Source organism: Nicotiana sylvestris, chromosome 5 (genome assembly GCF_000393655.2).
Source record: "Nicotiana sylvestris chromosome 5, ASM39365v2, whole genome shotgun sequence".
Classification (NCBI taxonomy): domain Eukaryota; kingdom Viridiplantae; phylum Streptophyta; class Magnoliopsida; order Solanales; family Solanaceae; genus Nicotiana; species Nicotiana sylvestris.
Window position 1 is genome coordinate 153,064,510 of NC_091061.1, and position 72,089 is coordinate 153,136,598.

Consider the following 72,089-nt stretch of genomic DNA (forward strand, 5'->3'; position numbering starts at 1 on the left):
CCGGTTAGGGCTGAGTTGGGTTGGATTTCCGTATTTTATCTATACTTTCCGCTATTGGATATTATTAAACCATGTTTATACTATAATTGTGTTAATTAATTGTCTTAAAAGGATGAATTGGGTTGAATGGCTGGCCTTGTCTTCATGAGAGGCGCCATCACGACCAGGTTCGGGAATTGGGTCGTGACAAGTTGGTATCAGAGCCTAGGTTACTAGGTCTCGCGAGTCATGAGCAAGTTTAGTAGAGTCTCGGGATCGGTACGGAGACGTTTGTATTTATCCTCGAGAGGCTGCAGAACCTTTAGGAAAACTTCATATTCTTGAATTCTTATTGTGCGTCCTTGATTCAGCTGAAAAAAGTAACTCTTACAATTCCATCCACGTGTTCGTATGTGCGAACGAGCGCTCAGTATTAGATATGCCTTGATGGCTTGTAATTCCCCGATCGAAGGGCGAGACGTAATCGTTGTGAGTTTGATGTTAGGCCAGTCTGGAGGACTTGAGGCTGGAAGCACCAAAGTGCTGATTGTGCGAGCAAGAGTTTTGAAATTATATGTCTGGTATTGTCCCTATTAGTGGGAATGATGGTTGGATAGCCATGTGAGGAGTATGTTAGTACTGCAAGATATATCTATATGACTTGGGGGTGACGAGGAAGGGAGGCAGGATGATACATGAACTATTAAGTGTTTGATTTTCATTGTGATCTGATGTGTAGCCCCGAGTTATGGGCGCGTGAAGAATCTTTTCATGTCTCCTATTTGGAGTGAAGTAAATTTCATGTTACGGTATGAGTTTAGACTTAGGAAGACTAAGTGATTGTGTAATGTGAATGACGGTGGAAGGTATACAAAAATATTAATTAGAAGTTAAACAGGTGGGTTATCTCCTGCGGAGTGTTCTAAGGTGGTGCGATTCTTATACTGTCTATTAGAAGATCTCATTTACAAGTGAAGAATATGCGTTGAAGTCTAAATTTGGTCGCCTAGAGAGTGGGCTTTACTATTATGTGAGTGGATGCAAGAATTGCAGAAGAGTTAAAATTCCAGATGATTTGTGTTTCCACAAGCTTATGAAGGAGTGAGTTCAATCTCACTATGGTATTACGGCAATAATAGAGTATGTGTGTTATGATTTATTGAGTGCGTTTTGATCTATGTATTTGAGCCAAGTTGGGGAGTTTGCTATTAAATAAGTTGATTGCACGATTATGTGCTATATTGGTTCCAGTTTGAGGCGTGTTGGTGAGTCGGTTATTGCTTACGGGGATTAAGGTCGATCAGGCGGTGGATGGGCCTATTTTTTTATGTTATTGCTTTAGATGTTGTCATTACAGGAATTGTCCAGTCTGCCACAGAGATGCCTCTGTATTATTCGATCCCGGTTCCACCTATTCTTATGTGTCCTCATATTTTGCTCATTATTTGGGTACGCCCCGAGAGTTTCCTTCTTTACCTGTTTATGTATCTACCCCGGTGGCGATACTATTGTTGTGGACCATGTGTACTGGTCATGTGTTGTGATTATTGAAGGTCTGGAGACCCGAGTTGATCTATTGTTATTGAGCATGGTGGACTTTGATATTATATTGGGCATGGATGGGTTATTTCCGTGTCATATTATTCTAGACTGTCATGCTAAGACAGTTACTTTGGCTATGCCGGGTGTACCGCGGATCGAGTGGCGTGGTATGACTGATTATGTTCCTAGCAGAGTAATTTCTTTCTTGAAAGCCCAGCGTATAGTTGGGAAGGGTTGTTGTCATATCTAGCGTTTGTGCTAGATGTTGGAGCTGAGACTACTAGTATCGATTCTATCCCAGTTGTGAGGGATTTTTCATCCATTGCATCGCCCTAGACCAAGTTGACTCAGAAGGGTGCACCGTTTGAATGGTCGGACGAATGTGAGAAGAGCTTTCAGAAGCTCAAGACAGCTTTGACCACAGCTCCAGTGTTGGTTTTGCCATCAGCTTCAAATTCATATACCATATATTATGATGCTTTACAGATGTTTTATGGCAATATTTTTGGGTTGGTGACCTACATGGCCTGGTCAAGCCAGAGGAATTCCGTTTTGATAACTTGGGTATGTGTGAGCAGATTTGAAAGTTTTCTTGATGGTTTTTACCATAGTTCGAGCCGGATATCTTCTACCGGTGCGCGTAACATATTGTATATTACGAACTCCTCCTAAATGGGAGCAAATAGAAGATTTCTAACTGTCGGAATGTAATTTTTCTATAGCCCAGAAATTTCTAATGAGATTTTGTGTTTGCAACAAGATGGCATGATAGACGTGGTGTGTGGTACATGATTAATATTTTCATGTGCAACATGTCAGTTCATTCTTAAAGGGAAGGTCACGAGTTCTGGATGGAATAGTCAGTTTCAGTTATTTAGATGAATGTTATAACTGCTCGGTAAGACCTTAGAAGGGTGCACACTATATTTTAACCAACAAATGTCTATTGGTGTTTCAACACCCACTTGGTTGATCGACTGCCAATATTTCGATCTTGCTATGTATTGTAGGAAAATTTTGAGAATAATTATCATGAAATGATCGTACTTGAGGGATGTATCAGTCATTGTGTGTTGAGGTTGTGATCAGTTACGGTGATTTATATAATCTAGGAATTTGGAGACGGGGAATTCTCAAAAATATACTATTTCGGGATTGTGGCATGTTTGAGGTAAGTGTCTTATCTAAACTCTTTGGATGCACTAGTTGAGCTAATTGATGGTGATAACTATGTGTTGTGAGCGAGAATATATGTGAGGGTTGAACCTGTGTGCAAGCATCGAGCTAATATTCATGCTCGGAAGATACGTAGGCTATGATATGCCTAGAGTGGGATATTGGGCTAAGGTATAATGTTTATCGTATTCATAACTCTGTTAAGAACTATCTGGACTATACTTGAGATTTTCAAGATGCTAAATTCCAAAACAAACTTGGTAATTACTAATTATGTGTTAACGTGCTAATTTGAGCTATGACAGCGCAGTTTGCTCATACCTACGATATAGAGTGTTATTTATTCCAGTCAAGGAGAATGAGAATCTTGTTTCAGTTAGCATATACATGTGTACTTGTTGGATTGCTTCTATATGATATGCTTGGACTGGAGGTCTGTGACCATGCCAGGTGGATTATGTTATTGGCAGCTAAGTTGCTCGTGAGGTTGATGTCAATGTGAGCTATAGAAGAGCCAGTTATTATTATTCTATTCATATATCTTGGTTCCACTGTGATTGACGAGCCCATAGCATATCGTTGGGGTGGTACTTGTGGAACTTGCAAAGCGGCCCTTTTCTTTAAGGTATTCTCCCTTTTTAGGGTAACCAGATGGCGCAATATTGAGGTTTTCCGGTATGGAATTGTATTATGTACTTCTCCGTGGGTATGGTGATTCACTGGCGGTACTAGATATCAAATTGCGCTTGGTTGATGATTTTGAGCATGGTGACTTGGGACGTCTCATGTGAACTAGTGTCTGGATAGGGTCGCGCATGGCAGCGAAGCTATGTGGAGATATGACCTTCCGGGTTAGATTCGTGTGTTATATTTCTATGATGTGAGACGGGTTCTCAGCCTTGTGTTGTGGTGGTACTAGTGAGCTTAAGGTACAGCTCTTTCGTTTGAGTCATTTTCATGAATTGAGTATGCTCGAACTATTGCTTATTGGCGCGCGTATTGTGCGAGTGGTGGCTTAGGCCTGTATTGATGTGTCATGACACCAGAATAATGTGTTGGATTAGAAGAGATCAGTGGGATCATTAATGAATACGAACGGATTTGATTTCAGCATGTTGGAAGGATAATATCGAGCTTCGGCTCAGAAATTTGATGTAGCATTTGCCAAAGGAGAAGTGGCTTCATGAATGGTTGATATGGAAAATGGTTATGGCTTACCGCGTGATTTAGTTAGCAATGGCAGTATGTAAAAGTGTTGAGATGACACTTTAGTTGATAAGAGTTTTTCTATCGGTACTCGGGTGTTGTGTGCAACTACTGTGATTAGAAGTTATCACTACAAGCGTTTGAGTTATGTGGTCTATCATGTAATTGCACCTGAGTTTGTAGGTATCGGTTATTACAGCTGGTTCGAGCTTATTCTGAATATAGATGTGAGGTTCTGACCTTGTGTATGATTTCGGAAATGGAAATGTGGTTCTAAGGTTATGGGCTAGATTGTGTTGTGAAATTTCAGTTATATTGTGCTATCGGAACTATATAAGATAGGGTGACATGGGATCACCCCCGGGTATGTGTTTGGTAAGGTTATTCAGCTATTGGTTAGCTTCTAGAACAACTCTGGAACGTTCGAGGACGAGCGTGTGTTTAAGTGGGGGAGGATGTAACGACCCGACCGGTCGTTTTGAGCTTTTGCGCTTTGATCGCCAGTTCTCGGGAATGACTTGACCCGTGTTATGTATTATGACTGATGTAGATCGTTGGTTTTGGTTTTCAGGGAAAACAATCGGAATAAATTTGAAAGAATAGTCTCACTTGAAAGCTTTGAATTTGAAAGGTTTGACCAAGAGTTGACTTATGTGTAAATGATCTCGAATCAGAATTTTTATGATTTGTCTAGCTCCATTAGGTGATTTATGACTTAGGAGCGCGATCGTAATTGGTTTTGGAGGTCCGGTGTGGAATTTTGCATGAATTGGCGAAAGTAGTATTTTAGCGATTTCCGGTTGATAGGTGAGATTTTGATCCAAGTGTTGGAATGGAATTACGAGAGTTTCCGTAGCTTCATTATGTGATTTGGGATGTGTGTGCAAAATTTCATGTCATTCGGAGGTGATTTGGTCGGGTTTTTGATCAAATGCGTGTTTCGGAAGTTTTTGGAAAACTTAGGCTTGAATTCGATGTGAATTGATGGTTTTGATGTTGTTTGAGGTGTTTTGATGATTGGAAAAAGTTTGAATGATGTTATGGGGTGTGTTGGAATGTTTGGTCGGGGTCACATGAGGCTCGGATAAGTTTTGGAAGAGTTTTTGGAAGATTTTTTGTCGTTTTGAGCATAAGCACGTAATGATCCAAAGGTCCATTTTTAGTTCTAGAGATTGAAATTTGATTTCGAGACTTCCAGAATTTTGATAATGAATTATAGGACTGATTTGGAAAGTTTGGTCTAATTTCATCAAGTTGCGATTGGGTTTTTGACGCGAAACATCTGTTAATTGTTTAACGAGCAAAATGGATATCGGACTGAGCAAACGAGCTCTGAATTGAGTTTCGATTGAAGGACTATGTTCGTATCATTATTTGTGACTCATAGGAACAAGAATCATCGAATTCAGAGTTCGTATGGTGGAGTTAGAGCCTTTTTAGTGAAAATAAATATTGCTGGTGCAAAAGGTTCTGGTGTGCACCTTTAGCGACCAGATTTGGCACCTTTAGCGACTGGAAAGGCCTTTCAGCGACCAGAATGGGCTTTATTAGTGTTGTTCTGTTTTTTAGCTCATTTTCACGTTTTTCTTGTGAAAGAACACGGCTTGGGGCGATTTTTGAGCAAGAAATCATGGGAAATCTTGAGGTAAGTCACTTGTGATCATTTCTACTCCATAATATTGAATTATCATCGAATAATCCGACTAGATTACATGTTTTTGAGGAGTAAATTGGGGATTTAGGCCTAGGGATTTGAAAATAAGATTTGAAGATTTGAGGGTCGAGTTGATGTCCGATTTTGGTAAATTTTATATGTATAGACTCGTGGAGAGATAAGGAATCCGTTAATGTTAATTTTTCTGAATTTCGAGAAGTGGGCCCGGGGCTCGGGTTTTGCCAAATTTCGGGATTTTGATGTTTTTCAGTTATTTTCGATTGGGTATTGTTCCTACATCATAATGTGACATATTCGTTCTGATTTTGGATAGATTCGACGCACAAAGAGGCCAATTCGATAGGCAAGGGCATAGCGAGCTAGACTTTTGGCCGTCTTGAGGTGAGTAATTGATGTAAATGATGTCCTGAGGGTTTGAAACCCCGGAATTTCACATCGTAACGCTATATTGAGATGACTTGCACGCCGGATAACGGGCGTGGGGTAGAGCACCAATGGGGATTGTGACTTGGTCCGTCCCGAGAGATGTTTTTACCGTGTTTTCTACTTGAACTAAATTGAGAATCATCCTTACTTAGATTTGATTGTTACATTTGGGCTTCTTGCCAATTATTTGAATCCTTCAGGGATTGATATCACTGTTTTCGCATATTTTGCATATCATTTGATCTCAGTCCAAGGTTTTAAATACTGTTTTGCAAACTCAGCCATCTTTCTAAGATTTGAAAACTTAAATGATATTTCTAAATGATATTTCGGGCTGAGAACTACTGTTTTACAAATGCCCAAGGGGCTTATGATGATTTCTGGACTGAGCATGGATCGGGCTGCGCGCCGCAACAGTGTTACATTGATAATGAGGCCGAGAGCCTGGTTGATTACATTGATATTGAGGCCGAGATCCTGGGTGATTATACTGATATTGATATGAGGCCGAGGGCCTAGATATGATGCCACGAGATGGCTTGATATTGCGCTTGGGCTGTAGGAGCCCCTTCGGAGTTTGTACACACCCCCAGTGAGCACCGTCGACGATAAATAAATATGGATGGCTCGGGCTGCACGCCGCAGTGGGTACCAGAGGGTACCGTCATATGCATTGCATTGCACTCATGCATTTATTCCTTATCTGCATTATCTGCCATAATAATTATGTGCTCTTATTTCATTGACTGGTTGCTTCATACTGTTCTGAGCCTGAGGGGCTGATACTGTTCTGAGATACTGAGCCCGAGGGGCAGATTTCTACTTATTATTTTGATACTGAGCCTGAGGGACAGATTTCTAATTATTATTTTGATACTGAGTCCGAGGGGCAGATTTCTACTTATTATTTTGATACTGAGCCCGAGGGGAAGATTTCTAATTATTATTTTGATACTGAGCCCGAGGGGCAGATTTCTACTTGTTATTTTGATACTGAGCCCGACGGGCAGATTTCTACTTGTTGTTTTGATATTGAGCCCGAGGGGCAGATTTCTACTCGTCATTTTACTGCCAAATTACCTGTTTTACTGGTTTAAAAGAAATTTCACATGATGTTTCACTGAATTGTTAATTTAAATGATTTCACTGCTTTTGTATAGAATGTTGTGTGCCTTAACGTGTTTTCTTACCTTCAGTCATTATTTATATTTATTACTCACTTGGTCGGAGTACTCACATTACTCCCTACACCATGTGTGCAGGTACAGGTATTCCTGAGGCATAGAGCGAGTTTTCTTTTGCTCGAACTCTCACCATTTCTAACAAGTTAAAATCAAATGGTGAAGACAAGGGAGATGCATGGGTCGTGGAAAAGATCTTGAGATGCATAACTCCCAAGTTCAATTATGTTGTATGTTCCATTGAGGAATCTGAGGATACAAGCACGATAACTATTGATGAGTTGCAAAGCAGTCTGCTTGTGCATGAACAACGCATGAGCTCTCCAATTGCAGATGAACAAGCCTTAAATATTGCTCATGGAGAACAATCTGGTGGAAAGAATCGAGGCTTTGGAAGGGGAGGTCATGGAAGGTGAAGAGGCAAATTTGACAAAGCTACAGTGGAGTGTTACAACTGTCACAAGCTTGGACATTTTCAATGGGAGTATCCACAAAAGGAAAAAGTGGCCAATTATGCAGAAACTCATGGAGAGATGTTGTTGATGGCGTATGTTGATTCAGGTGATGCTAACAATGAAGACATATGGTTTCTTGACTCAGGATGCAGTAATCATATATGCGGAAAGAAAAAATATTTTTTCGATTTTGATGGAAGTTTTAGAGATTCAGTGAAGTTGGGTAACAATTTAAGCTTGAGTGTCATAGGAAAGGGAAATGTAAGGCTTCAGGTGAAGGAAACAACACAGGTTATCACAAGTGTGTTTTATGTACCAAAACTGAAAAATAATCTATTGAGTATTGAACAGTTACAAGAAAAGGGGCTTAATGTTTTGTTTCAATGCGGTCAACATAAGGTGTATCATCCTGTCAGAGGCTTAATTATGGGGACAAAAATGACTTCAAACAGGATGTTTGTCATGTATGTTGTATCTCGACCTATAGCATTTGCTTGTTTCAATACTATTAGGGGTCGTTTGGTTGGAATACGATTTATACCGGTATAAGTTATGCCGGTATAAGTTATATTGGAATAAGTTATGCTGGGATTAGTTACGCTGAGATTGTTGTTTATCCATTGTTTGGTATGTTGTATTAAGAATGACAATTGCATAATTTCTAAGAAGAAGGTATAAGTTATACCGGTGCTAATTACCCCACTTTCTATAAGGTACAAGTTATCCCGGTGTTAATTTAACTTATACCTGGTTTGCTAACCAAACAAAGTATTAAGGTGGTATTAAATTTTTATACCACCATTATACTTTCTTTTACCTCATACCAAATGACCCTTTATAGAAGATGCAGTGCAACTTTGGCATTGTCGGTATGGACACTTAAGCTTTAAAGGCTTACAGATTCTTCAGAAAAAAGGCATGGTGCATGGTTTGCCGCAACTCAAGACTCCTCTGAAACTATGCAAAGACTGTTTGGTGGGAAAGCAACAACGTGATCCATTTCCAAAGAAGAGCAATTGGAGAGCTTCACAAGTTCTACAACTAATATACGCTGATATTTATGGTCCGATCAAGCCTATATCTAATAGCAAAAAGAGGTATCTACTCAAATCCATTGATGATTTTAGCAGAAAATTATGGGTTTATTTTTTGACTGAGAAGTCTGAAGCCTTTGCTATTTTAAAAAGATTTAAGACTCACGTTGAAAAAGAGACAAATTCTTTTATTAGAGGCTTTCGTACAGATCAGGGAGGAGAATTCTCTAGCTTTTGTGATGAGAATGGAATAAAGAGACAATTGACAACTCCATACTCGCCGCACCAAAATGGGGTCACGGAGCGAAAGAATAGAACTATTATGAATATGGTTCGTAGCATGCTATCAGAGAAGAAACTTCCCAAGACTTTTTGGTCTAAAGCAGTCAATTGGACAGTTCATGTCTTGAATCGGAGTCCGACATTGGCAGTAAAAAATAAGACACCAGAGGAAGCATGGAGTGGATACAAGCCCTCAGTTGAGTACTTTAGAGTTTTTGGCTGCCTTTCTCATGTTCATGTGCCTGATAATACTAGATCAAAGCTAGATGATAAAAAATTGTGTTATATTTTGTTGGAAGTCAGTGCGCAATCAAAAGCTTATAGACTTTATGATCCAATCTCACAAAGGATCATTATAAGCAGGGATGTCATGTTTAAAGAAGCCAGGAGTTGGGATTGGGATAACAAGCATGAAAAAACAATTATGTGTGACCTGGAATGGGATGAACATGACGAGGAAGAAGCTAAACGCGAAGATGAAGCACCTCAACCAGTTTATGTTACCGAGATAAGGGAAGATAATGAACCTGGTTCAGAAGAAATAGAGGAAATACTACCTTCCTCTATCCCTTTATCTTCAGACCATCAATCCTCTACTTCGATACAACAGAGGACTAGGCTACCACCGGTTTGGATGCAAGACTATGAAACAGGTGACGCTATCTCAGAAGAAGAAAGTGATATGGTTATGTTTGGAGCCACTAATACTGATCCTATTTATTTTGAAGATGTCGTGAAGAGTGAAAAGTGGTGACATACCATGGACATCGAGATGGAAGAAATAGAAAAAAATGGTACATGGGAATTAATAGGTTTTCCTGAAAGAGGGAAAAAAATTGGAGTTAAAGTGGATTTATAAAACTAAATTTGATGAAAATGGAGAAGTAAATAAATACAAGGCTAGGCTTGTCGTGAAGGGGTATGCCCAACAATATGGGGTAGACTATATGAAGTATTTGCACCTGTGGCGCGTATGGAGACAATTCGATTGGTAATTGTGCTTGCAGCTCTAAGAGGATGGCCTCTGTACCAGCTAGATGTAAAGTCCGCACACTACTAGAAATCCGGTAAAAGGCGACCACAAAAAGCGACCAAAGTTGGTCTCTTATAGGCTTAAAAGCGACCAAAAAGCAACCAAACATGCCTGGTCGCAATATTGTTGGTCCCTTTATTTTAGGGACCAAAGTTGGTCGCTAATTAGCGACCAACTTTGGTCTCTAGGGTAAAAGGACCAAATATTCTGATTTTGACTTTAGTGACCAACTTTGGTCACTATATTAATTTAATAATATAAATTTGGCGACCAAAGTTGGTCTCTACATATGAAATACTTTGTTTTTAATTTATCATTAATCATTAGAAAGCGACCAACTTTGGTCTCTAATCCAAATATTATATTTTAAAATATGGACAATAAAGACCAAAGTTGGTCGCTAAATTCAAGAATTTAATTTTTTTTAAAGATAAGCGACCAACATTGGTCGCTATATTTCCAGAAATTGTATTTTTTTAATAGAAATCTGGGCAGGTAGCGACCAAGGTTGGTCGCTATTGCCCAGAAAATTATTTTTTTATAGTGAAATGCGACCAAATAGAGACCAAAGTTGGTCGCTTTTCTTGGTATATTTTTGGCAGAAACTGCCTGTTTTGGCAGCTACACCACCTGCCAAGCTTACCAAACATCCTAAACAGGCATTTTATGCCAGCAACAACAACAACAACAATTAAAAGCAACAATCAATAGAACTAACACATTAAGCTAACAAAACTAAGTTAACGCTTATTACAAGCCCATTCGAACTAAAAAGAACTAACACAATAGAACTAAATTTTTTTGTCTAGTTCAAAGTATATAAAGTACTCAAGGAGTGTTCTTTCAGCATCCTCGTCCGAAAGTTGGATTGCCTCGCCCGATTCATTAGGTGGTTGACTGCGTATGAATTCTCCCACGTCAGCTGCATGTGAAGCGAACCTATATGAAAAATTATATATATTGAATTAGTATTTCAAAATTTATATAAAAGTAAATCAAAATACTTAATGAAAAGTAAAAAACTTACATGTATATAGTCGAGGTTCGACCCTCCTTTCTGAATCAGTCTCTTTCTTCTTCTTTACAATACGAGTTTCATTGAATAACTTATCTTGCTTCATTGGCATCATAAAGCTGTCTGGTGGCTTTGGTGATTATCCTCGTGGTACTATTACTCGGGATGAACTTGGATACAGAGAATAACTTGGATACAGTACCTGACAGGGTGTGTCTTTGATCAATTGTTGATCTCTATAGCTACAATGATAATGAGAAGGCAACGACATGTGTTTCAAAATAGTGATGGTATAGGTAGGATTTAACATTTCCTAAGTAGATAAAAGAAGAGCTTATAGAGTAATTTTGTACTTCACTTTCCAAGAGGAAAAGAAGTTTGATTGATAGTGACAACGTTGATGAAGACGGAATGTTTTCCGTTGGTCATGACAGTTCCCATAAAGCGGGGATCATAAGACTCTATGATGACAAAGATTATAGGAAGTTTTGTTCTAAACTTTCTTCCAAGTCTGATCCGTACAAGCTTAATATGATATTGGTGATATTTTTTCGGATTCAGACAATGATTTGACCGACAAAAGTATGGAAATGCTCTTAAAAAGAATTAAAGGTAAAATGTTTTTCTTGGTAGAGAAGGATGCTGAAAAGATTTTACCTTTAATTCTTTTTAAGAGCATTTCCATACTTTTATCGGTTAAATCATTGTCTGAATCCGAAGAAATATCACTAATATCACATTAAGCTTGTACGGATCAGACTTGAAAGAAAATTTAGAACAAAACTTCTTATAATCTTTGTCATCATAGAGTCTTATGATCCCCATTCTATGGGAACTGCCATGACCAACGGAACACATTTCGTCTCCATCAACCTTGTCACTCTCAATTAAACTTCTTTTCCTCATGGAAAATGAAGTACAAAATTACTCTATAAGCTCTTCTTTTATCTACTTAGAAAATACTAAATTCCTACCTACACCATCACTATTTGAAACACATGTCATTGTCTTCTCATCATCATTGTCGCTAATGAGAAGAACAATTAAAGGCACACTTTGCCAGGTATTGTATTTTAGTTATTCTTGGTGGAAGTTCTATTGCTTGTCTAATAACGTCATCACCCTCTTCTAATAATCCTCTGGCAATCTAAAATTCCAAAACATAAACTAAAAGTTCAATTCATATCCTAAACCTTCAATTCATATCCACAAAAGTTCAAGTCATATCCTAAAGGTTCAACTAATATCGTAAAAAGTTCAAGTCATATCATAAAGTTTCAATTTATATCGTACAAGTTCAATTCACAAGAACAAAACCTAAAAACTAAAAGTTCATCAATTCTTATCCTACGAGTTTAAACATAAACTAAAAGTTCAATTTATATCCTAAAGGTTCAATTCATATCCACAAAAGTTCAAGTCATATCCTAAAATTTCTATTTATATCCTAAAAATTCAACTCATATCCTAAAAGTTTCAATTTATATCCTACAAGTTCAATTCACAAGAACAAAACCTAAAAACTAAAAGTTATATTCATATCCTACGAGTTTAAACATAAACTAAAAGTTCAAGTCATATCCTAAAGGTTCAATACATATGCTAAAGGTTCAATTTATTTCCTAAAAGTTCAACTCATATCCTAAAAGTTTCAACTCATATCGTAAAAAGTTCAAGTCATACATAAAAGCTTCAATTTATATCGTACAAGTTCAATTCACAAGAACAAAACCTAAAAACTAAAAGTTCATCAATTCTTATCCTACGAGTTTAAACATAAACTAAAAGTTCAATTTATATCCTAAAGGTTCAATTCATATCCACAAAAGTTCAAGTCATATCCTAAAATTTCTATTTATATCCTAAAAATTCAACTCATATCCTAAAAGTTCAAGTCATACATAAAAGCTTTAATTTATATCGTACAAGTTCAATTCACAAGAACAAAACCTAAAAACTAAAAGTTATATTCATATCCTACGAGTTTAAACATAAACTAAAAGTTCAAGTCATATCCTAAAGGTTCAATACATATGCTAAAGGTTCAATTTATTTCCTAAAAGTTCAACTCATATCCTAAAAGTTTCAATTCATATCCTAAAAAGTTCAAGTCATACATAAAAGCTTCAATTTATATCCTACAAGTTCAATTCACAAGAACAAAACCTAAAAATTAAAAGTTATATTCATATCTTACGAGTTTAAACATAAACTAAAACTTCAAGTCATATCCTAAAGGTTCAATACATATCCCAAAGGTTCAATTTATTTCCTAAAAGTTCAACTCATATCCTAAAAGTTTCAACTCATATCGTAAAAAGTTCAAGTCATACATAAAAGCTTCAATTTATATCGTACAAGTTCAATTCACAAGAACAAAACCTAAAAACTAAAAGTTCATCAATTCTTATCCTACGAGTTTAAACATAAACTAAAAGTTCAAGTCATATCCTAAAGGTTCAATACATATCCTAAAGGTTCAATTTATTTCCCAAAAGTTCAACTCATATCCTAAAAGTTTCAATTCATATTCTAAAAAGTTCAAGTCATACATAAAAGCTTTAATTTATATCGTACAAGTTCAATTCACAAGAACAAAACCTAAAAACTAAAAGTTCATCAATTCTTATCCTACGAGTTTAAACATAAACTAAAAGTTCAATTTATATCCTAAAGGTTCAATTCATATCCACAAAAGTTCAAGTCATTTCCTAAAAGTTCAACTCATATCCTAAAAGTTTCAATTCATATCCTAAAAAGTTCAAGTCATACATAAAAGCTTCAATTTATATCCTACAAGTTCAATTCACAAGAACAAAACCTAAAAACTAAAAGTTATATTCATATCTTACGAGTTTAAACATAAACTAAAACTTCAAGTCATATCCTAAAGGTTCAATACATATCCTAAAGGTTCAATTTATTTCCCAAAAGTTCAACTCATATCCTAAAAGTTTCAATTCATATTCTAAAAAGTTCAAGTCATACATAAAAGCTTTAATTTATATCGTACAAGTTCAATTCACAAGAACAAAACCTAAAAACTAAAAGTTCATCAATTCTTATCCTACGAGTTTAAACATAAACTAAAAGTTCAAGTCATATCCTAAAGGTTCAATACATATGCTAAAGGTTCAATTTATTTCCTAAAAGTTCAACTCATATCCTAAAAGTTTCAATTCATATCCTAAAAAGTTCAAGTCATACATAAAAGCTTCAATTTATATCCTACAAGTTCAATTCACAAGAACAAAACCTAAAAACTAAAAGTTATATTCATATCTTACGAGTTTAAACATAAACTAAAACTTCAAGTCATATCCTAAAGGTTCAATACATATCCTAAAGGTTCAATTTATTTCCCAAAAGTTCAACTCATATCCTAAAAGTTTCAATTCATATTCTAAAAAGTTCAAGTCATACATAAAAGCTTTAATTTATATCGTACAAGTTCAATTCACAAGAACAAAACCTAAAAACTAAAAGTTCATCAATTCTTATCCTACGAGTTTAAACATAAACTAAAAGTTCAAGTCATATCCTAAAGGTTCAATACATATGCTAAAGGTTCAATTTATTTCCTAAAAGTTCAACTCATATCCTAAAAGTTTCAATTCATATCCTAAAAAGTTCAAGTCATACATAAAAGCTTCAATTTATATCCTACAAGTTCAATTCACAAGAACAAAACCTAAAAACTAAAAGTTATATTCATATCTTACGAGTTTAAACATAAACTAAAACTTCAAGTCATATCCTAAAGGTTCAATACATATCCTAAAGGTTCAATTTATTTCCCAAAAGTTCAACTCATATCCTAAAAGTTTCAATTCATATTCTAAAAAGTTCAAGTCATACATAAAAGCTTTAATTTATATCGTACAAGTTCAATTCACAAGAACAAAACCTAAAAACTAAAAGTTCATCAATTCTTATCCTACTAGTTTAAACTTAAACTAAAAGTTCAATTTATATCCTAAAAGCTTCAACTCATACCTAAAAGGTTCAATTCATATCCTAAAAATTCAACTCATATCCTAAAAGGTTCAATTTATATCCACAAAAGTTCAAGTCATATCCTAACGGTTCAACTCATACATAAAAGCTTCAATTTATATCCTAAAAGTTATATTCATATCCTACGAGTTTAAGTTCAATTTATATCCTAAAGGTTCAACTCATACCTAAAAGGTTCAATTCATATCCTAAAAATTCAACTCGTATCCTAAAAGGTTCAATTTATATCCTACAAGTTCAATTCACAAGAACAAAACCTAAAAACTATAAGTTATATTCGTATCCTACGAGTTTAAACTTAAACTAAAAGTTCAATTTATATCCTAAAAGTGGGCGACTCGTTGTACTCAAACAAGAGCCACGCAACGATTCGCTTAAGGCCTTAAACATTAACATTGTCTTGAACTTTAAGAGAAAATCCAAATATACTATCATGTGTCTATATTAAATATCTACCTATAAACTAATCAAGATTAAACTAAAAGTTCAATTTATACCCTAATATATATCTACCTATGAATCAAGTCTTTGACGTTAAATTAGTATCTATTGCTTACTAAAATATTGAAGGAGAAATACTCAATAAAGCCTAGCCTAAATATTCAACCCATACCCTAAACCCTAGATTTCTATAAAATGTTAAATAATGATAAATACAATCTAAACCCTAGGTTTCTATAAAATACAATGTTAAATAATCAATTGAAACACTAATTCTAGGTTGAAACAATAAACAATTGAAACACTAATTGAAACCCTAGGTTTGTAATTCTAACCTTGAATTTTTAGGAGGTGGAGAAGGAGAGACGCAACAGCGGCAGAGGCGACGGCGACGGCGGCAGCTGAGCGGTGGTCGTTGGTGGTGTGGGTGGGGCCTGGTGGTGGGAGTTGGAAGGGGGGTGGGGTTTGAGTGTGAGAGAGAAAAGAGGGATTTTGGGAATTTTTTAGAAATAATGGGAGGGGATCCCGGTTTTGAGAGTTATGTAATTAAAATAGCGACCAACGTTGGTCGCTATTTTGGTGGGTAAAACAATTTTGAATTTTTAGACATAGCGACCAACTTTGGTCGCTATATTCTGACCGTTTGACCAAAATAGCGACCAAAGTTGGTCGCTATTTCAAAAAACAAATATATATATATATATATATATATATATATATATATATATATATATATATATATATAAGCTATATTCGATACGGTATTACCTCATACACTTATACTTAGTGCATAGTATAGCGTAAGTACATATATATATATATATATATATATATATATATATATATATATATATATATATATATATATATAAGTTGTATTCGATACGGTATTACCTAGTACACTTATACTTAGTGCATAATATAGCGTAAGTATATATATTGTATATATATAAGCTGTATTTGATACGGTATTACCTCATACACTTATACTTAGTGCATAGTATAGCGTAAGTACACATATATTATATATATATAAGTTGTATTCGATACGGTATTACCTAGTACACTTATACTTAGTGCATAATATAGCGTAAGTATATATATTGTATATATATAAGCTGTATTCGATACGGTATTACCTCATACACTTATACTTAGTGCATAGTATAGCGTAAGTACATATATTATATATATATAAGCTGTATTCGATACGGTATTACCTAGTACACTTATACTTAGTGCATAATATAGCGTAAGTATATATATTGTATATATATAAGCTGTATTCGATACGGTATTACCTCATACACTTATACTTAGTGCATAGTATAGCGTAAGTACATATATTATATATATATATATATAAGCTATATTCGATACGGTATTACCCCATACACTTATACTTAGTGCATAGTATAGCGTAAGTACATATATTATATATATATATAAGCTGTATTCGATACGGTATTATCTAGTACACTTATACTTAGTGCATAATATAGCGTAAGTATATATATTGTATATATATAAGTTGTATTCGATACGGTATTACCTCATACACTTATAGTTAGTGCATAGTATAGCGTAAGTACATATATTATATATATATATATATAAGCTATATTCGATACGGTATTACCTAGTACACTTATACTTAGTGCATAATATAGCGTAAGTATATATATTGTATATATATAAACTGTATTCGATACGGTATTACCTCATACACTTATACTTAGTGCATAGTATAGCGTGAGTACATATATTATATATATATATATATAAGCTATATTCGATACGGTATTACCTCATACACTTATACTTAGTGCATAGTATAGCGTAAGTACATATATATTATATATATATATATAAGCTGTATTCGATACGGTATTACCTAGTACACTTATACTTAGTGCATAATATAGCGTAAGTATATATATTGTATATATATAAGCTGTATTCGATACGGTATTACCTCATACACTTATAGTTAGTGCATAGTATAGCGTAAGTACATATTATATATATATATATATAAGCTATATATATATAATAAGCTATATTCGATACGGTATTACCTAGTACACTTACACTTAGTGCATAATATAGCGTAAGTATATATATTGTATATATATAAGCTATATTCGATACGGTATTACCTCATACACTTATACTTAGTGCATAGTATAGCGTGAGTACATATATTATATATATATAAGCTATATTCGATACGGTATTACCTCATACACTTATACTTAGTGCATAGTATAGCATAAGTACATATATTATATATATAAGCTGTATTCGATACGGTATTACCTCATACACTAATTATACTTAGTGCATATTATAGCGTAAGTACATATTATATATATATATATATATATATATATATAAGTACATATATTATATATATATATATATAAGCTGTATTCGATACGGTATTACCTAATACACTTATAGTTAGTGCATAGTATAGCGTAAGTACATATATTATATATATATATAAGCTGTATTCGATACGGTATTACCTCATACACTTATACTTAGTGCATAGTATAGCGTAAGTATATATATTATATATATATAAGTTGTATTCGATACGGTATTACCTAATACACTTATAGTTAGTGCATAGTATAGCGTAAGTATATATATTATATATATAAGCTGTATTCGATACGGTATTACCTCATACACTTATACTTAGTGTATAGTATAGCGTAAGTACATATATTATATATATAAGCTATATTCGATACGGTATTACCTCATACACTTATACTTAGTGCATAGTATAGCGTAAGTACATATATTGTATATATAGACACACACGCCCGCTTTGTAGTACTATTCATCCCTTGTATTACAAAATTATTAACGACTTACATTTATATTATTTACATAGTAAACACAAAAGTGATTTTTAAATTTGACCATATAGAGACCAACTTTGGTCGCTAACTTTAAATGAATTTAATTTAGCGACCAAATGGTCACTAAATGTACATGAATTTAAATTAGAGACCAAATTTGGTCACTAAAATTTAATCAGATTTATTTATATTTTATATAATATTTAAATTAATAATAAAAATTGTTAAACGTTAGAACTGGGTCCCACATTGGCGACCAACTTTGGTCGCTAAATTTTGAATTATATTTATTTATATTTTATAAAATTTTTACATAAATATATATTTATTAAAATATTATAACTGGGTCCCACTTTAGCGACCAAAGTTGGTCGCTATCTTCTTATCCTTCAGTTAGCGACCAACTTTGGTCGCAAGTTTTAAATTATATATATTTATATTTTATAAGTTTTATAAAATAATAATAAAATTATTAAAAAAAATTGTGTGGGTCCCACTTTTGCGACCAACATTGGTCGCTAAACTCATTGTATCTTTGACCAAGCAAGTCTGACCAATCCAGTCAACAGTTTGACTAAATTTGCGTCCAAATAGCGACCAACTATGGTCGCAATTATTTCAAATATTCTTTTTATTATTTTCGGTAGTTTCGCGACCAACTTTGGTCGCTTTTCTTAACAGACCAAATTTGGTCGCCAATATTTGGTCGCTTTTTGGCCGAATTTTAGTAGTGGCATTTTTACACGGAGAATTGCATGAAAATATTTTTGTGAAACAACCTTGTGGTTATGTGCAAAGGAGAAATGAACAGAAAGTATATAAGTTAAAAAAGGCACTTTGTGGGCTTAAGCAAGCGCCGCGAGCTTGATACTGCCGCATAGAAGCTTATTTCATGAAGGAAGGTTTTGAAAAGTGTAACTACGGGCATACATTGTTCATCAAGACAAGTAAAGATAGCAAAATATTAATTGTAAGTTTATATGTTGATTATCTTATATTTACTGGCAATGATGAGTTAATGTTTGCAGAATTTAAAGGTTCCATGAAGCATGAGTTTGACATGACAGACCTTGGAAGAATGAGATATTTCCTTGGTTTGGAAGTTTATCAAAGATCAGATGGAATTTTTATCACTCAAAAGAAATATGCATTGGAGGTACTGCAAAAGTTTGGGATGGATAAAAGCAATTTTGTCCATAATCCAATTGTTCCTGGCTTTAAACTTATGAAAGATGCGGACGGGATCAAGGTGGATAAGACTTATTATAAGCAAATTATAGGTAGTCTCATGTATCTCACGGCAACTCGACCGGATATGATATTTGCGGTGAGCCTTATTAGCAGATATATGGAGAATCCCACTGAACTTCATTTACAGACGGCAAAAGGGGTGTTAAGGTATTTAAAGGAGACTGTTGAGTTTGGCATATTTTACAGGAAGGGAGGAGATGATGAACTTGTTGGTTACACTGATAGCGATTATGCTGGCGATTTGTAAGATTGAAAATCACATATGGCTATGTGTTTTTATTGAGCTCAGGGGCAGTATCTTGGTCTTCAAAGAAACAACCAGTAGTGAGTTTATCTACTACAGAAGCAGAATTTATAGATGCTGCTTCATATGCATGCCAAGCTGTTTGGTTGAAGAGGGTATTAGAAAAGTGCATCCCAATCAAGGCAAGACATCTATTATTCACTATGATAATAGTTCTGTAATTAAATTTTCAAAAAATCCAGTTATGCATGGTCGCAGCAAGCACATAGATGTGCGTTTTCACTTCCTGCGAGAACTCACAAAAGATGGCACTATGGAACTGGTTTACTGCGGTACAAAGGAACAATTAGCTGATGTGATGACTAAACCCCTCAGGTTGGATGTCTTCTTGAAGTTGCGAGAATTGTTGAGAGTTTGTTTTAAGTCTAAGATAAACTGAGTGCTCATAGCATTCAATTTAAGGGAGGAATCTTTTATTGTTTAGCTTCCTAATGTTATTAGAGTTCTTTGTTTATCGAGTTCGTCACGTCATCAGAACTTGTTAGACTCTAGGAAACATAGTTTTAGCTTTAGACGTCGGTTATGTAAGGCTATATATAGTCATATTTGTTTCAATAAAATCATCGAGTTCCTCCTTCATATTTCTTCTCTATGTATAAGTTTTCTTTGGTTTTCAACGTCAACTTATGGAATGCATTATTTTATAATTTTGTCTATAACAATCTCGGAATAACTAATCCAGACATAACTCGTTTCTCAACCAAATGACCCTTAGTGTTGTTATTGTCCCTGTAGCAAGGGCACTTGTCTTGTTCCCATGTCCCAGAAGGAACGAAACTCCTCAGATTAAATCCCACAATACTTCAAGCATATATCATGTCCTTCTCTCTTTGAACACCTAAGCTTACACTTTAAAATTTAAATCACAAAAATCTTCTAAAAATGCAAACCCATCTCTTTGTTCCTCGCATTTATATCTCGTACCTGCCCCTACGTACAGGCTAAATGGCTTTAGACCATTCTATAAACTACCACCTAACAGACAATGAACATACTGGAATACTTTTCATTCTCTTGCATTAAATAAATATAAGTACAAAAGAACTTCAATTGTAAAGGAAAATAATGAACATATTGGAATAAACTCAATAACTCAATGAATATATTACAAAAATATTATGACCATGCAAATTAGGTTTTTCTCAAATTCCTATACTAGTCAGCCAAGCTTTCACTTAAAAGTTAAAAGTGAATGACTATGATTTATGCAAATAAAATTTTACCAGGAATATAGCGCAAAGACATTTCATAGTGCCAAAAATATTCCCTCCACAAGAGGGATTGTTCTGACTTTATATTTTTACTGATAATGACTTTTGAGTATGAAGGAGTTGTCGTTCCCATTCAAAAGGTTAAGAGGTGTATAGTTTTTTAACCCTTAAAAATTAAGAGGATAAATTAAATTGTACTCACACAAAAAAAAAACACCAAGATTTTAATATGAAAACTCCTTTTGCCTTGGGAAAAAAATCATCAACCGATCGGGAGAAAAGTCATCCACTATCGTAAAAACATTTATACTAAATAGTAGTAAGTAAAATACTTAAAAGACTACTACATGTTTAAAAAAAATTATACTTAGTAGTACTAAGTAAAATACTTAAAAATCACTACACACTTAAAAGAAAAAACTTTCTTTTAATTTTCTCGCATCACTATAATATAGCTCACACTCTTTATTTGTTATCTAAGACTTTCCTTTTACGGTATCTGTAATATTCTCGCTCTTGTTTCTAATCATCTAATGTATCAACTGAAGAGAAACCTCCTATATTTATAGCAGTCGTGGCCTCCAACCACATATTCCATGCCTTGGCCAACAAAGATGAATTTTGTCCACAGAACTTGATCAGCAAAAATCATAGGCACATGCCATATTTATTTTGCTCTACAATGGATGGACCCCACATATTAATTTCAATTATTAAAAGAAGAAAAAAAGGTGTCCATGCCTAAAATCTCAATATATATAGTTTTTCTTCTCTGTGTTCACGGCAAGATGTTGAAGCTGCAATTTCCCCTTTTTCTCAATTGAAAATTCAGTTCGTTTCTAATAGAAAGGCTGCTCTTAGAGTTCTTGATATATCAGAGTTAGATTTTGATCACTCTAACAAGAGTGGTCAATTCAAAGATTAAGTGCCTTTTTTATCATTGGCGAAGTATTAATACAAAGTACAGCCACCAGATCAAAAGTAAGTACTGTAATTCTTTTGTTTCTTTCCCTTTCAAGAATATAATTCATTGTCTTTTAGTTATAAAGGGAAAGTTGAGTAGAGATGGGGTGAGTGGCCCATGAAAAGGAAAATGGACGTAATTGTTCCTATAGTTTCGCATTAATCAATGGGTACAATACGAATTCAAGTGGTCTAAACTTTTTTTAAGAGGGAAACCCGCATTCGCTACAACTTCTGTCACAGCCTTTGCCCTTCGGGTGATGGTGAGTACTTTGTGCGCACTTGGTAAACCTCCCCATGTGTAATATGCCTGCAAACCACACAGAGAATATAAACCGCACTAGGCAAGCCCTGTGCGACAGGCTCAACCAAAAGGCATTGAGGGGAGATTCGATCTCAGGTTATCCCTCCGAACCAATTGAGCAACCCCGAAGTGTAAGTGGTCTAAACTTAGGAAGCAAGATTTACGTACTTTTAACATATTCCAAACTTGTTATAGATTTGTAGTCCTATATATAATACTTAGATTGTTTTAAAATAGTAATTAAATAGCATTTTAAGATGTAGACATATATATAGTTTAACTTTTGGATCACTCTCATGTTAGATTTAATTCTTGAAATTTTATCGATAAAAGGTGAAATACGAGTAATAGATAAAAGAACATTATTGCTTAAGAAGATTAATTTTCGCAGCTATGTAAAACTATATTAAATAACTGTTTTAAATTAAAATTTCACATATTCTAAAATTACACGAAGAGTGTTGTAAGGTATAATATCTTTATTGTTAAGCAACACATGGTCAAAACTCAAATGTTTCGTACTTGAATCTACAAAGGTAGTATTGGTCTACTATTTGGGTAAACAGGTAGTATGAAATTTTTTTACTCTCCGTCTATACAAGTTAAAATCTTTTACTAAAAATTCATTTCAAAAGAGTTAAATTAATACTCACTATAGTATAAAGAATTTTTACATTATCATGTCACTTTTATTTATAGCAGCAGATGATCTGCCTTATTTTCAGCATTATAAATTATGAATCATAACTTGTAGATAGTTTTGAATGACCTGATAGTGTAAAAATATATCTGACGTTATACCATTTAAATATTCTAGTACTAGTTCTTCGTCTGTTGCTTCTCGAGAGGAGTTGAGGAGTAGAATTGAGTCATTTCATATGCTAGGGAAGGATGGTGCTTCCAAGAGTGACTCTGCAGAAAAGAAACTTTCATGGCTGCGTTCTCAGATCATTGGTGAAAATATCGATTTTGAGACACCCTTTGGGAAACGTAGGCTTACTTATGCTGATCACACTGCCTCTGGAAGATGCCTTCGCTATATTGAAAATTACATCACTGACAACGTCCTTCCTTTTTATGGTAAGTTTCCTTTAGTTCTTTCTATATATACCCCAAAATTTTTACACTGTCAGTAGTGTAATTTACCTTCTTGATTTTATTTTGTAAAGGTAACAGTCATACCAGTGACAGTTATGTGGGATACCAAACCACGAAAATAGTGAATGAAGCAGCAGCCTACGCGAAGAAATGCTTAGGGGGAGGAGAAGAAGATGCTATCATATTTTGTGGTTCTGGTTCAACTGCAGCCATTAAAAGGCTCCAAGAAGTCATGGGGATATCAGTCCCTTCAATCCTAAGAGAAAAAGTCCTCACAAAATGCTTCCGAAATGAAACAAAAGAGAGATGGGTGGTCTTTGTTGGACCTTATGAGCATCACTCCAACATCCTTTCATGGAGACAAAGTTTAGCAGAAGTTGTGGAGATTGGTTTGGATGAAAATGGTCTTGCGGATATTGAAGCTTTGAGAGCTCAGCTTGAGTTCTATAAGTCTACGAATAGGCCATTGTTGGGTTCATTCTCAGCCTGTAGTAATGTCACTGGAACTTACTCTGATACGAGAGCCATCGCTCGTCTTCTTCACAAAAATGGAGCTTATGCTTGCTTTGATTTCGCCACAAGGTATGTAACACCGTCAGTGTATAGAACTAACCCCTTATAACGTAACTATAATTAAATCTTTATGATAAAATATTACTTCGTAACCTGATTAAAGAAAATCGAATACCAATTGAAGTAGAGGGTTTCTTCAAACAACCAGCGGTAGGGACAATCATTCAATGATATTAAGCATGCTTCCCATATCTTCTGGAAAAACAAGTAGGCTATTTCTTTGCAAAACTATGCTCAATTTTATATGTAGCAATTCCAGCAAGATCTCAATGTGTTCGAGCTTGCTCCAGAGATGTATTAGAAATCATATCTTGGGACTGTTGTAAGGCTAAACAAATTGCTTCTGATCCACGAATAGAGAACTGTGTTAGTTGTAAGATGTAAATCCACCTGCTATCATAGGTTAAACTACATTTCTGGTTTACTGTATGCAACTTAAAACCTATTTGTTGTCCTATTTCCACTTTTTTTTAGTTTTGGGTATATATTCTTTAACCATTTGTTCTCATCATGCAGTGCCCCTTATGCAAAAATAGACATGAGATCAGGAGAAACAGATGGCTATGATGCTGTTTTTCCTTAGTCCCCACAAGTTTCTTGGAGGGCCAGGGACACCGGGAATCCTTTTAATGAACAAGGCACTCTATCGGTTGAGAACTTCACCTCCATCAACTTGTGGTGGTGGAACTGTTGATTTTGTCAACCCCTTTTATGAAAAGGTATGTCTTTTTATAAGCGGATACGCCTTAAATAGCGCTATAAAACTACCTTCCCCCCATAATTACTCACAAATAGCCACTTTTACAACTGCTATTTGAAAATACGCCACATTTCCAAAACTAGCCGAAATTTAGCCATTTTTATTGGGAAAATGATATTTGGAACAATAATTACACCCAACTTAAAGCAGCAGAGACTCGCCTCTTCATCTTTTCGCTTTTTTTGAACTTCAGGACACTGTCCAGGAGTTCAGGTTTTGTATCTTAAAACTCCAGGACATAGCGCTGGAGTTTGAAACTGAAGAACAAGCTACAAAGGGACATTATCCTAGAGTTCAGTTTTGTAAATTAAAACTCAAGGAAACTTTTGAAGCTGAAGAACAAGCTTTCCTCAGTCCATCAGAGTTGCTTTAGACTAAGATGCTAAGCTGCAGATAGCACTGAAACGGAAGCTAAATGAAATGAGCAAAAGAAGCTGGGATGACAAAACCAAATAAGTGGCTGCAGGTGAAATACTCAAATGGGTGCATTCTCATTTGTCAGAGTTGATAATTGTTTCAGCATAATATACTTCACTAGACACCCAAAACTAAAAAGAGAAAAAGAAAGGGAACAAACCATGGATCTTTATGTAAATATTGAGCAGCCAAAAAGAATTAAATGAAAGTCGTTGTTGGGAAGGCCCTGAAGCGCTTGGTGCCATTGCTTTTTATCGATGCAGTCAGAAAGTATTCTGGAGAAATTTTGAGGACACTGTCCTGGAGATTTAAGTTGCAAAAACTGAACTTCAGGACAGTATTCTATAGTTTCACATGCGCCCAAAAAGTGGTCAACACATGCTATTTTTACACCCTTCTCCACTTAAATAAAAGACTTGGTATGCGGCAGGGTTCGAACCCGTAACATGCGCCTAACCCATACGTCACGCATTGCACTCTTTACCCACTAGGCCAAAGCCATACCCACTAGGCCAAAGCCCTGAGGGCTGCTTTTGCTTTCTTTCTCTTAGTTACAAAAAGGCACTCTGCATGGGGCAACACCATATCATCCCGAATCTTTAAAGAACAAAAACTATAAATATCAAACTAGATTATGTAAACCAGACTAAACTTTTCTCTGGTTACAATAAAAAATACTGGAGAAGATAAATTATATAACTAATTGACACATCTAACTGTTTTTCTTCAGAAAATGTTTAGCTTTTCTGTTTATTTTCGTCTCTTTTCAGCTCAGCTCTAAGGATAGTTACTTGATTTTTATGGTACAATTACCAGGATACAATCTATGTGGAGAACATTGAAGAAAGGGAGGAGGCTGGAACACCACCAATCATCCAGAAAGTGAGAACAGCTCTAGCATTTTGGGTGAAAGAGTTCATAAGTCACAAAGTAATCGAAAGAATGGAGCACGGCTATATTCAACTTGCACTAGAAAGGCTTCTCCTGAACCCTAATATATGGGTTTTGGGAAATGTAACAGCGAAGAGACAAGCTGTGCTTTCTTTTCTCATTTATACCACAACTTACTCTTCATCAAGTGATAACAGTGGTGAAAACAACAAGCTTTACCTATGGAGAGAGACGGGAAACAAGAAAGATAAGCCTCTTCACGGCCGTTTTGTCGCTAAACTGCTTAATGACCTATTTGGTATCCAGGCTAGAGGAGGGTGTGCTTGTGCAGGACCCTATGGACATACCTTAATCAAGATTGATGAGCCTCAGTCGCTTGCCTTTAAAGCTGCAATCGAATTGGTGAGCCTACACTTTACACAAATGTATCTTAGGTAGTTCACTAAGTTTTCTACATGCCATCTCTATATGGAGGGCATATTTGGTTAATAGATTGTTGGGTACACTATAATTGAATTTCAAGGTTTAGACATTCAGTATTTATTTGACATTTAACAGGGCTATACTGGAGTGAAGCCGGGATGGACAAGGGTCAGTTTTCCCTACTACATGTCCAAGGAAGAATTTGAGTTCATTATAGCAGCAATAGAATTCATAGCCATTTATGGACAGAGGTACCTTCCAATTTACAATTTCAACTGGAAGAGTGGTGCTTGGACTTTCAACAAAAAGGCTTTCGAGGAGGCACTCATTGAGAAAGATGAGAAAGATCAAAATTGCCATTTTTGTGGCTCGCCAATGAAGGGATTGAACCTAGATTGCCACAACACAAAAGACAACAACCATGGAGAAGGCATCACAAAAGAAGGCCTAATTTGCAGGTATGTAAAGTACCTTGAGACAGCCAAGCGCATTGCTGGCCTCCTTCCCAAGTTCCCGCCTCAACGATCGATACCTGAAGAAATAAACCCTAATCTTGTACAATTTAGAGTCTGAAGATTGTAAATCACATTGCTGAACTTATACTATTGGAAAGAGAATGCTTGTTCTCATTCTCCAATATGATTCTGCAGTTGTCTAATATTTGGTAGGGTAAATACAAGTGTTATTATATGTAATAAACTAGAAGAATAAGATGGCCTAAACTATATTTTAAAGATTTTCTTTTTTCTTATGATTGTTATGAAATTCATGTTTAATCCATTAGAAACAGAATGTTCATTCTCATTGTTGGAAAAGATCGTGTCATTGTCTAACATTTAGTTGGACAAATAAACTAAGGAGAATATGGATTAAACTAGGAAGAAGAGATTATTTTGAAGATTTAGGTACCCCCAGAGGCAATTTACTAAGAGATTAAACATTTTTTGCTCCTGATTCCAATATATCATTATTTGTTTACAAAGATAAATACTGGAAAAAAAATTGGTGTAAGAGGGATTGAGGAGTGTGAGAGATGGACAAGAAAAGGCCATATTGCATATGTACCAAGATACTTAATCACTAGTCTAATGTACAAAAATTGAAAGCTTAGTTACCACCATAGCTAAAATGGCCAACAAATAATCAGGAACAGAGAAACTGAAGTTGAATAAGATGGTTGAAAATATATGATTTCAGGCATTTAGATGACTGAGAACAAGAGAGACCTGCTGGCTGGAAGCAGACAAGAAGTAACCCCTTTATTTTCTCACTCTGGTTCTAGAACTGCATATACACTCCGGATATGGATTTTGGTAAAATGGCTCTTCCAGTCTTGATCTTGCTCGACCTTTGACTCCCGGGGGAGCACCAGCTCTTTTTCTTGGAGCGCCTTGCCTATAAATTGCAATATGTGTAATTTATTAATTATAAGTCAGGAATTTATCAGTTATCAAGCAAACTTTAACATGGTTGTAATTGTTGAAGGCTTTACAATTCCCTCCAAAACAGTTTACAACCGGTTGTTGTTTACTAGGTACATAAGTTTCCTGGAAACAGGTTGAAAAGCCTTTAAATCAAGAAGTTTTTGAAATGATTAGTCTTGCTCGACCTTTGACTCCCGGGGGAGCACCAGCTCTTTTTCTTGGAGCGCCTTGCCTATAAGTTGCAATATGTGTAATGTATTAATTATAAGTCAGGAATTTATCAGTTATCAAGCAAACTTTAACATGGTTGTAATTGTTGAAGGCTTTACAATTCCCTCCAAAACAGTTTACAACCGGTTGTTGTTTACTAGGTACATAAGTTTCCTGGAAACAGGTTGAAAAGCTTTTAAATCAAGAAGTTTTTGAAATGATTAGTTGAAACGTTTTTCTTTGGAAATACTTTGACAAGATTCCAGCTTTAAATTAAGATTTCTGCTGCTTGAATCAGAATGATCTAATATCTAATACCAGAATGTGAAGAGCACGTGGTAGGATTAAAATGTGAAAGAATATAGTATCAAACCCAAAATCTTACAACAATGGGTGAAATAATCCCAAACCGTTACAAATCCCTTGGAAAAACCATCTAAAACTGACATGGGATGGTATTTATCTGTAACATCATCTTGCATGTATAACCCAGATTTACGGGTTTAGACGTGTACTGAAGATAATTTATTTTTTGGCTTTTCTTGTTTTTTTCTTTTCCTGTTTTCTCTCGAGTCTCAACTATATTTTAAGGAGCTCACAGAGGTTCAACAGGAAAAAGAGTGGACTTGAGATGAGCGATAAGCTCAAGAATCTAAGAAAGGGGGTCTGAAACAGAGAGAGAGAGAGAGAGAGAGAGAGAGAGAGAGAACAAGCTCAACGGACTGAGATGCTGACATAAAGCAGGAGTTAGTAGCTTGATCGATTGCGTTGAGAAAGAAGTCCAAAGCAATAAAATAAAGAGAACAATAAACAACTGGTCAGAGTGCAAAGAAAATGATTATGAGAGAGGAGCTATACGTGAGATAACGAACTTAACAAATTTTGGTGCTCATACAATGTGAAAAAAATCTAAGTTTTCTTGGACCTATACGTGAGAGAACGAGCTTACCAAATTTTGGTGCTCATATTATGTAAAAGAATCTGAGTTTTGACCATTATGAACCCCTTAGAAGCTCTTGCACAATCGATGTGGGAGGTTATATATCTCCCAACATAAAATTATTCTTTAACCAGGAATCTAGTAGCAGCCAATGCCAGAGTAAAGTCCCTTGGTTCAATTCCTGAAGTTATTACTCCCAGGGCCCATGGTTGCATCCAAGTAACAGAAACAGAGAGAAAAAACTTTCGACAGAAACAATTACATGAATAAGTGCAAGCGATAATGTGAGTATCCATTGCGTATGTATTATCACCTGTTCTTATGCAAATGCTTGACAAGATGTGAAAATGATGGTCCTTCAAGCTGACCAGCTTCCAGGTTATCAAATATTTCAACTAAGCCTTTCCTGCATAATTTAGCAATTACGTTGCTTTAAATATGTAGATGAAGAGTCCAAGGCCACAAAACTTAATCCAACTTGCGCAATTTCAAAGTTTTAAGGACTTCTATATGACTCTTCCCTATAAGAATGCTAAGCTGTTCCCCAATAGCACCTCCAACATGCCAGTCAAGATGAACTTTCATGTTACCATAGCACTCCCTGATTTGTAGGTGAATTTTTCAACTATTTCTATCCCATGTACTCATAGCCTCTTTGTGAAGCATTTAAATAAAAAAGAATGGTTGATTTGTGCCCTAAATGAAGGCACTGGTAACACCTCAATAAAGAAAAATTCCAAGCTTAGCAGTGCTAAAAGAAAACTTGAAAAATCACCCTTCTAAAATTGATAAAATCAAACAAAAAAATCACTTGCAAACCACACGAACTGAAACTCTATACCAACCAAAAGCAACAGCAAAATTTCATTAATTACTTGAGTACCTGTCAGGAGTGATTGTTTTTTGGTGGCCTAAGAATCTGCGGTGCCCCTCAACTGCTCTTGCCATATTACCTGAGTGAGATGGAATGAAAACATCACTCTCTACAGAGATGAGATAATCGAGTGCTGCAGTTTGTGAGGCATGATTGGCAAACCCTCTCAGTTCTTCTGGCGTTGCCAGCATTTCCTGCCATCAGTAAGACATTTGGTTTGGTAGGTAGAATACACTATTTGTGAAAGAAATTAACTTCGAGCTGCATGACTGACAGAATGATAAGGTGCAGGAACAAACCTTGAAAATAACATTAGGAAAGTGAGATGTGAGCTCTGAGAGGTGAGTGTTACCACCATAAATTTCTCCAGCAGCAATATAAATCAATGTTGACGGAGGATAACCAAGAGCCTGAAGAAATAATCCAACCTCCTTCGGAGTGAGAGGGCAGAAACCATCAATTCTCTGTTCAGTTGAGTTGATAACCTTAATCTTCCAATGATTTGTATTCTCTCTAGTCATAGATGAGTAACATTAGATAGTACATAACACATTGGTTGTCATTCTAAAGATCATTGCTACAAGCCTACAACTGAAGAAAAGGGAAAAGATCTAAGCAGAGTCCGCCCTCTTACAAGAAACCATGAAACCAGATGAATTGGAGCAGTTGCTTTGATGTTAAATAAAATACATAGATGACATTTTGACATGCATAGTATAGTATGTGTCTCACAGAGCCTGTGTATGAGTAAGTTGTACAGAAGAAGAGCTTCTGAAATTTCACAATTCAATCTGAAGGCTCTAAATATCCTGTGTTAGAGAATACACTTGTCCTCGTGGTTGTGTAAGGATTTCCAAACGAAACATAAAGTCCTAGGCCACTTCACTCATTGACGTAAGGTTTTTGGTTGGATGCCCAGATTCTTTCAAAATAGTACCAGAGAGGCAACAAATTTTACCGCCACCCATTATTGAAAAGAATTTTTACGTGCTTGCACTATGAAAAAGAATCAGGCCCGCACGTTAGGGGATGTGTTGAAGACATATTTAAGTAAATTAAAAGTGTGATCTCTCTAAAAGCTTAAGTTTTTAGACGAGATGGTCACACATTTCAACTTAATATCGGCGCCAAACTCACTCCAGTTATTGTGTCTCTCAATGTTGGACCCCCATATTATGTTGTCCACGCTCCAATTGGCAGGCTTAGGTGTGTGGGGTTTTAAGTGTCTCATATTGGTGGAAGTATAGGTTGTTTGTCTCCTTATAAGGTTTTCGGCAATCCTACCTCATGAGCTAGCTTTTTAGATTGAGTCAGGCCCAAGGTCGATTTCTTTACATGGTATCATAGCAAAACTTTGGTGAGCCCGTTTGCATAACCGCATTCTCTCTTCTAGTTTATTGCTCTGGGCTTCTCTCCCTCAACTCAACCTATGGAGTTGCGCTGTGCTTCTCTCTCTTTATTCAGCCCATTGAGCTACAAACTTTGCTCGGCCCACTTCTTAGCCTGCTGAGCCTACTATCCTCTTAGTTCCAGCCCACTCTTTAGACTGTTGAGCCTAATCTCTCTCTCTATACATTAGGTCCACTCTTAAATCTTCTTAAAAAAAAGGGACAAAATTCAGTGCACGGTTAAACGCAACAACGGGGTTACACATGCAGGAAGGTGTTAAAGAATACACTTGCCCTCATCTGTTATGTAAGAGTTTCCAAAGGGGTTTATAAAGCCTTAGGCCACTCCATCCATTGCCTTAAGATTTTGGGTTGGATGCTCGGATTCTTTCGCAACCTGTATGTATAAACTTGTGATCAAGGAACTTGCCGCTCCTAAATAACCTACAAGCCATGATTGTGATCAAGGAACTTGCCCTCCTTCATGCAAATAATCATTAATACAATGAACTTAATTTAAGGCATATATTATAGGAAAATCACGACAAAATATGATAGTGATAATGAGAGAGTTATAGATAACCTCCCTTATACAAATAAAAATAAAGAGTTACAGATAACCTCATCACGCGAAGCTCCTCCGCTTCTGCATCAGTAAGACCGTACGTACAGCCAGTAAAAGATAGCATGTCCTTCTCATATCTCAAATGAGAGAGTTATAGATAATCATTAATACAATGAACTTTTTTTTTATAGATAGCATGTCCTTCATGCAGATAATCATTAATACAATGAACTTAATTTAAGGCATATATTATAGGAAAATCACGACAAAATATGATAGTGATAATGAGAGAGTTATAGATAACCTCATCACGCGAAGCTCCTCCGCTTCTGCATCAGTAAGACCGTACGTACAGCCAGTAAAAGATAGCATGTCCTTCTCATATCTCAAATGGAGTGCAACATATCTACTTGCTCTTGTTCGGAGCCGGTTCACAAGCTTCTGTAGTTTCATCATATGTATTACCAAACCCTAATTAATGAGGAATTCTAGTTGGAGACCTTACAAATGAGATCCAAAACATAAAAGGATGTAGATAAACTTGTATTTAGGGGGAGCAAACGGGTGGATCGGGTCGGATATGGGCGGGTCGAAAACGGGTAATGCAAAAACGGATACAATATCTGGCCCGACCCAGATTTAATACGGACAAAAAACGGGTTAACCGGCGGATCATATGGATATCCATGCCTCCTTGAATATGATCACTTTTGGAGAATTCCTAGTCTCCCAAAATTGAGGAACCCCCAATTTAAGGCTATACAAATGTATAAATTAAACCCATTAGTTATCCGTTGGTTATCCATTTTCTAAGTGGATATTATGGTTCTTATCCATGTATGACCCGTTTTTAAAAAGTTCAATATCCAACCCATTTTTTAATGGATAATATGGGTGAATAACTGTTTTCTTTTAATCATTTTGCCAGGATAAACAGGCATGAGAATCCTACACCTAATATACAGCATATTTATTTCATAATTTGAATGCCATTCTTAATCAAGGAGATCTGGACACCAAAAAAATTAGTGGAAATACCATAGCCAACAAAAAGATCCAGTGTAGTGTGACTATCCAAAAGGGGATTGCAAAACTACATACTCCCTCCGTTTCAGTTTATATGACGCAATTTGACTTTAAGGGGGGAAAGAAGATTTTTGAAACTTGTGGTCTTGAAGGTTAAAGGGTAAAAGCCTTGTGGGACCATAACATTTGTGCGGCTATAAAAGCTTCTCATAAAGGGTGAAATGGGTAAAATTAAAAGTTTAAAGTTAGATTATTGCCAAATATATGTGTCGCTTTTTTTTTAAACGGAGTAATAAGAAAAGTCTATCATACAAATTGAAACGAAAGGAATAAGTGTTTCTGGTGTGACCAGAACAACTAGTCCAAAACTGTAAGCAAATTTCTCAAATGATTGTTCTAACCTTTCCAAGTCTCTCAATAGGAGGAGAGAAGCGGAGAGCATTATATAGAGCACGACATCTTAATCTCTGAATATCAAGAGGCAGTTCATTGTTTGCAAGGCGAGAATCAGATTTAGCAACATGAATTACCTGCAATTAAGATGCAATAAGCCAATTTTCAATTTCAGACATATAATTTGCTAGAGAAGACAAAAGAAAATTAGGATCAAGTCCCCCGAACAAAAGGAAATGGAAATAGAGACTCTTTGATTATGGATTATATTGATAATATCAACATAATAAACTGATAAGGTTAATAAAACAACAACTCAAATCCCCTCCAGGATTTGATAATTTTGGGATTAAATGTCATCTCTCTGACATCTCATAGCAGCTGATAATTTTAGAAGGGCTTTAATAACTGACTATCGAAAAGAAAGTTATTTTTTTCTTGCCTAATAAATTCCAATGGTAAATAACAGCCTTCCATGTACAACAAGGAATCGAACTGATAAATATTCGCAAGTTTTTGGTAGTAATGCATCCATATGTTAGGACCACCTCGAGTCAAGCATTGGCAGTGATATAATACACTTGAATTTTTTTTTATTTTCTGCTAATAATGGGTGAAGATGTCCCTTATTTTCCATTGAATTGAATAAGATAACCGAAGGTTATTTATCATATTAGTTGTTTGAAAAGAGACACTATCTTACATGGTACAACAAGAAAAACTGAATCGCTACGACCACCATGAACACTACTAACATGTTGAGCATATAGATATATAATACAGTTCAACTAGAGAACACATTATCATAATAACTTCGCCAACAACATCATGTTCCATGGTCGTCCATTTAAATATTAACAATTTCCCTTGACAGCAAGCAAGGGCAACAAGGTAGCAACAATTTCTTGTTTTGGGTCCATTGCAAGAGAGAGGTTAAGATAATCTACTTTTAAGAAGAAGGTGATAGGAATAAGATTACATGCCTGATGCTCCTTCCACAATTGTGTCATTTCTTCATAGTAACCCACTCCTGACCATGACGTAAAGTGCTTCCTAGCTCGAGGTAATGATTCTATTTCTTTGGGAAGCTCTTTAATAATCCTGAGGTCCCCTTGTAATGTTTCAATGAAATGGTTCTCATCAAATATATCTGAAAATGTACTGTACATTAGCCCATTAGAACAAACAAGAGTAAGTATGTTTAGATAAAGTGAAAATAAAAAAGAATTGCTAGAGATTAAAGCACTCATCAGCATTCTAGAAGAAACAAGAAAAGGCCACAAACAGTCTCAGGCAATGCATAAAAACATTTCTAAAAGAAAGACAAGCAATGTAAAGTTGTGAGAGACACAGTAAAGAACAAAATATGACCTTGAATCTTGCCAGAACGATCGCTTGTCCAATTGAGGAATTACCAAAGTTGCATTCATTACGTGTGCCACTGCCACCATGTCAGCTATCTGTAAGTAAAAAGAAGAAGAAAAGCAAATTGACACATTAAGACTGAAGGGAAAAATTCATCAACTTACAAATATTTGGACATATTTGCCTAAAAAATGGGCATGACCATGACCACAATGATATTAATAATGAGATGTGACTACATCCACAATCAACAACATGAAAGATTCGCGAGTCAGCTCTCTACAAGTCATGATATAATCGTCTTATCAACGAAACAGCAAATTAGCAAAACTTAGAAGCTTACTGGACACTAGCTCTTAGAAATTCAGTTGAGACTATATCTTTCACCAAAAAGTAAATCTTGTATTATTTTCCAGCTGTACTTCTCCAATAAAAACTAAATTCTCTTACCAATCATGCCAGGCTTTGTCTTATCTTCTATTCAGCTATTTTACCCAAAACCAATATAGAATTTATTCAGTTATTTTGCCACAACTTCGTATGAGACTGTTTTTCTTGTTAACTTCTCTTCTCCCTTTATCTATGGATGCTACTTCCTAACATATAATTCACTCCAAAACTGTGAATAGACTTTAACCACATTTCCAAGCTGAAGGTTTCTAAATAGCTCATCTTCAATCATGTCAATATGTTAAATGATACCCCAGGAATCTGCACAGAATCATATACAAGCTACCACATGTCCACTAGCATTTCCAAGGTGGGCTGATCCAAAATGTTTAGCTTGTTTAACCGTAGCCCGAATAGAACAAAAGCTATTCCGTTGAAATTTGTGGTTTAAAACAAGAATTATTTTGTGTTGCACAGTTGGGTCTACAAGAATGGGAAGAGAAGTCCAGGCGTCGAAGTTTGCACCTCTAGACATTATGTGGGTGATATGGAAAGAGAGAAATAGCAGATTTTGAAGGGGGTGAGCTAGACGTTGTAGAGTTGCAAAATAGTCTTTTTTCTCTAGTTTATTTTTGGTATACCTATGAGCAGGGGCGGATTTAGAGGGGCGCAAGGGGGTACCCGAACCCCCTTCGCCGAAAAATTACACTGTATATATAAGGCAAAATCTGTTTTTTACCTCTATATATTAAGTTTTGAACCCCTTTAACACAATCCAAAAGTGTAGTTTAGTGGTCAAGGGGGTTCAAAATCTACATAAGGTCATGGGTTCAATTCCCACTAGCTACAAAAAAAAATTTTGAACCCTCTTCGTGGAGATCCTGCCTCCGCCACTGCCTATGAGGTATCTATTTGTATAGATGATTTGGTTTCCTTTGTCGAGAACCATATTTCAGTGTAGGTTCTCTTTGTTCTGTATACAGCTTGTATATGGGGTTCTCCCCTTCTTTTAATAAAATTATTTACCTTATCAGGAAAAAATACAAGAATGATTATGTAACATACAGAAAACGGAAAATAGAAATAAAAAAAGATCGAACTTACACCCGTCCTCATTTGATTTAATCCACCATTACTTTTAACAGTCAAGTAGCGATTCCATCCTAGAGCAGCTGGATAAGAAGGATAAATTCTGCATAAGACTTTCGAGCGGAAAAAAGTTGTGGCACATAGAAATTTCATATTGTGCCTGAGGTGGTACAGGTCAAGGAGATTGAGAGAGAGAGAAAGCAGAGGAAACAGCACAGGCATGATATTTTTCTTTTATGACCGAGAAATCTGCTGTTTCAGCTTTGAATCAGCACATGCATGAACTGATAGCACCATAAGAGTAGATAGAAAAGAAATTGTTTCCCAAAATAACTATGAACTCCCCCTCTCCCAAAAAAAGAAAAATCAGGAAAATCGAGATCCTGAGAAAATCCAGATGAGTATCTCCTTTATAGAACATAGAAAAGCGTTAGTGCCCCCAAAAGGAAATGGAGATACTATTTCCAGTTTAAGTTGCAGGTAGCAGAAGAGGCACAAGCTATTCTAATAGAGTTTAACCTTTATATCTCACAGTTGGCTTGACGCATGGATGTAAACCATGGCTGTGTGAAGCTTCCCAGACAGAATTATCTGCATTCTGCAAAAGACAAAAGGAGACATTCTCACTACCAGGAGTCTATAACAGTTATCATTACGAGAGCTAGTCACTGATGCAAGCAAGACACCAAACACTACGCAGACACAACTCCAAGCATTTTCAAACTGGCCGGACAAGTTACACCAAGGACAAATGAAAAATATTCCTTAAGATTCTAATTTATCTGTTATACAAGTACATAATTTACATATTCACTCTTTGTATATAAGTTGGAGGAAATAAGTTGAATAGGGTTGACCCTAAAAGAAATAAAACTGATAAGCAGAGGAAAGGACGAAACAATCCCAAAGCAAAATACATGTGGAAACTAATTAAAAACTCATTCCTTAGAACTACAAACATGTATACTTGAAATATCTAGCTACCATAATGCTGATGAATCCTGAAACGAAATTTCTCAGCAACTATCCCAGTACAAAGAAAAATCATAGAAATGGAAGAGAGAGATAAAAACCAATAGCATGACACAAACTTGTTATTTTCCTTTCTTTTCCAAAAGGCTCCTTATCATTCTTCAATTGCTTATTTTGCAGGAAGCACTTAAACAAGTACAATTAAGACAAGCCACAAATATACAAAAGGTGAAATACATAAATGGCCCCTTTATAGCTATATGTTGTCCACAACGACCAAATAGACACCTCAACTGACCGTATTACCAATTACACACTTCTTCCCGACTGAGGTGAGACCTCGTGAACCCCTCACGCTGACATGGCAAAGTGTGCTTTATATTCACATTTGAGTGAAACCCTTAAAATTAAGTTTTTTTCTTTTTCTTTTTTAAAATTAACCTGACTTTATGTGAACCCCACTTACCTTCATTTTCACACTTCTCCTTCTTCAATTTTTTCACCTTCGATTATAAGTTACGAAATCTATTTTTGTCATTTATGAAACCAAGTTTTGTCATCTAATCATTCTCACAGTGTCTGATTATAAGCTATAAAGAAAAGGAAAATAGATTTGAAAGAGGATTAATTAGGGTGGAAAATGGAGGTGGGAACTGAAGGTGACAGTGGGGGGACTTGTTGGCCAGGAACAGAGTCGTTGTCGCCGGATATGTTGTTGTAGTTGTCTACTGCTGCTTTGATGCTTTAAATCTCTGACCTTTACGGGCTTGACCGCTGTTGATTTAATTTTGTTATTTCCAATTTGTTATTATTTCTACTGGATATTTTATTTATTTGTGGGGATACTATGATGTATTCATCTCAGCTCGCCTCATTTGTGTATGTAGTTGTTCTGTGAGCATTCATATATCCACCAAGAAAATTTGACAATGACATATGGGCATTGACGAGATCAGAGAGCTTTTGCTCGTGTAATCTCTTGCGTACTTGGGTTGTAGGAGCTCTGTCAATTCAAATTTTTGGTCAGTCCGGTGAGACTCCATTTTTGCAGGCTGGGAACTCGCCGGAATTTTGGATTAATTTTTTGGTTGTTTTTTTGTTTTATTAATTACAAATTATACTTGTCGTTCTTTAATTGGTTCATTTGATATGTCATTGGCAAGTGTAACTCACGCAGATGTTTTGCTGCACCCGGGTGTTTATGTGATACACTTAAGCCACTTGAATGTTTTGACCGATCTATCTGATCGTTGAGGACAACTTTTCTTTTGATAAGGTAAATAATTTTATTAACAATTAGGAACTAACCCCTTATACAAGCCGTATACCAAAAAAAGAGAACTTACAAAATAAAGGGGTCGTTTATGTATTTCGCCTATACAAAATAAAGGATCACACATAAGGCACTTATTTTACCCTTTTAAGGTACCAAAACCTGTTCACACTATTTCATAAAATTTAAGGAGTAAAGCTCATCCTATAATTTGAAAAAATTTAGGAACTAAAGCCCTTGTTTACTATCACAAATGTGGTCTCTTTTTCTTTCTTTTTTCTTAAAACAAATTGAAATTTCACTTCATATAACAAACAGAAATAAAACTTGAAATCTATCCAACATATTGTTGGATAAAAAGAATTGTGATAGGTCGATGGCCAGCATAAAAATAGTTTAATCGTGATGAATCCTATGGAAACTGAACATAATGGATTAAAACTATTCATCCAGTTCATCATAACAAATTTGGAATTGAGGCGTAACTGATTGATTGAATATTCATTGCCTTTCTTGCCCCTACACTTTCTTGTTGATAATTCAAATTTCTTGTTGTGTTGTGCCAAGGAAAGCAAGCAAATACTGAATCAGAAAGCTCTTACCAAATTGAAATGTGAAGACACAAGATAAGCATAATTGCCACAAGGCCTCTTTACATACTACCAATTTCAGTTCAATGTTAGGTTATCACCATTAGGCCTCTTTCTTTAAGTTCAAAATATGCCCATTTTGCCTTGTTTTTTTCCTTTATATCGTTTACCCATGTTAATCCAAACTAGGAGGTCCAAAAACTATGTCAATCCACAAAAGCATTAAGTAGGAAGATAACAAACTTTCATTTTTTATGACGAGTCGCAAGATAACAAACTCAGGAGAAAGCATTTCAAAGGTATCCCATACAAGCGAAACCAACTGAGAAACTAAAGAATTTCAACAGAGACAGGTAAGGTTTTCTAAGTCTTAAAGTGTCTGCAGCATTGTATACATACATAAATAATGTAATCTGGACAAAACAAATGAATTAGAATGTTAGCTTGCAACTTACTTAGCACTTGAACTAAGTTAGCTTGCAACATCACTTGCGACTTAGGGTAAGTTGACTGGCAGAAAGTTGGCTAGCAACTTGATTCAATATTAAATAAGTTGATTTGCAACTTGATTACTACTCAGAGTAAATTGGTTCACAACTACTAGCTTACTGTTTGCAACATAATTGGCTGAGAATGAACTTTATAAGAAAATATTAGAGAATGAAGTGTTAAGATACAGTTTGATTAAACATAATTGGATGAACCACCTAAATCCTTGTGCCTCTATTTCTATTATTATTGTCATATTTTGTTTTCCTGTGTCAAACAAATGTAATTTAGCTCCAAAATGCTGACCACCAATTTCAATCCAAATAAGAAGCTAAAATTCTCAGAAATTTAACAAATTATCCAGATGCTTTGTCGTCCAAATTACAAAAAATCAGCACATATCACCCAATTCACAAATACAAATAAATGAATAAAAAGTATATAACAGACCTCTTCGGATTCGGGCTCCTTCTTCTCCGATATTACGAGAGGATTTCTATCATCTTCTGATATATCTTTAGAATAGAAAAAGAAAACGAATATTGAGAAAACAAAGAGGAGGAAAATGTAGAGAGTGATTGAGAAATGAGATGTTCTTCTTGTTGTCCTATGGCCTCTGTTCACCATTTTTTTCTTAAAAAAAATCGAAAGAACTCTGCTGCTATATTTCTAGGCTGATCAATGGCTGCATAATTTAGGATTATGTTGCTTAAACTTTAAGGTATCAAATTGTGGGGAATTTATTGGTTTAGGTTGGGATTCAGATTCAGTGTTAAGAGTTGGAAGACGATATCAGGGGATGTTTAAGTTTGAGAAAATTGCATTTTTGCACCCCCCCCCCTACTTTATAGATAATTCTTAGATTGCCCGGATTTCTTACACCTGGTGCATCTCAGCTCCATTTCTTCTTCTTCTTTTTTTTCTTTTTTTAATCAAGGAAATGTAACATGAAATATATAGTGCATGTTTTACAAATTAATATATCTATCTATATCTATATTATTATACTAAAAGCACGAAGGCCCTTAGCGAAATATCGCTCGCCTTTTTTACCCTTTAAAATAAATTTTATATTAGACAAAATAGCCATTTAATTACTTATTAGGAGTATTAAATCAACTAAATTTTAACTATTAAAATCTAATTTCCTTATTTAGACTATGTAGGAATCTAATATATAAGGTCATTAAATCCCACGAAAATAAAAAGTAGCTTCGAAATACCCTAACAAATCACCAAAGCATAATTCCCCCAAGAAAGTTCATGATTGCAGAAAAAAGTCAAAGATTTATAGTCTGGAACCCTCAACAACATAACAAGGCTGGTGCAAAAAAAGAAGCATATGAGTTTTGCATGTCCGAAAGGCCTTCTAGCTCAGGTTCTTCCAAATGTCCACAGAAGTATCTTTTGTTTTATTTTGTTTTCAAATTTTAATTGGCCAAACTTATATTCAGAGAGCAGTTTCCATGATTAGTAGCTAATTGTAGAGTTTTCTTTCAAATAGTCGTATAGGGGTAGGTGCCATTCTCCTTTTTATATTTTTGAATAAACAGTTATTTATTTGATAAATGTAATCCGTGTATATATTTCTTTAGAACGGGAGTGTTGTTATAGATAGGCTATATTACTACCTAAACTAATTATATTCATTAGCTTCCGACCAAAAAAATATGTTCATTAGCTTGGAACGAACGTATTGTTTGTCTTTTTTATCTTTTAAATACATAATTCATATTGGACAAAATTATAATTTAATTACATTCCTAATATGTAGGATTTTATAATTGATTGCATTCCTAATATTTAGGACTTTGTAAGAAATTCTAATACTTGGAGTGTTAAATGAATAATATTATTTATCCGCGTTTAGATCTTCTTGAAGTTGTAAGCATATTAACAACAAAAATGAGCAACATTATTATTTTTCCAAGTTTAGTTCTTGTAGAAGTTGTTAAACCAAGCAAATTTTTATCATGGATAAGGAGTGCAAAGTTTATACGTGAAATAATGGGTAATACTTTAGAAGTTATCCCTCCCTTGAAATCACCTAAAATATTCGTTAAATCTTTATATTGGACTTTAAAATCAATTAATATTTTATTATCTAATATAATTTTTTTATTTCAACAATGTAACATTATTGTAATTCCTTTCATAGTATTATATATGAATATAATAGCCTATTTTAGAAGAAAATTTATTTGAGTTGTGTTTCTTCTATACAATTTTTTATTGATTGACGTGAGGCTCACGTGCAACGCACGTACACAAAGACTAGTCCTATATTAAAAGCACGAAAGGCCTTTAACAAAATATCATTCGCCTTTTTTACTCCTTTAAAATATAATTCACATTAGACAAAATAGTCATTTGATTATCCTAATATTTAGGACCTAAAAATTCATTGAAATTTGATTATTAAATCTTTACTTATTTAAACTAGGTTCCTAATTTTTTTTTGCCTTAAATAAATGATTAAGAAGTCAATTATTTAGATCATTAGTACAAATTTTGTACCCGTTCTTTTCGAGTAATTTCTATATGGCAATTGGAAGATGACTGTACTTTACAATGAGTAAGTTTTTAGAAGCATTTTTTTACTTAGTATTTGCAACAATGTATATTAATTTTATCGTAATTAAGTGGTAAACAAAAATTAAAAACTATTAAACATATAGGAAAATAACATTTCACTTAATTTTGTCTTCTTCAATCAATCCAGACTATTATAAAAGTACGAAACTTAAACACAAAATTAGTCGACCTTTTCATCAAACAAAATAAATTTTACATTGAATAAAATTAATGTTTAATTAATATTTTTTATATTTAGGACATTAAAATTATCTAAAATTTTGATTATTAATTTTTTTTATTTGAACTATATAAGAACTCCTAATATTTAGGAATGTAATCCCAATAATATTATTTATATAAGTTGATTAAGTTAATTTTCACAAGAATAGATAAGGAATTATTATTTCACCTGGAATAATAATTAAGGTGACATTAAAAGTCTTCCATTTCAAGATACCAAGAGATGAAAACTTAAAGTAAAACTCAGGAGCTCACAATTATTTTCAAATTAGCTAAAAATTTAAAGATTTAAGGTGAATAATGTTAAAAATATTAGCTATTTCAAACTATTCTTTAAAAAAATGTTAATAAAACACTTTCCAAAAGTGTTGTGATAAAGTTTCGTAATTTTTTATAGTGTCGATAAATCTATCTAGCGGATAAATATTACATGTAATTGAAATAAATATCAAATTAGGGATATGTGGCTAACTGATATACCCATCATTATTGACCTAAGGAAGTAATGATATTTATTAGTATGTATAATCTCTTTAATTATCATGATAATGATTGAATCTATCTCTTTATCATGATAAATCTATCCCTAACGAAAGTCCAAATAATAAGGTATTTTGTAGAGCTGAGTTGTTCTTTATCGAGTTAGATAAATGTGATTAATGTTCATCATTTTTTCAGGAACTTGGATTTTTTTTTAATTTTTATTTAATAATTCAGACACTTTTGTAAATAATATCTATGTAATTTTTATAAAGTTTATATTTATTGATATAAAATACACACGCAGCGTGTACTCTAAGACTAGTTGATTTAAATGCATGAGAAAATAATCAAGTAGAATAATTATTACGAAATTTTCAGCCAGAATAAATATAAAATAATAGAAACAAAAATAAAGATCATTGACTATCAAAGTGGAGAACGGATTAGAATATATAACTTGTAGGAGCCCATGAAAAAAAACATTATCTTTACAAATAACATTTATTAAAATTTTATAAATCCAGAAGCAAAAAATGTTTTATCTATTGGGATATAGTCTCATAAAAAAAAATCTGGTGATTCTCGGGGATCGCAACCAGAGATAGTGGTTTAATTTATACGTACGTCCATTGATTAATTGAAATTGATGGTTAATATTATTTTTTTCTCCAACTTTATCAAGTTTCTTTTCCTTATGACCATTTATAAGTTATAACCAACCATATACTGTCTTAAGTATCAAATAGAAATAACCATATACTGTATTAAGTATCTCATAGGAATAAATTTACTGATTAATTTGAACAACATTGTTAAAGTCACAACTCGTTCATGCACCGTCACCCATTCGATTTTCTTTCTTCTCTCAGTTTGGTTCTCTCGTGCTTTTTTTATATGTTATTGAAATCAAACTTATGACATTATAATTCGAATTATTACCTCTTAACCATTAAAATGTTCTGTTGAGAACATGGAGAAATTTGCATAGATAGTCCTTTACTGGAATTATGAGTTTGTGTCACATTACAAAATGAGCAGCGGTTGTGATTATTATGGACGCCATAGGAGGAGGAATTAAGGGGAAGAAAAAGGTAGGATGATGTTTGTTCACTTGTTAGGACAGGTTGAAAGTTAAATGTAATGTAACAAGCACAACAATGCAAGCAATAAGTTGAAAATCAAGCTATAATTAAACATTGCATATGAAATTTTGCCTCACGTGAAAAGTAAAAAGGACAATATTTCAGCATATTACATATTACATAATGCGAGTTAATTTGTTTTCTATATGTGGATTCAGATAACTTTCTCGACCTTTGGATAACATCAAGTGTACGAGTATTTAGTATTTATAGGGACAAGGCACATATATAGCATCTGGCAATAAAAAGTCTTGGCCAAACCAATGTCAACTTGTAAACCTTAATACTAATCTTCCTCTTTGAGAACTCTTCAATAACTCCAAAATATACAGACATGGCCATCTTACTAACTCTTTTGAAGAACTTCTTCAACCTTTCCTTGGATCTATTCTTTCGAGTAAAATTGTAGCTAGTGAGAAATGCCCTTCTACCCTGCCAATATGCATAATCTCCAATATTATAGTAGACTCCATTGATGGATCGAAAGCTTTCACTCTTTATAGCATCAGAAGGGAAGATTGGGCAGACCCTTGTACTATGGATTGAACTGCAATTATTCATCCAAGCCATAGTGTCCATGCATGCAAGGAGCACTCTGTGTTGTGTGTGTTTTAATTTGTTTGTATTTATAGTTTATTTATATAAGTAAAGCTTACAACATCATGTGAAAATTTCTTGAGTAGTTGAACAAAGCTAGTTGTTACATACTAGATTTGGTAGCTTTTGTTGCACCCATCAATTGTCCACCAATAACATGGAGTTTAGACTAATAAATACTAACCACTTACTAAGTTGAACTTAGTCTCAAAGTTCATTTTTTAAAGGTAAAAGGGTACATCATTCTATATATTAGGTTATTTACTTGATGATTTGTTGACCATATATGAATAAGAATTTATGCGCATACGTAAAAAGAAAAAGGCTAACTAATGCGCATGCAAATTATGATTCCATTATTACGCAAGACAACATGAGAGAGAGAGAGAGAGAGCGCAACCTACGAAACAAATTAGTTTAAGTAAGAAATGTTGTAAGAGAAAATTAATGGAGAGGCAAAACGTTCGAGGTGAGTGATTTTGGTTCACAGACCATTTAGCAAAATCTTAGCTCTTTCCATTCTTGTTATTTCCTATATATTCATGACCCAGGCTCAAGATTGGTTCGTTGTGAAATTGATAAACTACATAATAACTTAAAGAAAACGATCATTCCATTTAATGAGTCCCAAATTTCCAAGAACTGAGATCATATTCCAATGCCAATGGTAGGACGCAAATGTGCCCTTAAACATATGTTGCATATCACCAACAAAACAAAGGCCACAGTGAGAAAGAAACTGAACAGAGCCATTTCAATTATCCAGCTCACATCAAATGCAACTGACTTTACTCTTTATTTCAAAGTTCAAAACGACATACAGTTACTTCCACGTCTTTTGGTTGATAAAACCATGTTTTCACAATCAATGTCAGTGATGACCACCACCACCGTCTCCACCTTCTTTTTTCTTTTGTGAAGCAGCTCTTAACTGGCGCTGCTCCTCTTTGTAGATTCGGTTCCTACGTTGATACTGCAGTAAAGGAAACAACCCTGTAAGTAAGGAGTATACTGAAAAGTACCAGAATATATTACGAATATACTTAACTCATCATTTTCTAAGTGTTTTTGACCTACAAAATTCCGACTTTTGCCACGTCAAAATTAAAAATAAGGATTAAAAAGGATCATAAAATTCTCTATTACTTCAAAAAAAAAAATTAGAAGGAGCCAGTCATTTACAGCTACGAGCAAGAGGAAGGTGAAGAGAGAGATGAACATATATCCTTTTATTTTAATAAGTGGGAGATATCCATATCTATTCTTCTCGTTATTCCTGTGGGACTAAACCAGGCTGAGCCATAACTGAGTTCAGAAAACTACACTGTTTTAAACATTGACAGCCGCCAGCAGTAAAGAGTTTTCAGAGTCTGTTTCTGAAAATAAACTATACACCACTTGTGCTGTTTGATCAAGAACCTTATTAGCTAATGCACCTCCAAGGTTTCAACATCTCCTGATCTTGATTCGTTACATATATCAAAGAATCTAAGCTCTGTACTTTGCTTTGTTGTTTGATCTACCATAAAATACAGCTTAACATAAAAGTAAAAAGGAGTAGAATTCCTTCCATTTAGAAAAATTTAAGGATTTCCTGAATCTACAACTTGGAAGCCGAAAGATTAAAGGGCTGACTGGTGCTTATTTTTTGGCTAAATCAGAAGGAAGATCAATCAAATTTAATAAGTTCTAGTAGCATTAGAGCATGGTTAACACTGAGGAACATTATGAGAGCTGGGAAGAAGCAATGTCCTGGAAGTGAACACATTAACCTTTAACATACACACGACCGTAGACTAGTATGCTAGTAGTCTGGACATCTAAGTATAATTAAGAGCTGCAAAGGATCCAAAGAAACTGACAGAAGGTTGAACTACAACACACGAAGAGTGAAGTTAAACTAGCATATTGGAGTCTGACATGCGCCAGTAGATTAGTAGAGGACTAGGGAGCACAGACATGATACCTAATTTAACATATTTTAGTCAGACACTAGAAGTCACCAGCACGCCTCAGAAAATGACAGACACATTTGTTTCCTTTTATATGTTATGCTTTCAACATGCATGGGCTACTCCTGGACACCAAATGGACACTTTGCCTTCCAAATTCGACCTAATTAAAAGGAACATGGACAGATAGCAATGCATAAAATTTTCCCTAAAATTAATTTTTCAAAATGTCAAGATATGTAAGTCCATATATGTGGAGCATTCGCTACTTGCATCCCTCCGATTCAAGATGCAAGTGCATTAGACCAGAAACATCTTCATTAGTCAAAAAAAGAGGACTCTGCAAACTCATGTCTCCGAATGCCAAAGACAAGAGAGGAGGAGGATGGTATAAACAGGGAAAAAGATGTCACTTTCAGTTTAGCAGTCATATCCGTTGAGATTATTCTATAATTTTATCACATTTCCTTATCCAGAAAACTGAAAAGTATTAAATAAGTCTATCACACTCTTTTCCCTTTTTTGTTCTTTTGGGGGATGGGAGTTTCATGTTAGATGCAAAAGTTTTTCTACATACGATTGCTTAAGGCTCAGGGATTAACAAATATTGACCTTGATGGCTTGATCAAAGATATTATAATTTATTTGGCACCATTAAAAGTAGTATAAAGTATCTTTCCCACCCGACTAGTGCAATTGAGCCTAAGAAAGCATAGTTTCCTTGACATGGATAATCTCTTAGAGAGCTTAACTTGGAAAAGTGCTTCCACCACTAATATATGTACTCCCAACACGAAAACTGGAAGGAGGGTTTGCTGCTTTATTGGACATCTACAAACAGCTGAAGATTCTTTCCTATTAATTCCACCAATTCCTAATCTTTCTTTCTCATCAATTAAGGAGGCTTATACGTCTCTGCAGGATCATAAAACTCCTAACCTCAAGCCCCCAACTTAGGAAAAAAATATGGGAGAAGCTTGAGGCACTTTTAAGAGACAAAACAACAATGCTTGTAAGTAGAATAGATAAAAATGCAGAGAGCAACAAGGACATGAATTAATGAAAGAGCCATAATGAGATAAGAGGAGACAGTAGCTGAACAAATCAAGCATAATCTCTTTCTGGGGCTCAAACAATTAGCTTATGTCATTGTGTGTAATCTTTTCTACAGATAAAGGACAGAAGTTGACGCACACAGGGGGTGCTTTACTACAGATGTTCCAGTTTAGCACTTGTAAATCAGCTAGACCCGATTAGACCATTTCCAGCTCATAGAACTAGAAGTGCCTTTGCATTCATGCCTTCTCTAATAAACCATTCAAGGGAGCCTAAATAAGACTAATCAAAGAGGTACGTCCATGTATAACTCTAGAAATAGACAAAAAACGGAAATCTGCATCTCTTTTACAAAGAATGAGCGAAACACTGGTAATCTAAAGAACTCTTGTCAAAATCATTAAAGTAGATCAATCAATCAAACAACTAAGCCTCAATTACAAACTAGATGGACTGACAATATAAATCCTTCATATATGCTCTATTCATGCCAATTTCATTTCAATACTGGCGAGTAATTCGGCTTTAGGCAAAGTAGAGGTTCTTTACATCTTGCACTTATCTCTGTCCAAACCTAATGAAGATGTAACACCAATCAACTAACTTTAACACACCTAGTTAATATCACTTGTATGGATCCTTTACTTCCATTCTATTCTATTTTTAGCTAAATTTGTATTGGTTTGGTTCTACAAATTTGCAGATCTTTTAAGATAATTTTACACCATGTGATTTTAGGCCTATCTCATCTCATTTTAACACCTTTGTAGTGTAATTGGACTAGTGTATTTGAAGATCTACAGTATGGATGGAAAAAACATCCCAGCAATTTTTCTCATTTTATGTCTCTGTGTGCTACTTGAACTATCTCTAATGTGCGTTTCTAATCCAATTTTGTATGATCGCATATCCATCTTAACATCTACATTTCTATGTTACTTAGCTTGTCAATACGCTGAGACTTAGAGGCTCAACATTATCTTTTGAGAAAGGACTTAGAGGTTGGTCTCACAACTGTTCTATAAAAGTTAGTAGTATATTCCTATAACATAGCAATCATGTAGCACCTCCTCCACTACAACCATCCTATTTTAATTATGTGTTACGTCTTCATCTATCATATCATTCTCATGTAAGACTGGACTCAAATATCTGAATTTTTTTCATTTAGGAACCACAGTCTTATCCAATCCACTTTACTTTTGTTCTTATGGGAGCTATACTCATAGTTTTGTTAGCATCTATTATGTTTTACTTCTACAAAACCTTGCTTTTCAGAATACTTTTCCATTGTTCTTGCTATTAATTAACACTTTCACTTGCTTTGTCATTAACAAAATGTCATCTGCCAGTAGCATCCATTATGGAACCTCATCTTATATAGTATTGGCTAACTCATTAATAACTTGAGTAAACAAGTAAGATCGCAAGATCGATTTCTAGTGCAGACGAACGGATATGGAGAACTCCTTCGTATCTCCTCCTACAGTTCTCATACTTGTTATTGCCCCTCATACATATCCTTTATGCTATTCATTTATTAGATATCTCAAGCACCCCATTCAGCTTATAACCTCGTGTCATCTAATGTAGTTGGAGAAAATGAAAAAATTCATGCTTTGATGGGATACAAAGCTGAGAATCTATTACCGGAAACTCCACAGAACATGATAATCAAATTCTACTAAATATTTATTCACCAATTCAACTTATAACATACATGATAATGAAATTCTACTAAATATTAATTCACCAATTCAGCTTATACCATATCAAGTTTCTAAAATCCTATCTTTCTAATGTATCGCTTTTTTATCTTTCCTTGTTTTGTCTATGAGTACCACTAAAACTATCCTTCTAATGTGTCGTTTCTAATGTTGACCAATTTTGTAACAGCATATCTATTTTACCATATGAGGAGAAAGTCTGTTGCAAAAATGCAAAGTAAGGTTGCGTACATAAGACCTCATGTGGTCCGGCCATCTCTGGACCCCGCGCATAGCGGGAGCTTAGTACATCGGGGTTGGGCTACCATCTTATATCTATCTTACCATATATGAAGTAATATTTTTGGTCCCACAATCGTTCTATAGAAGTTCCCCCTTGACTTTGTCAGGTGTTCTTTTATCACATAGCAGTCATGTAGCATCTCCTCCTCATTAGCCATCCTATTTTCATTATATGTCCTACATCTTCATCTATCATGTCATTCTTATGTAAGACTAGACACAAATATCTGAATTGTTTGCATTGAGGAATCACAATCTCGTCCAATCCCACTATAACATTGTTCTTCTTATGGAGGTTGAACTTTCAGTGTTGCCTGCATATATTCTTAATTCTATTTTACTTCCACAAACCTACTTTCCAGAGTGCTTCTCCACAGTTCCCGCAATTAATTAACTTTGTCGCTTGATTCATCAATTAATGAAATGTCATATGAAGATAGATGGAACCTCATCGTGTATACTATTGGCTAACTCATCCATAACTAGAGCAAACAAGTAAGATCTCAAGACAGATTTCTGGTGTAAACACACGGTTATGCATAACTTCTCTATATCTCATTCTACAGTTATCACATTTGTGACCGCTCCTTCATACATATCATATACGGCATTTATTACTGTATGTGATATCTCAAGCACCCACCAAATTCAGCTTATAACGACATGTATCTAACGTTGTCGGAGGAAATGACAAAATCCATAACTCTATCGAATATTTATGCACCAATACAGCTCATAAGATATCAAATTTCTAGAACCCTAAATATCCTAAAAAACAGCACAGTAAGAATTATCCACGGTACAAGGAACCACTGACTAATTTAAATCTTCAGGACTAGAGCGATTTAAGAAAGGCGAAAGTACCTAAGAGAACGGAATCGAATCAAAAAAATAAAAATCGGAACAAATGGAAATGTACCTCTTTGGAATGATGAAGGCATTCGAAGTAGTCTTCTCTAAGAAGGGAACAGTCTTTTGGCTCCCTGCATCGAGACATACACTCACTGAAGTCCATCCAGAAATCATAGCATCGCCCTTTGTTCCCTGTTATTCCCCATCCTGACGCCATTGAAGCAAACTCTTGTTCCTCTTCCTCTGAACTTCTGCGATAGTAATCGCGTATGTTGCGATCAGAATCGGATGTTTAAGGGCTAAAGTTAGGAGTAGCTGATGTACGGGGCGGATCTACATTTGGGCCAAGGCCCGGCATCTTCTACAAATCGAGGCCCAAACTGTGGGCGAAGTGCAACAATAGCCATTTTTAAGCCCGCTATTTAAAATATATTCACAATTTACAATGTATTTAAAGATTAGTCAATTCATCCAATCCTGAATTTGGAAATTCAAGACTTACTGTCCTGAATTTTTGAGTTGTTAATTTGAAATCCAGAATTAAGTGTCCTGAATTTATGAACTACTAATTTAAAATTCAGGACATAAGATTCGAACTTCTAGACACAATTTTCGAACTTTAGGACACGATGTCCTGAAGTTTGAATTTTGAGGTTTAAACTCTAGGATATCGTATCCTGAAGTTTGAGCGAAATTGGCTAATTTTTAAATATATTGTAAACTGTGGATATATTTTAAACATACTTAAAAGTGGCTACCTTGTGTCATTTCAACCCAAACTGTTGCCCATTGAATTTAGGAATTTTTACCTCCTATAGCAAAGCTTAACACCTTATTTATTTTAAATAAATATCATTTAAAAAAATTATATTCTATAGATACCTTTTAAGGTTTATAGCAAAATATTTAATTTTGGTTACCTCCTAGTCCTAAGTCACTAAATACGCTAATCAGTTACAATATTTTCTCTCTCTACTTTGATACATCTCATTCTCTTCCCCCATCCCATTAAAATTTCCGATATTCTTCCTCTTCTCTGTCTAGTTCGCTTGCGATTTCTCCTCCGTCGATATCCTCCATTTTAGTAGGAGAATTGTTAGCAAGAAGCCGATATCCTCCATTAATTGATTCCTTCTCTGCTACGGAGGTAACCAATATATCTTGATTGGTCCCAAACCAGCCAATTCCGTTAAGAGGCAAGAAAGCAACAGAGGAAGACACCTGAAGAGCGGATCATTATATATATGAGTAGAAGACTATTAGGTAATTACTGAGAGTATGTTTTTGCTGTTTAGTTTTGTAGATTTCTAACTACCCCCATTTTTTTTTTGGATCCATTCTATTTGGATTGAGTAGCAAGTGTCGGATCCTCCATTAATTGATTCCTTCTTTGATACGGATCAAGAAGTTGTCTTGCGGCAGCATATTTCCATGCCCGCAAACATCAGCGTTATTGTTGGAATTCTAATGGGGACTGTGTAGCAAGTGTCGAATCCGCCAAGGCTTGTCACTGTCGTTTTCCTTCCCATTCACCTCCTAAACTCGTTCCTCACTGTTGTATAAGCTGGCTCCACTAGCCTCGTGAATATCGTCCCTGCCAATTGAAAAAATTGAGATATGGATGTTGTAGGATGATTTTTTGTTAATATATGTCAATGTATTTCATTGTATTCATTGTATTTTTTTCCATTGTATTTCAATGTATCCCGCTGTATTCTATGTATTTCATTGTATTCACTGTCTCGCTATTTTCCATGAATGTATTCATAACAACAACAACAACCTAGTATAATCCCACTTAGTGGGATCTGGGGAGGGTAGTGTGTACGCAGACCTTACCCCTACCCTAGGGTAGAGAGGCTGTTTCCAAATAGACCCCCGACATCCTTCCCTCCAAGAACTTCCCACCTTGCTCTTGGGGAGACTCGAACTCACAACCTCTTGGTTGGAAGTGGAGGTTGCTTACCATCAGAGCAAACCCTCTTGTCTCCCCAAGAGGGGAGGGGAGTGTTTTTTTTAATTAATATAATTTATGTATTCAGATGTATTATATAATTTCTCTGAAGATTGCTATGTTTTTGGGGTATTTTTCGGTTGAGAATCTTTTTTATAACTGAAAATACAAAATTTGTGTGTTATAATTGAGTTTGTTGAGTTATATTAGGAGTCTATTATGTTAATTGATTCACTTTCCCTTTTAAAAACAGTGTCATCCCCTATTTTCACGTCGTGAATACAATCGAATACAGGCAAATACAATAATCTGTCCAGCTGTAATCCCATGTTTCACTCCATGAATACAGTCGAATACACTCGAATACAACAACTGATTAGCTGGACTTCCCTAATTCACGCCCATTTTTGCTATTATATTCATGAATACAATAGCTTAAATACATCAAATACATCTTATAACCACATAAAATGTATCTATAATCCGTAATATAGCAAATGGTATCTATAGATGACTAATTGCTACTAAAAGATAGTGCTTTATGAAAATTTTCCTTGAATTTAAGGCATTTTCTTTTGAAAAAATAATAATAGAGAAATTTTCATAAAGCACCATCTTTTAGTAGTAATTAGCCATCTATAGATACCATTTGCTATATTGCGGATTGTAGATACCTTTTCTGTGGTTATAAGATGTATTTGATGTATTTAACCTATTGTATTCATGAATACAATAGCAAAAATAGGCGTGAATCAGGGAAGTTCAGCTAATCAGTTGTTGTATTCGAGTGTATTCGACTGTATTTATAAAGTGAAACATGGGAGTACAGCTGGACAGATTATTGTATTCAACTGTATTCACGACGTGAAATAGGGGATTACACTGTTTTTAAAACTGAAAGTGAATCAATTAACATAATAGAATCCTATTATAACTCAACAAACTCAATTATAACACACAAATTTTGTATTTTCAGTTATAAAAAAGATTCACAACTGAAAAATACCCCAAAAATCTAGCAATCTTCAGATAAATTATATAATACATCTGAATACATAAATTATTTTAATTTAAAAAAAACTTATGAATACATTCATGGCATATAGCGAGATAGTGAATACAATGAAATACACAGAATACAGCGGTATACATTGAAATACAATAAAAAAAAGACAATGAATATAGTGAAATACATGGGAATACAGCGAGATACATTGAAATATATTAACAGAAAATTTAAGTTGCTCAGCCCCAAACTCCGTCGTCTTTGTTCAAGAACAACCCTAATGTCGTCTCGTCGAGCGGGAGGATAAGTAGAACCAAATCAAGAACCCAAAAAAGAAAAGGTCCCTTTTTCCCTCTTTTCCTCTCAATTTCTACTCCAAAAATGGAGAAAATCGCTATTTCTACTCATTTGTGTCCTAGCCTTAAGCCTTTCAATTCTAATTGAAGTTCAGATGTAGGGTTTTCCTTGCCTTGCCTCACTTCTGTATTCCCAAATCAACGCAGAAAGATATTGGCTTGAACAGCTTCAGTTGAACAGCTTTATTTACTCCTCTTGGTCTTCGAATATTTCGTAAGGAATTTGGTTGTTTTATGAAAGGGAAAGAATCGTTAGCTAGATAGAGAAGAGGAAGAAAATCGAAAATTTTAATGAGATGGGGGAAGAGAATGGATGTATCAAAGTAGAGAGAAAGAAAATATTGTAACTGATTAGCGTATTTAGTGGCTTTGGGCTAGGAGGTAACCAAAATTAAATATTTTGCTATAAACCTTAAAAGGTATCTATAGAATATAATTTATTTAAATGGTATTTATTTAAAATAAATAAGGTGTTAACCTTTGCTATAGAAGGTAAAAATTCTATAATAATATAGTCCTGAGATATTTGTTGGAGTCTCATAAATTAAGTTTGAGTTTAATTATCTCTATCATATGTCCTCTTTTTCTTTTCGTGGTCCTTCAATTGATTTTTTTTTTTTTTGTTTGAACAATCTTAAATTTTCGATTCAAAAAATTGATCTATTAGTGACGCTTGACAGAAATTTCAACAATAATTGTTTGTTAACAAAAAAAACTTTGCAATTGATTTCAAACCCAAATTGATATTAGTGAATAAAATAATAGTACAGATCGTAATTGATAATAATATAATATAGTGTAGCACTTTTATAAATTTAATATGTTATGGTTGTCCATTCAATAAATGATTTACTTGAGGAAATAGGCTTTCGTGCTTTTTACAAGGGATTTTTTTCATTTCTATACACTATTTGAAATTTTATTATTTTTAATGTTCATGTTTATCTAATTACCCGGCATAAACAAATTTTATTTACAAAATATATTCAATACACCTTAAAAAGCTCTCAAATCCATTATTTGTGCCTTCAATCAAGGGATTTAGTTACACCATTTTCATTTTTTTTCTCCTCTCTTCTCTTTCTCTCGAGATCTTCCATTATTTTAAACTATTTCACTGATAAAATACTCATATAGCTTAAAATCAGAACGGGGAGTATTTTAAGCTATGTTGATCTAGTTCAGGTTCTATCAAAGATGATTGGCCATATGTTGTTTTCCAACACTGAATTGATGTAATTTTGAATTTTTGCTGTCGTGGAATACCTTTTGTAAGAGCTCTGAATTTATCACTGCCCTCAATTACTGCTACTATGTTAGCTAATTTGCATTGAAATAAACGGCTAATACAAGAATGAATATGCAGCTTGATCAGACACAAAATCACGGATAAATCCTCTAAACTGTTAAAGTTGATTAGTTGGTGTCAATTGATTTGGGATTAAGTATAATTCAATGAATAATTGATAAATTAGAATTTTGGTCATATATGTGTGCTGCATAGGTTAAAATCGTAAATGCGAGCAATATGTTTTACATTTATTTGCTTCTTCTTCATGGTCCAACAGACAAATGGTTATCTACAACTTATCTATAATTTTCACATATTATTTCTACCCAGTTAAATACAACTACAATAACATACAATTTAATACAAATTTTATACAATATGTCTTTTGTATATGATTTATACATAGTAAAAAGAAATTTCATACAACTAATTATATATTATACAACTTATCTACAATTTTCATACATTATTTCTACTCAGTTATATACACCTACAATATCATACAACTTAAATATAATTTTTATATAATATTGTTCAACTTTCATACAATAGTTAAATTAAAAATATATATAAACAACATAATGCAATTTTTCTACAATTTCATAAATATAATGTATATCATATCTTCTTCTTCTTCTTCTTCTTCTTCGAGTTTCAATTTGAAATTCAGCCAAAATCAAGTCTAATCTTCACCAAAACACCTTGAAAATTGAGTTATAAACTCCAAACCATATACCCAATTGTTTGCAACAACACCTAATCCAAACAAATAATGGTTTTTGAAAACCCAAATTCGAATTCAAAGCTTTTTAATGGTTGTCAATGATGGAATTGCTTGTCTCTTTTCCTTTGCTTTACATTACTGAAATTAGGGATTGAGAGATAGAGAGAGACGATGTGACGACCCAAAGGGTCATCACCTATTTTTAATTGAATTTCGTGCCTCCGAGCCCCTGGAAACCTCATTTAGAGTAGCCCCGATCCCGTGGTTTGACGGTCCCGAAGGGTCTATAGGAAAATATGGGACTTGGACGTATGCCCGGAATCGAATTCCGAGGTCCCAAGCCCGAGAAATAAATTTTTAAGTGAAATTGTTTTCTGAAATTGTTTAAAGAAATTTGAAATGAAAAACTGATTAGAAGGTGATGGTTTCGGGCCCGTATTTTGGTTCCGGCGCCCGGTACAGGTCTTATATATGATTTGAGTCATTCCTGTGAAATCTGGTTAAAAACGGATGTCGTTTGACGTGATCCGGTCCTTAATTGGGAAATTTGATGTTTAAAAGAGTTTTTAGAAATTTCATTGATCTTGAGGTTTAATTCGATGTTCATAATGTTATTTTGGTGATTTGTCCGTAGGAGGTTTTTGAGGTTGTATGTACACTTGGGTTGGAGTTTCGAGGGCTCGTGTGAGTTTCGGGTAGGTTCCGGGATGCCTTAGGCTTAGAAATCAGATGTTGCATGTTCAGGATATTGTAGGTCTCTGAACCCGCTAGTGCGGTTCGCGAAAAATCGTGTGCGACTGCGGAGGGGCCAGCGCGGCCGCGGTCGCCTTTGTGCTGTCCGCGGTGGAGGCTGTACGGCCGCAGTCGGCCTTGTGCGGTCCGCACAGGGTGCTGAACTGCAGGTCTTCAGGTACGCTAGTGCGGCCGCGGTCCATTTGATACGGTCTGCACAGGAGGTCTGAGAGGGGTATAAATAGACGGGAATTTCAATTATTTTTCACTTTTCAAAATCCCAAAAACATAAGAGGCGATTTTTCAAACAACCTTTCTTCTCCAAAACGTTGGTAAGTGATTTCTAACTCATTTGCTTCACTCCTTAACATCTTTTAACGTGATTTCAACTCCAAATCAAAGATTTTCATGGGGGAAATTGGGTGTTTTGGGTAGAACCTAGTTTTTTCTAAAATTGGGGATTAGGACCTCAATTTGAGGTCCGATTTCAAAACAAATTATATATTTGGATTCGTGGGGGAATGGGTAACCGGGTTTTGGTCCGAACCTTGGGTTTCGGCCACGTGGGCCCGGAGGTAATTTTTGACTTTTGGGTAAAACTTTGGAAAACTCTTTTTCATGCATTGGGGTTGATTCATTTAGCACTTATTGATGTAATTAAGTAAATTGTGACTAGATTCGAGCGGATTGGTAGTCGAATCGAGGGGTAAAGCTATAATTGAGACTTGAGTGGTGTTCAAGGCATCAAGGTAAGTGTCTGGTCTAACCCTAGCTTGAGGGATTAGGAGTTGAGTCATATTTGCTACTTGCTTCTTGTTGAGTACGACGTATAGGTATGGTGACGAGTATCTATACGTCGGTGTCAAGCATGACCGTGAGTCTTAAATTTAAAGTTGTTGTGTTCTTAAATAACACTTGGGTGCTTTACTTAATGATCTTCTAAGATTGAGCATTTTCAGTAATTGAACTGAGTACAAGCTAAGTTGAAATTGGTTATAGCTGATTCTCCCTTGCCGGGATGACTATTTCAATATTGTTGTTCCCTTGCCGGGAAATTATTACATTGTTGTGTTCCCTTACCGAGAAGTTATTATATTGATTATTTTCCCTTGCCGGGATTCCTTAAAATTGTGAGATATTATGAAGTGGGAGCGGGTGGTACACCTACCACAAGATATTATGAAATAGGAGCGGGTGGTATGCCTACCACAAGATAGTATGAAATGGGAGCGGGTGGTACGCCTATCATAAGATATTATGAAATGGGAGCGGGTGGTACGCCTACCACAAGATATTATGAAATGGGAGCGGGTGGTACGCCTACCACAAAATATTATAAAATGGGAGCGGGTGGTACGCCTACCACAAGATATTATGAAATGGGAGCGGGTGGTACGCCTACCACAAGATATGAGAAATGGGATCGAGTTGCATGCCTGCAACAAGATGGAAACTGAAAGTGAAAGTTGTCTCTACTTTTCTTTATCTGTGTTAGAAGTTATATTGTTAGCTTCTTTATTTATTCCTTGCTATTTTTGTTTTATCAGCTATCCCCGAGGCATGTTCCCCTTCCCCAGCTTTAATTGCTTATTATCTGTTTACTTTTCCGCCATATATTATATAAGTGCACAGGTTTATCTGGAGTCTGGTTCTAGCCTCGTCACTACTTCGCCGGGGTTAGGCCAGGCACTTACCAGCACATAGGGTCGGTTGTGCTGGTACTACACTCTGCACTATGTGCAGATCCCGGAGCAGGGACAGTAGTGGGGGGCTTTTTTCATTCCATCCGGAGACCCAAGGTAGACTTGCAGACGTTCGCGGGCCCAGGCGTCTCCCTCTATCTCTATTTCCTGTTTCCTTTATCTCTTGCTCAGGAATAGTACTGTGTGTTTTCTTCAGACTTTGTATGTAGTGACTCTTAGACAGTCTGTGGTACTGTGACACCAAATTTTGGGGTATTGGAGTTTAAAAGTGGTAATAGACGTAGCTCTAAGCTTTATAAATGTTGGCTTCCGCCTATTTCCTAACTTCCGCTTTATTTATATTGTCGCCCTATGTTTGTTTTAATAGGAGTAATATGAAAAAGGTAGTAGATAGTTAAGGGTTGGCTTGTCTACCTCACTTTAGTAGGCGCCATCACGACTTCCGAGGGTGGAAATTTCGGGTCATGACAGACGAAGAGAGAATCACAATTCTTTGCAACAACACCCAATTCAAACAAATAATATTTTTCGAAAACGCAAATCAAATGAAGGAATATCTACTCCTTTGTCTTTTGTAGGGTTGTTCTTTGAAGATATCTTCTTCTTCATTGAAAATCAAGCTAATCAGAGACGTTAATGGAGGTAGGAATTTTGAATTATATACCCAATTTCGTCTAGTTTTTGAAGAAGAGATGAAATAGGCGTTAATGGAGGATTTCTGAGATTTGTGAAGAGAAAATCGTGGGTGAATGCAACATACGTGGGTGAGGGGTGGGATGTGGAGAGAGAAACATGGGGGGAGTAGGAATATACGGTAGAGTTATTTTAGGACACTAATTAATATCATTAATTCCCTTAAAATGTACATAAATGGTAATTGGGTATATAAAATGTAATTATAGTAAAACTTGAGTGGGGAGGTAATATAGTTTCATATAGTGTATAGGAATGTAAAAATCTCTTTTTACAATGCTGAAACTAAGAAAGTGTCTTTTTTAAATCTTTATGTGTAAAAGTAAATTTTTCATGTGTAAAAAAAGAGAGGGGATTATAAAACTAAAAATAAGTTTATAAGACCATCTCCAACCTAACACCAAATTTCACATCAAATTTCACACTAAAATGGTGTAACACCAAATTTACTCCAACCATTACACCACTTTTTACACCTAAAAAAGAATATTTCTACTCTCTCTTGTATATTATATTATTATCTTCTATTTAAATTTTATTTTTTATTTCCTTCAAACAAATTCTATCATTTTTTCTTTTTTCCATATTCATCATATATAATTCACATTCACCACTTATATAATCATTTATTACAAAATTATTTTAAAGGATAAATCAACTAAAAGTAAAATCATTGATAAAAGATAATTAAATAAATATTATATCATAGTCAAGTTTAAGTTAAGTACCACATAATTATTCAACTTTCGCCTCTATTCTCCCATAAATGCTCGATTAATGCATTACAAAGTGCGAAATGCATATTTTTATCCTTAATTTTTTTGTGTCGAGCTAAAATTGTTCAAATCGGTGATCTTCATCTACTGTCATTTCTACCGTAGGAGCTAAACATTCACGTGCATCTTTAATTGGTGCATTAAGATCACGCTCATCCTCAATTATCATGTTGTGCAGTATAATACATGTGGTCATTATATCACGTATCACTTTTTTTCTCCAAAAACGTGACGGACCTACAACAATTGCAAAACGAGATTGCAAAACTCTGAATGCATGTTCAACATCTTTTCGACTTGATTCTTGTTTCATTGCAAAATATTTCTTTGGTGCACCTGGAAATGACATAGCGGATTACATAAACTTATGGTTTATATTTTAAATGTAATTTCAAATTTATTGTATCCTCCTTTGATGTACTTTTAATTATAATGTATTTTTATTTTATGTATTGTTAATTTTCTTTTTTAAATTTTAGTTTTCACTTCTTCATTTTAGCAACATTAGATATCTTACATCTGCATTTTTCATTTTTAAATAATGGTTATATTTCTTTTTATACAATTATAACAATAATAAAATTAACTTATAATTTTATATAAATATAATATATACAAAAATTAATAAATTAAAAAATGATATAAAATTAAAATTATAAAGATCTTAATATAAAAATTAATTATATACACAATATATGATAAATTAAAAGTTCAAAAAAATAAAAAGATGAATAAAATAATAATAAATAAAATTTGGTGTTGATGAATAGTGTCACACCAAATTTGGTGTGACACTATTCACACACTATAATGGTGCAAGATTTGGTGTTCTATTGGAGCAAAAAAATACCAAATTTTACACCAAATTTAGATTTGGTGCAAAAAATAGTGCACCCTTGGAGATGCCCTAATAGGCCACAAATTATTTGATCCAATTTACTTATGCATGCACCTTATATAAAATAATATTGTGACTCGTAGATGATTTTTCATCTCATAAACGGTGTTCTACCCTTTTTTATGACATACACTTGAAAAAATAATAAGGATTTCTTCTCTCTTTCTCTCATATTCTTGTCAATCTCTTATTTTATTATTATTTTTTATTTTATAACAAGTGTATTATTTTATAAAAAAATTCAGAAAGATGCATTATAGCTTTTGAACTACTTATTTAAGGTTCGTGTAGAATATTTAGATTTTATCAGTATCAGAGCCAAATTAAATATTGACTAATCTTTTACTTTTTCTTTTTTCTTTGTGATGTCGGAGATGCTTGCGTTGTATGCTTGTCTAACTACATGATTATGAACAGTCACAAATAGCTCACCACCAGTTCAAACTATTCCCCCACCAACAGCTCAAGTTTGTCTAACTATTCCACCACCTGTTTCAAAAAAAAAAAACTATTCCTCCACCACCAACTCAAATAGTTCACCACAACCACCTGAAATTCCTTATCCAACACTACTTAAAATTCTCTTTCCACTACCACCACCACCACCACCACCAGCTAGTATTTTTGTGTGTTACCCCTATTAAGGGAGAGATTTTGACTCCCTTAATACCATCAACGGTCACAATCGAGACGCTCATAAGAAAAGTTTCTTTTAATGTGCTACATACCATTCTGTTTTCTGTTGGTCTTTTCACCTTGAAGAGCACCAACTGGATAGTGGTCATTGACGACCCAACCCCACACCAGTTGATTTTCAGACAATCAATAGCTAGCGATGATGAAGGAGGTTCTACTGATTCTATGGTTATGTAACTAATATCTAGTTCTTTGTATATTCTTACGAACTTATGACTTTTTGCCATACATTGTGTTCTCGCCGGGAATAATTTTCGGGTGAGCTTCTCTATATAATACTCCATCTGTTTGGTTGAATTTTAGTATTGTATCATTTAATCTATGATTTGGATGAATATTATTCTGTTCGGATCTCTGGTATTTAGATGAATATTATATTGCCCTAATACATAAACATCCCTTTAAAGTTGTTAAGAAATTTCATTTAGATACTGCAATCGAGGCTATTACCTATCAAACACCTTAAGGGGTCGTTTGCTATGAGGTATAAGAAGGTATAAGGGTGGTATAAAAATCTAATACCACCTTAATACTCTGTTTGGTTAGCAAACTAGGTATAAGTTATCCCGGTGTTAATTTTAACACCGGGATAACTTATACCTTATAGAAGGTGGGGTAATTAGCAGTGGTATAACGTATACCTTCTTCTTAGAAATTATGCAATTGTCATTCTTAATACAGCATACCAAACAATGAATAAATAACAATCCCAGCATAACTAATCACAACATAACTTATCCCAATATAACTTATACCGGCATAACTTATACCGGTATAAATCATATTCCAACCAAACGACCCCTAAGTGTATTCAAAATGTGCCTAATGGACACAAATTTATCAGCCCCAAACCAACAAAAGTGAGTGAATCTCACTCTCGTATCACACTTTGACTCGGCAAACTGAACCAATTAGAAAATTACAATTCAACAAAAAAATAAAAAAGAAAGAAAGGATCAAGATACTTCCATATTACTACAACTCTGAACCAGCAAAAGTCGCCGGTATCGTAAAATGTGAACTAGATAGAAGGTCAGAACTTGGGTTAACTCCCCAGGCGACTACTCCATCTTTAAAATCATGAGATTTAAAAGTAATTGGTCGGTGCCTATGTAACATAATCCAGTTCAGAAGCAAAAGCAATAAAATTTATCTCATTATTTCAAGCATTGTAATTTCAAGACCTTGGGCTGCAATCTGAAATTCTCGGACAGCGAAGATAAAAAATGACTTATTCATGTCAAATATTACCTATTACAAATAATGGTTTCATTAAAGAATTAATTACAAGGAAAATAACAGTTAATGGAACGATTATTAAGAAGAAAAGGAACACATATGCCTCAAAGGATAGGAAAGTTGTCATGGGCTTGAATTTTGAAGAGTGAGTGAAACAGAGCATTATTTATAAGTTTTCCAAAAAAACTGACTAAATAATTATAAGCTTTGTTCTATCTTGAAGGGATAACCGAAAGACAGGGATCTAAGCCAGAGCCAGTAAAGAAAAAAGATAAACGGTGAGGCAGAAGAATTGGTCAACTTTCATGACTTGATACTGCAACTTTGAATCATGTCTCCGACAAGTTACTTGATGAAAAAAACCCCAAGGAGACAACTGATAATTGAAAGGAACCCATAAAATTTTATTACTGGAATTTCTGCAAGAATATGTGAAGGGAGATGACCGGAGTAAAAGAAGAAAGAGGTCGCCGACAACCATTGAGAAGAATACAAAGGAAAACGGAAAGACTCTTTGTGCCACACGCTCAACTCTAAGTGAGTACCACTGCATGTGCCAGGTCTGTTCAAGGTGTTTAATAGACAGACACATTTTGGATACAGTTGAGGTGTCTGATAGGTAATGGCCTCAGTTGAATTGAAGTGTCTAAATGGAATTCGGTAATAACTGTAACGGACTATGTGTTTGGCCTATTATATTTAATAAATAAATACGCACAACCTAGTCAAAAAGTTTATCAAGTTCTTCTTATAAAGCCCACTTAAATTTATGACAGTTGAATTTAAACTGTGGAAAGATTCTCATTCGCTAAAAATATTTAAAATAATACAAAAAAGACATAGAACAATAATAATAAATTCAAAACATAAATAATTTAAAGATAAATGACCCATTCTAAAGTCATTACAGGAAAAAGCTACGAAATTAAACATAAATTTATATTAGTACAAAAATAAATTATAGAAAAAACAGGAAAGGTTCAAAAGTGCCCCTCGATTATTTCGAAAGTTTACCCTATGTTAAAAGTTGTCACCATTTGTGTCCCTGCCGTGACCTAAGAGGGTCATTTCTACCCTCCTTCATTAACGGACACAATTTTTGATTTTTTTTATTCCCAATTTCCCCCCCTCTTTTTTACATCCACCTGGCACGCCCCTCCCCTCTTTTATTTTCTAGAAATGGTCAAAAACTGCACTTGCGCCCGCCTACAAATGTACAGATATAGTACACTATCATGAAACTTTCATATTCAAGTGAATCTTTATTAAAATTATACTTACACCATGCATGCTTTGACTTGTTTTTCTATTGCTTGACATTTTTTCTCTTGATTTTTATAGGAAGAAAGTAACTCAAAAGAAAACTTCATACATAACACTAGTGGGAGTTAAAACATGATTTCTTGGTACATAGGGTTTTTTTGGTAACCTTTTTATGAAGGGGAGAAAATATTTTTTAAAAAAAAACTAAGATAAGGGTCTGGGGAGGGGTATAATTGTCCCATTTCATATAGTTCAAGTTCAATTTTTGACCCTTTCTAGAAAAAATAGGGCGAGGACTAGGGCGGGGTGTGCCAGGTGAATTTTAAAAAAAAGAAAAATGTTTTTTTTTGAAGTAAAACAATGCGAAAATTGTGTCTGCTAGTGAAGAGGGTAGTAATGACCCCTTTGCACTACTAAAAATTCGGAAAAAACGATCAAAATTTGGCGACTAAAATTGGTCTATCAAGAAAAACGATCAAAATTTGGCGATCAAAATTGGTCTATCAAGAAAAGCGACCAAAGTTGATCACTAAATTGGAGAAAATAATTAAATAATTATTCTAAATACATTAGCGACCAAGGTTGGTCGCTTTTTGGTCGATAATTTCGTCAAAATGTTGACCGGACTGGTCAGACTTGCTTGGTCAAAGAAATACTGAAATTAGCGACCAACTTTGGTCGCTAAAGGGGGACCCACTTATAAAATTTTAATAGTTATATTATTATTTAAAAAAATTATAAAATATAAATAAATATAATTTAAAATTAGCAACCAAAGTTGGTCGCTCATGAAAGGGGAAGCGGATAGAGACCAACTTTGGTCGCACATATGGGACCTAGTTATAAAATTTTAATAATTATATTTTTATTTAAAAAAATTATAAAATATAAATAAATATAATTCAAAGTTAGCGACCAAAGTTGGTGGCTTACGAAAGGGGAAGCAGATAGAGAACAACTTTGGTCGCTAATATGGTACCCAGTTCTAACGTTTAACAATTATATTATTATTTTAAACATTATATAAAACATAAATAAATCTGATTTACATTTAGCGACCAACTTTGGTCGCTAATTTTAATTTCTGGATAATTGACGACCAACTTTGGTCGCTAAATATAATTTCTGGAAAATTAGCGACCAAAGTTGGTCTCTTTTCAGGTCAACATTGGTCAAAATTAAAAATTACTTTTGTATTTACTATCTAAATAATATAAATGTAATCTGTTAACACTTTTGTAATACAAAGGATGAATATACTAAAATATACTCTAACATGCTATATATGTAGTTAAGTAGTACAACGAAGCATGCGTGTATGTCTATATATATATATATATATATATATATATATATATATAAGAACATGAAGCGCTCGGAACACATGGGACGGGTTCTTTTAGGTATTGATACACTTGTAAATTGATTCATCGACTTATAACATACTCAGATGCATGTATATATATTAAAAACAAAACGTCTCGACTTATATCAATTAATATGCTATAATTGATTCATCTATATATATATATATATATACTATATATACCTTGTATACTATGCACTTACTATATATAATACACTATATATATACATATATAAATACACACACACACACATATATATATATACTCTCGATATATATCCGGGAGATTTCAGAGGATTGAGTATCAGAGGCCGGGTGGTTTATTTCAAAGGATTGAGCTTCCCGAGTGGAAATGGGAGCGGATCACTATGGATTTCGTTGTTGGGCTTCCGCTGACTCGGAGGAAGTTCGACGCAGTTTGGGTCATTGTTGATAGGCTGACCAAGTCAGCACATTTCATTCCTGTGGCAGTCTCCTATTCAGGATAGGCTTCGTACAGCTCAGTCCAGGCAAAAGAGCTATGCCGATCGCAAGGTTCGAGACGTGGGTTTTATGGTGGGTGAGCGGGTATTTCTCCGAGTGTCGCCTATGAAAGGCGTGATGAGATTTGGGAAGAAGGGCAAGCTTAGCTCTAGGTTTATTGGTCCATTTGAGATTCTTGACCGAGTGGGAGAGGTGGCTTATAGACTCGCATTGCCGCCTAGCTTATCAGCCGTGCATCTAGTCTTTCATGTGTCCACGCTCCGGAAATATCACGGCGATCCATCCCACGTGTTAGATTTCAGTATTGTCTAGTTGGACAAGGACTTGTCCTATGAGGAGGAGCCGATAGCTATTCTAGACCGGCAGGTTCGTCAGTTGAGATCCAAGAATTTCCCCTCTGTTCGCGTTCAGTGGAAAGGTCAGCCTCCCGAGGCTTCGACCTGGGAGTCCGAGTCCGACATGCGGAGCCGTTATCCTCATCTATTTCCCGACTCAGGTACTTCCTTCTTTTGTCCGTTCGAGGACGAACAGTTATTTTAGAGTTGGAGAATGTGACGACCCAAAGGATCATCACCTGTTGCTAATTGAATCCCGTGTCTCCGAGGCCTTGAAAACCTCATTTAGGGTTGCCTCGATTTGCGTGCGTAGTCCAAGCGCGTAGCCGGAAAGCTTATACATGAAATTCTATGAAAAATATTAAGTTTTGATATTAAAATGAATAAATTTGACTTCGGTCAATATTTTAGGTAAATAGACCCATGATTTGACGGTCTCGGAGAGTCCGTAGGAAAATATGGGACTTGGGCATATGCCCGGAATCGGATTCCGAGGTCCCAAGCCCGAGAAATGAATTTTCGAGTGAAATTATTTTCTTGAAATGATTAAGGAAATTGGAAATGAAATTTGATTAGAAGACTATGGTGTCGGGCCCGTATTTTGGTTCCGGCGCCCGGTACAAGTCTTATATATGTTTTGAATCACTCCTGTAAAGTTTGGTTAAAAATGGACGTTGTTTGACGTGATCTAGACCCTAATTGGGAAATTGATGTTTAAAAGGAAATCTGAGAAAAATTGATTGATCTTGAGGCTTAATTCGATGTTCATGATGTTATATTGATGATTTGATCATACGAATATGTTCGTAGAGTGTTTTTGAGGTAGTGTGCATACTTGGGTTAGAGCTTCGAGGGCTCAGGTGAGTTTCGAGTAGGTTCCGGGATGCCGTAGGCTTAAAAGACCAGATGTTGCAGGTTCAGGAAAATATTGCAGGCCTCTGAACCATTTAGCGCGACCCGCAAGGAATCGCGGCCGCGGTCGCCTTTGCGCGATCCGCGGTAGGTGCTGTGCGGCCGCGGTCAGCTTTGCGCAGTTTGCGCGGGGCAAAGATCCACAGGTCTTCAGGAGGGGCCAGCGCGGCCGCGGTCGGCTTAGCGCTGCCCGCGGTGGAGGATTCAGAGGGGTATAAATTCACTTGAATTTTAGTTATTTTTACACTTTTCAAAACCTCAAATCATAAGAGGTGATTTTCTAAACAACGTTTCTTCTCCAAAACGATTGGTAAGTGATTTCTAACTCATTTTCTTCACTCCTTAACATCTTTAAACATGATTTCAACTTAAAATCAAAGATTTTCATGGGGGAAAATGAGTGTTTTGGGTAACCTAGATTTTTTTCTAAAGTTGGGGATTTGGACCTCAATTTGGGGTCCGATTTCAAAACAAAATATACATTTGGATTCGTGGGGAAATGGGTAAACAGGTTTTGGTCCGAACCTCGGGTTTCGACCACGTGGGCCCGGGGATAATTTTGACTTTTTGAGTAAAACTTTGGGAAAACTCATTTTCATGCATTGGGGTTGATTCATTTAGCACTTATTGATGTAATTAAGTAACTTGTGACTAGATTCGAGCGGATTGGTGGTGGAATCAAGGGCTAAAGCTATAATTGAGGCTTGAGTGGTCTTCAAAGCTTCGAGGTAAGTGTTTGGTCTATCCTTAGCTTGAGGGATTAGGAGTTGAGTCTTATTTGCTACGAGCTAATTGTCGAGTACGACGTATAGGCATGGTGACGAGTATCTATACGTTGGTGTCTAGCATGACCGTGAGTCTTTATATTGCGGATATTCTAATTTTTGTTTTATCTTCCATGCCTTAATGATGATTTTCTATATATTGTGACAAACATGTGAAAGAAATTATGATCCCTGAACTTCGAGGAGCAGTGACTCGAGTAATAATGCGAATTGTGAAAGTATACGAGATGATTGAACCCCTATGGAGTGTTGGCTCAGGTAGTAAAGTGAGATAAGAAGTGAAAGTGAAAGAAATATTAAATTGCTCCCTTGACGGGATGTTGGTTTCTTTGTTTATTATTTCCATTGCCTGGATTTAACTGTATAATTGTGTTCACTTGTCGGAATTTAAGCTGTTTAATTGTATTCCCTTGCCGGGATTTCTACCATTATTTGTCTACTCCCTTGCCCCTTTGTTTGTGATTGTTGTTTGGGTGAGGAAGAGTGTTAAAGCACGAAGGGTGATGCCGTGCATTATTTGCTATTGTGAGGAAAGAGTGTAAAGCATGAAGGGTGATGCCGTGCCGCACGATGTACCATTCCGTGCCTATTTCATTGATTATATGGTGAGGAAAGAGAGTAAAAGCACAAAGGGTGATGCCGTGCATATTTTTATATGATTGTTTTGGTGAGGACGAGAGTAAAAGCACGAAGGGTGATGCCGTGCATTTGTTGATTTTTGATCCTTTGTTGATATCCGAGTTATGTTGTTTCTTTCATTACTTGTTGTTATTTGATTTACTTCGAGGTTATAGATTCCCTTACCTTATTTGACTTGTGCTTGTTGTTTGGGTAAGGAAGAGTGTAAAGCACGAAAGATGATGCCGTGTATTATTTTGGTGAGGATGAGAGTAAAAGCACAAAGGGTGATGCCGTGCAAATTGTTGACTTTTGATTCTTGTTGATATTCTAGCTTTGCTGCTTCTTTCTGTTATTGAGGATTTCTATTTGAAACTGTTATCTCCCCACAACATGTTTCCCCCTCCCACATTGACTGATTATTTCTGTATCTCTTTTCCGCTGTATATATATGTATATGAACTGCACAGGTTTATTTGGAGTCTGGTCCTAGCCTCGTCACTACTTCACCAAGGTTAGGTTGGACACTTACCAACACATGGGGTCGGTTGTGCTGATACTACACTTTGTGCTCTTTGCACAGATCCAGGTCTTGGACAACAGCAGTAGCACGAGAGCCAGCCTTCAGTCCAGTGAGACACCGAGGTAGCCTTGCAGGCGTCCGTAGGCCCGGCGTCTCCTCTATCTTTTATTTCAGTCTGTTATCTCATGTTTCCGAGACAAACAATTTATATTTTTCTTTCAAACGATTGTATTTAGTACTTTTAGAAGTTCGTGAGTAATGTGACACCAGTTCTTGGGTAGAGGCATATGTTGATTTCCGCATTATTGTTCAGTTTCTTAAATTTACGTCTTCTGCATATTTATTTAATTCCGTTGTTCTTTATGCTATAACTGATAATGGTTAAAAGAAGTAAATTGGTTAATGAAAGAGGTCGTTAAGGGTTGACTTGCCTAGCTCCCATCAGTAGGCGCCATCACGACTCCCGAGGGCGGTAAATCCGGGTCGTGACAAGTTGGTATCAGAGCTTTAGGTTACATAGGTCTCACAACTCACGGACAAGCTCAGTAGAGTCTGAGGGACCGGTACGGAGACGTCTGTATTTATCCCCAGAGGCTACGAGTTAGGAAAATCTCACATTTGTTCTTTCTTGTAGTGCGAATTTGTTCCTCAAACGCTAATTGAACTTCTACTCTGTTCTTCGCAGATAGTGAGAATACGCGCTTCCTCATCTATCGATCAGTAGCCCAAGCCCCCTGCAGTAGCACCACTAGGGGCAGAGGCCGAGGCAGTGCTAGAAGCCGAGGTAGGGGCAAAGCTCAGCCCCGAGCAGCAGCACCAGTGGCGGAGCCTCAGGTTGATTTTGAGGAGAAGGTTCCGGCCCCAACAGTTCCAGTGGGACCAGCTCAGGTCCCAGAGGGGTTCATTGCCACCCCAGTTCTTCAAGACGCTCTGGTCCGATTGGTGGGCCTCATGGAAAGTGTCACCCGAGCGGGTTTGCTTCCAGTAGCACCAGCCACTTCTCAGGCTGGAGGAGGGGCTCAGACTCCTGCTACGCGTACTCCGGAGCAGGTAGCTCCCCAGGTTCAGGTTCCAGCGGTTCAACCAGCTGTGGCAGTTCAGCCGAGTGTAGTGGCTCAGACCGGCGATGGAGCGGCTATGTCCACCGATGCTTTGTGGAGGCTGGATAGGTTCACCAAGCTCTTCACTTCTACATTCAGCGGTGCATCTACTGAGGATCCCCAGGATTTTCTGAATAGTTGTCACGAGGTTCTTCGGAAAATGGGGATAGTTGAGACCAATGGAGTTGATTTTTCTACCTTTCATCTGTCTGGATCTGCCAAGACTTGGTGGAGGGATTATTGCTTAGCTAGACCAGCTGGTTGGCCATCTTTGACTTGGGAACAATTCACAGAGTTATTTTTAGAGAAGTTTCTCCCCGTGACTCAGAGAGAGACCTTTCGAAGGCAGTTTGAGCGCCTCCAGTAGGATTCCATGACGGTCACCTAGTATGAGACCAGGTTCATCGATCTATCTCGCCATGCTCTTGTCATACTTCCCACCGAGAGAGAGAGGGTGATGAGGTTTATTGATGGTCTTATTCAGCCGATTCGTCTTCAGATGGCCAAGGAGGCCGGGAGTGAGATCACTTTCTAGGAGGCGGCCAATGTGGACCGCAGAGTTGAGATGGTTCTATCAGAGGGAGATGGTCATGGGTCGAACAAGAGGCCTCGTCATTCAGGCAGATTCAGTGGTACCTCGTCTGGAGGTAGAGATTCATATGGTAGAGGCCACCCTCCTAGGCCCTTTCAGTCAGCTCTCCAGGTCTCACATGGTACTTCAGGTGGTCGTGGTTCTCAGACGCATTATTCTGATCAGCGGCCATACAGTGCGCCACCCGCTCCCATCAGTGCACCACTGCTTCAGAGTTTCCGAGGTGGTCATTCAGGTCGACAGGGCCAGCAGTTTCAGTAGCCGAGGGCTTGTTACACTTGTGGTGATCTGGGTCACATTGCTAGGTTTTGCCCTCAAGCATCGGGTAGCTCTCAGCATCAAGGTTCTCATGCGATGGTACAGGCACCAGGTGTTCCACAGCCCGCCCAACCAGTTAGAGGTGGGGGTAGAGGTGCTAGAGATAGAGGTAGAGGTCCTAGAGGTGGAGCTCAGGCCGCCAGAGGTGGAGGCCAGTCAGCAGCAGACCGTCCCAGAGAGGTAGTTCAGGGTGGTTGGGCCTAGCCCCGATGCTATGCCCTTCCAACTAGGCCCGAGGCTGAGGCTTTAGATGTAGTTATTACATGTACTATTCTGGTTTGTGATAGAGATGCTTCAGCATTATTTGATCCGGGATCTACATATTCGTATATGTCATCTTATTTTGCACCATACCTGGTCATGCCTAGCAATTCATTGAGTATTCCTGTTTATGTGTCTACACCGGGGGATGATTCTATCGTGGTCGATCAAGTTTATCGTTCTTGTATTGTGGTGATTGGAGGTCTTGAGACTCGTATTGATTTGTTGCTTTTAGATATGGTCGATTTCGATGTTATATTGGGGATGGACTGGTTATCCCCGTACCATGCTATCTTGGATTGCCATGCCAAGACTGTGACCCTAGCATTACCGGGTTTGCCCCGTTTAGAGTGGATAGGGACTCCTGGTCATTCTACCCGCAGTGTCATTTCGTACATGAAGGCTCGGCGTATGGTCGAGAAGGGGTGTTTGGCTTATTTGGCTTATGTTCGTGATTCCAGCACTGAGGTCCCCTCTATTGATTTTGTGCCCATGGTTCGCGAGTTTCCTGAGGTCTTCCCTTCAAACCTGTCGGGTATGCCACCCGACCGGGATATTGATTTTTGCATTGATTTGGCTCCGGGCACCCAACCCATTTCTATTCCGCCATACCGTATGGCCCTGCCTGAGTTGAAAGAATTGAAGGAGCAGTTACAAGACTTGTTTGAGAAGGGTTTCATTAGACCCAGCGTTTCGCCTTGGGGTGCCGGTGTTGTTTGTTAAGAAAAAAGATGGTTCGATGAGGATGTACATTGATTACCGACAGTTGAACAAGGTCACAATCAAGAATAAGTATCCACTACTGAGGATTGATGATTTGTTCGATCAGCTTCAGGGTGCCAAGGTATTTTCAAAGATTGACTTGAGATCTGGCTACCATCAGTTGAGGATTAGGGCATCCGATGTCCCTAAGACGGCATTTCGTACTCGGTACGGGCATTATGAGTTCTTGGTTATGTCATTCGGGTTGAAAAATACCCCACCAACTTTTATGGATTTGATGAACCGAGTGTTCAGGCCTTATTTGGATTCCTTC

General features: G+C 35.6%; 3 protein-coding genes and 1 pseudogene across 3 annotated transcripts; 2 read left to right on the forward strand and 2 right to left on the reverse strand.

The window, feature by feature from the left end:
- The first annotated feature begins 19,230 nt into the window (after positions 1 to 19,230).
- On the forward strand, positions 19,231 to 19,836 carry LOC138869508 (uncharacterized mitochondrial protein AtMg00810-like). The gene has a single exon (XM_070147128.1). It carries the CDS (start codon positions 19,231 to 19,233, stop codon positions 19,834 to 19,836), a length of 606 nt encoding a protein of 201 aa, XP_070003229.1.
- A 2,040-nt stretch (positions 19,837 to 21,876) lies between these two features.
- Positions 21,877 to 27,281, forward strand: LOC104237062 (uncharacterized; annotated as a pseudogene).
- A 173-nt stretch (positions 27,282 to 27,454) lies between these two features.
- LOC104237060 (O-fucosyltransferase 38) lies at positions 27,455 to 40,321 on the reverse strand. The gene is made up of 11 exons (XM_070174720.1): positions 39,972 to 40,321; positions 36,717 to 36,795; positions 36,213 to 36,280; positions 34,725 to 34,813; positions 34,337 to 34,514; positions 33,362 to 33,490; positions 32,239 to 32,375; positions 30,281 to 30,494; positions 29,991 to 30,175; positions 29,421 to 29,513; positions 27,455 to 27,928 (listed from the first exon to the last, which is right to left on the reverse strand). The coding sequence occupies exons 1-11, from the start codon at positions 40,146 to 40,148 to the stop codon at positions 27,793 to 27,795; spliced, it is 1,485 nt and encodes a 494-aa protein (XP_070030821.1). The 5' UTR covers positions 40,149 to 40,321; the 3' UTR covers positions 27,455 to 27,792.
- Positions 40,322 to 45,192: 4,871 nt separating this feature from the next.
- LOC104237061 (NADH dehydrogenase [ubiquinone] iron-sulfur protein 5-B) lies at positions 45,193 to 50,714 on the reverse strand. Its single transcript, XM_009791136.2, has 2 exons — positions 50,497 to 50,714; positions 45,193 to 45,533 (listed from the first exon to the last, which is right to left on the reverse strand). Exons 1-2 carry the CDS (start codon positions 50,644 to 50,646, stop codon positions 45,432 to 45,434), a joined length of 252 nt encoding a protein of 83 aa, XP_009789438.1. The 5' UTR covers positions 50,647 to 50,714; the 3' UTR covers positions 45,193 to 45,431.
- Positions 50,715 to 72,089: the final 21,375 nt, after the last annotated feature.

Excerpts from the sequence above, each read along its gene's own strand:
- LOC138869508 (XM_070147128.1), top strand. The coding sequence starts at position 19,231 with ATGAAGGAAGGTTTTGAAAAGTGTAACTACGGGCATACATTGTTCATC.
- LOC104237060 (XM_070174720.1), bottom strand. The coding sequence starts at position 40,148 with ATGGTGAACAGAGGCCATAGGACAACAAGAAGAACATCTCATTTCTCA. Across the intron at positions 34,814-36,212 it reads TAAATCAAATGAGGACGGGT|ATAGCTGACATGGTGGCAGT; the intron begins GTAAGTTCGATC and ends TTTTACTTACAG. Across the intron at positions 30,495-32,238 it reads GAGGAGCTTCGCGTGATGAG|AGAGAATACAAATCATTGGA; the intron begins GTTATCTATAAC and ends ATCTATGACTAG.
- LOC104237061 (XM_009791136.2), bottom strand. The coding sequence starts at position 50,646 with ATGGCGTCAGGATGGGGAATAACAGGGAACAAAGGGCGATGCTATGAT. Across the intron at positions 45,534-50,496 it reads GCCTTCATCATTCCAAAGAG|TATCAACGTAGGAACCGAAT; the intron begins GTACATTTCCAT and ends CCTTTACTGCAG.